Genomic DNA, 72,089 nt, shown 5'->3' with positions numbered 1-72,089 from the left:
AATGAGAATAGGCTTTCGGTGTTACATGGCGGTGGTGCCCGTGTTCTTTATGGTATTTCTGCATTCTATGTAAGACTCTATAGTGTAAGACATAGCACTAGACACAAAAAAGATATCATCCATAGCCTTTTTATGGGATGGTTATCTTGCTTTTATTAATCCGTTTAATCTACCGTGCTATGAAGGATGCGCTCTTAGGAGCTAAGCGCATTCTATTCTCTCCTGCCATAGGAAAAATAGCGCACCTTTTTGGGCCATTCCTGGAAATGCAGATGGGATGAGCTTTTACCTAATGCTATATCATTCAATTGTGTGGCACTTTCATGCAAATCTGCCGCATCTTGCAGTTAGATTTCACAAAAAAATTCATGACGTTTTTAGCTGTGTCGGTGCTAAATTTCTTATGGTGATGATTGTAACGACCCGGCTGGCCGTTTCGAGAGTTATAGCCTCGTTCCCCTATTTCCTATTCCTTTTGTGTTCTACATCTGTTATATGACTTATCGGGTTAGTTAGTTCGGGTCCAGAGAGATTTCAGAGTGAATTGAGACACTTAGTCTCGCAATTGAAAGCTTAAGTTGGAAAAGTTGACCAGATATTGACTTACACGTAAACAATCTCGGATTTGAATTTTGATGGTTTCGTTAGCTCCGTTAGGTAATTTTGGACTTATGAGTGTGTCTGGATTGTGATTTGGAGTTCTGTAGTAGAATTAGGCTTGAATTGGCAAAAGCTGGAATTTTGGAAAGTTTGACCGGGGGGGGGGGGGGGGTTGGACTTTTTGATATCGAGGTCGGATTGGATTCTCAGAAGTTGGAGTAGGTTCGTGGAGGTCATTTGTGACATGTATGCAAAATTTGAGGTCAATCGGACGTGATTTGTAGATTTCGGCGTCGTTTGTAGAATTTGGAAATTTCAAAGTTCATTAGGCTTGAATCCGGGTGTAATTCGTATTTTTGATATTGTTTGAGGTGATTTGAGGGTTCGACTAAGTTTGTATGAGGTTTTGAGACTTGATGATATGTTTAATTGAGGTACCGGGGGCCTCGGGTTGATTTCAGGTGATTAATGGATCAAGTTTTGAAGTTGTTAAGTTGCTAAAAAAATTCCACTACTGGTGTAATCGCACCTGCAGAGTGGGCACGCAGGTGCAAGCCCACAGAAGTGGAAAGGAGCACGCAGAAGCGGGCAAGGAGGAGGAGAGCTGGAGTCGCAGGTGCGAAGTCTCTCCCGCACCTGCGAGGCCGCAGATGCGGGCATGGGGTTACAAAAGCACATGCGTGCTTGTGAGGAAGCTCGCAGAAGCGGACGACCCATCGCAGAAGCATGTCCGCAGAAGCGGACTGGGTGCCGCAAATGCGTTTAAGTGAACCGCAGGAGCGGTTTTGCTGGGAAGAATTTAAAAACAAAAACGTACGTAATTTTCTTCATTTCCAAACATTTTGAGCTCGGTCTAAGGCGATTTTGGAGACGGTTTTCGAGGGAATTCTTGAGGTAAATCCCTTGTGCTCGCTTTTGATCAATAATCTTGTATCCCGATTGATTTTTCCACCAAGTTTGTGTGTTTTTGAGGTGTAAATTGGGGGTTTGAGGCTAGGGATTTGAAGAGTGAATTTTGGGGGATTTGAATGACCAATTGGTGTCAGATTTTGGTAAATTTAGTATGGTTAGACTCGTGAATGAATGGGATTTCGGATTTTGTGATTTTTGCCGGATTTTGAGATGTGGGCCCGGGGGCCGGGTTTGAGCCGATTTCGGATTTTGGCTAGATTCGGGACGTTTGGAGACCGATTTGAGAGGCAAAGGCATTTTGGAGTAGAGTTTTGCGCGGATTGAGTTAAGTAACACTTTCAAACTTGGTTCTGAGGGTCGAAACCCCGAATTATGTGTTATGTGATTGGTATTGAGGTGAAGCACATGCCAAGTGATGGGCGTGCGGGCGTGCACCGTAAAAATTATGACCTGGTCGATTCCATGGCACTGTATAATGGTTCTATCTTGTTGGTATCCGTATTTTCATCATGTGTTAAGTAATTGAGCTGTCAATCATGCTAGATATCATGTTTAGGCTTTATACCGGTACTGTTGGGACCCATAGTGGTCGTTTTATGATGTCATCTTACTGATTTTCATTGATATTTTGTACTCAGTCATATCCATGCATCTCATATCGTATCTCAGTCTCTGTTGTTATTTATTGATACATCATATCATTGTTTTTGGGCTAGTTTTATGATATTGTGAGCCCGTGAGTGAGACTGGAGAGATTTATGGTTGAGCAAGGCCGAGAGCCTGAGTATGAGTGAGAGTTATGGGATCGGGTTGCACGCTGCAGCAATTATACTGATTTATGTTAGCACTTGGGCTGAAGGAGCCCTTCCAGAGTCTGTACACACCCCCAGTGAGCGCAGCTGATATTATTGAGGGATGGATCTTGTCTGAAGCATGATATACCTGGAGATGGATCTTCTCCACGGGCTGGATTAGGCCTACTTGGTACTGGGTGACTGATGGTCAATAATGTATTTATTCCGGGATGGATCTTCCCTAGTCTATTTGGGCCATATACAGTACCGAGTGATTGAGCATTTGAGAGTGTGAGCACATGAGGCTGTTAGTACGGTGCATCACATACAACATGTGCATTGACATGTAGAAGTAGAAGAGTAATAATATCCAAATCATTCAGATTCGATCTATTTTATTGTTTTGAGCTATTTGTTGAACTTGAAAGCATGCCTACGTTTCTACACTATTATTTCTATTTTGAATTGTGCCGGTTGAGTTCGTCACCACCTTTCAGTCCAAAGGTTGGACTTGTTACTTACTGAGTTGGTTGTACTCACGTTATACCCTGCACCTCGTGTGCAGATTCAGGTGCTTCTGGTCACTGCGGCTACTGATCGAGGAATCAGGATTTGGAGATCATCGAGATAGCTGCATGGTGTTCGTAGGCCTTGACTCTCCTTCATTATCTCTCTCTGTAATTAAGCTTTTATTTCCTAAACATTATAGTAGACTGTATTCCGGTATAGATGCTCATGTACTATGTGACACCCCGGTTTTAGGATAGAATGTATCGTATTTCGTATTATTTCTATTTCAATAAGGCCTTTCTTAAAAATTAATTGCTTTCGCCTTTATTTTTGAAGTTTTTTTTAACTGTGTTGAGATATTGAGTAGCGGCTTGCCTAGTTGCATGATAGGCGCTATCACATCAGTTGGTTTTGGGTCGTGACAAGTTGGTATCAGAGCCTAGGTTATATAGGTCTCACAAGTCATTAGCAGGTTTAGTAGAGTCTTGCGGATTGGTACAAAGACGTCTGTACTTATCTTCGAGAGGTTGCCGAACCCTTAGGAAACTCCACATTCTTGAATTCTTGTCGTGCGAATATGTTGATTCTGGTAAATAAACTTCTGCTATTCTATTCTCTCATAGATGGTGAGGACACGTACTATAGGACAGGATAGACAGCCACCAATACGGTGTCGCAAGAGGCCGAGGTCGCGGTAGAGACCGCGGTAGGGGCAGAGGTGCAGCTCGCACAGCAGCTAGGGCAACACCTACAGAGCCACCGGTTGCCCCAGTTTAGGAGAAGGTTCCGGTTGTGGATGACCAGTGGGGCCAGCTCAGGCACCACCCGTGCCCATTGTGATTCCATGCCTTCAGGAGGCCTTAGCTCAGATTCTGACCGTGTGCACTAGTCTTGCTTAGGCGATTTCTGTTTCGGCTGCAATAGCCACTTCTCAAGTCGAGGGAGGTACTAAGACTCCCACTGCCCACACACTAGAGCAGGTGATGCAGGGATTCCAGACACCGGGGGCACCACTAGCCCAGCCGGTTGCAGCTGCTCAGGACTATGCGGTTCATGTTATGCTTGATGACGAGCAATGTAGATTGTAGAGGTTTGGGAGACTCCAGCCTCCATCTTTTAGTGGTATAGGGGCGGGGGATGCACATGGCTTCTTGGATAAGTGTTAGAGGATGCTCCGTATAGCAGGTATTCTGGAGAAGAGTGGGGTCTCGTTCACTACTTTTCAGTTCTCTGGGGTTGCCTTCAGTTGGTGGGAGGCTTATGAGAGACATAGGCCGGTCGGTGCAGTACCACTTACTTGGTAGGAGTTCTCCGTTCTCTTCTTGGAGAAGTTCGTGATGCAGTCTCACAGAGAGGAGCTGTGCAGATAGTTTGAGCAGTTGCATCAGGGTGATATGTCTGTGACGCAGTACAAGATGAGGTTTTTTGAGTGGCTTGTCATGTAGTTTGGTTGGTTCCCACTGATAGGGAGAGGATTATGAGGTTTATTGATGGCCTCGCATTCCAGTTGCGGTTGCTTATGACCGGAGAGAGGGTATCTAGTGCTACTTTCGATGAGGTTGTGGACATTGCTCGGTAGATAGAGATGGTCCACAGCCAGGAGCGGTTGAGAGGGAGGCCAAGAGGCCTTGTGGATCAGGCGATTTTAGTGGTGTTCCTTCTGGAGGTTAGTTATACCACGGCAGGGGTCGTCCTTACAAGCATGCTCAGATGGTTTGCCTAGTTCACCGTGGTGCATTATCTGGCCATGGTTCTTAGAGTTCTCATCAGGGTCACCCATCTCTCAGTGCCCTTCCAGCTTAGAGTTCGTCTCATGCACCATCAGATCAGGGTTCATCTATATCGGGTCCTTCTAGTAGTTATCTCGGTGCTTGGAGCTCCCTTCAGTCCCCACCGCCATTCTTAGGGAGAGGTTGCTTTAAGTGTGGAGATTTGGGTCATATCAAGAGGCATTGTCCCCGCCTTTCAGGAGGTTCATCTCAGCAGAGGAGTTAACCTGCGACTTCTGCACTAGTTACTTCACCACCCGCCCAGCCAGCTCAGGGTGGAGCTTAGTTATCTAGGGGTCGCCCTAGAGGGGGGAGGCTGATCAAGTGGCGGTCAGGCCCGTTTCTATGCACTCCTTGCCAGACCAGATGTTATTGCTTCAGACATAGTGATCATATATATTATCTCAGTATGTCATCGAGATGTTGTTGTATTATTTGATCCTAGTTATACATATTCATATGGTCATCGTATTTTGCTCATTATCTGGATATGCTCGTGAGTAAAGCTTCATCTGTTCATGTATCTACGCTGGTGGGTGATACTATTATTGTGGACCATGTGTACCGGTCGTGTGTAATGACTATTGGGGGATTGGAGACTAGAGTTGATCTTTTGCTGCTTAGTATGGCTAATTTTGACGTGATATTGGGTATGGATTGGTTGTCTCCATGTCATGGTATTTTGGATTGCCACGCTAAGACTGTGATGTTGGCGATGTCGGGGTTGACCCGAGTCCTACCTGTCAAACACCCCTAAGCATGCGTCTAAGATATAAACCAGAATAACATCTGCTAAATTACGAGAATAATATACATGAAGGAAACCTGCCCAAAAAGGCATACATACGTATACGTGCAACATACGTAGGGCGAGCAGACAAGGCTGCTATAGACAACTATATACCTCAAAACTAGAAGCCGGCAAGGCCACATATAACCTAACTAGACATACTCTCTACAGACCTCTAATAGAAATATAATTGTACAAAGACTGGACTGAGCCACGTCACACCCATACATATATATATACAAACACATATCGTACCAAATTCAAAAGTAGCTCCGGATCAAGTGGAGCACGCCAACTCTCGCTGATCAAGGACCCTAAGAATGGGGACCATCAGCTTGCCTACCTGCACCTGCGGGCATGAAACGTAGGCCCCGTGAAATAGGGCGTCAGTAAGAAAAATGTACTGAGTATGTAAGGCATAAAAATTAGTACGTAAAAGACATAGATAAAACATGGAATAAAGAAACACATCTTTAAATCTGAATAACTTTGTAAATTCTGAAACATTTAGAATATCATGCACGTGCGTATAAATGTCATGTCATGCATAGGTATGGATGTACATAATATCATCAAGCCATTGAGGGAATCCCATCATATCGTCCCGGCCACTGTGGGCAACATTATCAACATATACCAACTGATCAGGTGGTGGTGCGTATATAACGCTGTAACCTTTTCCATATCCCATATAAATATACATACATACTTCCCATACATACATACATATAATATACGCGTATATAATGCCATATGGTCATGGGTCAATGTACATATATAAATGAATGAAATGCATAAGAAATACGTAATAATCTCAATATTCCTTCCGGACAAACTTTTTCAATTGTGTATTATTTTGAGACCCATGAACAGAAGATAATAATAATTCTCATATGGGGAATCAAGAACAAAGAGACCCCTAGTATTTCTATGAATAGAGTCATTTATGAACTGTGCGTTTGCTTGTTTTTTCTGTATAACTTGGACTATGCCAAAAAGAAACAAGAGATAGCCTTAACATACCTGGAGTAAAGAAAACTCCGTATAATATTCTTGAATATTGCATCGTATTCTTTTGTAACTGCAAAATTTTGATGGAATTATGCTGAAGTACTTTGAACGAAAACAAGCTTCTGCTTCTTTGAATTTTTGAATGAAACGAGCTTTTGCTCCTTACATTTTAATCTAACCTTAGGATCAGAACGCTTATGAGATAAGACTTTATATTCAAGTCTTATTTTGGTTACATTCTAATCTAACCTTAGGATCAGAACGTTTATGAGATAAGACTTTATATTCAAGTCTTATTTTGGTTACATTCTAATCTAACCTTAGGTAGCCACATGGCATAAATGACTAAGAGTCATTCTTAGTCATTGTGGCTTTGTGCCACGTCTTTTTTGGGGTATATTTTATAAATTTTTATCCACTTATTAGTTAACTGGGTAATGTCCCATTATCTGGTAATTAACCAATTACCCGCGTAATTTAAAAATTGCCACAATTTGCTAAAAATTCTACTTATTTTTAATATACTTTATATATACTTTATACATTATACTACCGTGGTCATATAGTACCTTGCATGGTACTAGTTCATAATCATCGGGTATTATCGCTCGACCCATATTTTATCTCAAATTGGCCACTTTTAACGAAACTCGTTTTCCTTAATTCGTGTACCCTTTTTCCTTCATGACACTTTTTTGTCGCTTGTTATAAATAGAGTAAATACGTTAACGTCAAAATGATCTCATCCCAGAGTCTATGTCAATTAACTGAAGAAGAAACTTTTAACGTACGAAAACGCGAGATGTAACATCCTCGCCCCCCCCCCTTAGAAACATTCATCCTCGAATGTTTAATTCCCCGGGATCTATATAACTTTGGCAGGGTCTCCTTTGTAACAACGCTACTACCCACTCTTCTTGTAAGCTCAATAATTTAACGCCACATAGGACCATGATAAAAAATAACGATAATGGCCTCACACGACCAACGACAATAACCAACACAAGAATTCATACACATACCTTATTGTTGTGATGTCCCAGTTAGACCCTTCTCTGGAGGAGGAAATAAGTAAGGATATCTAGACTTCATGTCTTCTTAGGCCTCCCAAGTCATTTCTTCCATATTGTTGTTTCTCCAAAGTACTTTTACGGAGGCTACCTCCTTATTCCGTAGCTTGCAGATTTGTCAGTCTAGGATGGCAACTGGAATTTCCTCGTATGACAAGTCCTCTGTAATCTGTACATCATCTGTGGGCACCACTGGGGGTAGGATTGCCAATACACTTCAATAACATAGATACGTGAAAAATCGAATGGACATACTCCAATTTCAAGGGCAACTCTAACTCATAAGCTACTTGGCCTACTCTCCGAATGATCCTATAAGGCCCAATATACCGTGCGCTAAGTTTACCTTTCTTGCCAAACCTCATCATACCCTTCATAGATGACACCTTTAAGAATACCCAGTCATCAACCTTGAACTCTAAATCTTATCGCTGCATGTTAGAATATGACTTCTGATGACTCTGAGCTGTCAATAGTCGATCCCGGATAAGCTTTACTTTTCCTATGGCTTGCTGAATCAGGTCTGGCCCATGTAATCCAGATTCTCCAACATCAAACCACCCTATAGGCGACCTACACTACCGTCAGTAAAGAGTTTCGTATGGAGCCATCTGAATACTGGAATGGTAGCTATAATTATATGCGAACTCAATAAGCGGTAGATGATCATCCCAACTACCTTTGAAGTCCATTACACAAGCTCGTAACATATCCTCTAGTGTCTGAATAGTATTCTCAGCCTGTCCGTCTGTCTGGGGATGAAATGTTGTACTAAGACTTACTTGAGTCCCCAATCCTTATTGGAAGGACCTCTAGAAGTTAGCTATAAATTAAGCTCCTCTATTCGAGATAATAGATACAGGGACGCCATGCAGTCGTACTATCTCCTTAATATAAAGCCTTGCATAATACTCCAAGAAATATGTAGTTCTAATGGGCAGAAAATGGGCTGACTTTGTAAGCCTATCAACAATTACCCATATCGAATCGAACTTACGCTGGGTACGAGGTAAGACTATGATGAAATCCATATTGATTTTTTCCCATTTCCAAGCCGGAATCTCCATAGCCTGCAATAATCCACCGGGTTTTTGATGCTCAATCTTAACCTGCTGATAGTTAGGATACTAAGCAAAAATTTCTGCTATATCCTTTTTCATTTTATCCCACCAATGTACTTCCCTGATATCATGATACATCTTTGTTACTCCTGGATGGATAGAATAACGAGAATAGTGAGTTTCTCCCATAACCTACCGACGCAGCCCTGCAACATTAGGCACACATAATCGCCCTTGATATCTAAGGACCCCATCTTTTGTAATTTCAAATGGTATCTTCTCCTTCTGAAGGGTGGTACCCCTATAATGAACTAACACAGGATCCTCGTACTGGCGTTCCTTTACTTCAGTTACTAAAGAGGATGTTGTTGTATCCTGAATAGTAATTCCAATATCATCTGAGTCCAGTAACCGAACTCCAAGACTAGCTAGCTGATGAACCTCATAGGCTATTCCCCTCTTTTCTAGCTGTAAATACGACAGGCTACCCATAGATCTACGGCTGAGGGCGTCGGCTACTACGTTCGTCTTCCCTAGATGGTATAAAATATCAACGTCATAGTCTTTAAGTAGATCCAACCATCTCCTTTGATGTAGATTCAATTCCTTTTGCTTGAATATGTATTGGAGGCTCTTATGATCCGTATAAATATCAAAATGAATGCCTTACAAGTAGTGCCTCCACATCTTTAGTGCATGAATCACCGCAGCTAACTCTAAATCGTAGGCCGGTTAGTTCTTCTCGTGCTTTCTTAGTTGTCTAGAAGCATAAGCCACAACCTTACCATGCTATATAAGGTAATCATCGGTCCCTTCTGGAAGCGTTAGAACCGGTGATGACGTTAATCTATCCTTTAATGCTTAGAAACTCCATTCGCAAGCATCAGTTCATTGAAACTTTGCTCCCTTTTGAGTCAACTTTGTCAAAGGTGCTGAAAGGGAAGAAAATCCCTCTACAAATCTCCTATAATAACCTGCCAAACCGAGAAAGCTACGAACCTCCGTCGGTGTTGTGAGTCTAGGACAGTCTTTTGTGTATCCACCCGGATGCCTTCACCCGAAATGATATGCCCAAGAAAAGCTACAGAGTTTAAGAAAAATTCATATTTAGAGAATTTTGCATACAACTTCCCTTTTTGTTGAGTTCTGAGCACAGTATGCAAATGATCTGCATGCTCAGCCTCTAAACGAGAATACACCAATATATCGTTGATAAATACAATTACAAACAGATCTAAAAAGGGCCTGAATACACGGTTCATCAAATCCATGAATACTGTTGGAGCATTGGTCAAACCGAACTATATAACACAAAACTCAAAGTGCCCATATCTGGTCTTGAATGTTGTCTTCGGAATATCTTCATCCTTAACCCTTATGGTACCTGAACCTCAAGTCTATCTTTGAAAAACACTTGGCATCTTGCATCTGATCAAATAAATCATCAATCCTCAGGAGCGGGTACTTATTCTGGATCGTCACCTTATTCAACTGCCTATAATCAATACACATACGTAAGGAACCATCTTTCTTCCTCACAAATAACACAGGTGCTCCCCATGGGGATGTACTAGGTCTTATAAAGCCTTTTTCAAGCAAGTCATTTAGTTGTTCTTTCAGCTCTGCGGGGGACATTCTATAGGGAGAAATAGATATTGGGTAAGTATCTGGTAGTAGGTCAATAGCAAACTCAATTTCTCGCTCTAGCGGAAGGCCTGGAAGCTCATCGGGAAAAACATCGGAAAACTCATTAACCACGGGGATGGACTAAATGGTTGGTGACTCCACTTCCACATCCTGAACCCGAACTAAGTGATAAATATAGCCTTCCTGATCATCTTCCTTGCCTTGAGATAGGAAATGAATCTTCCTCTCGGCGATGCCGTATTACCTTTCCACTCCAAAACAGGCTCCCCTGGAAATTGAAATCGGAATATTTTTGATCTACAATCAACGTTGGCATGACAAGAAGCCAACCAATCGATACCCATTATAACACCAAATTCTACCATATCTAATCGATTAAGTCTAATACGGTAGGTTGACCATGAACTACTATTATACAACCCCTATATACCTGCTTAGCTATTACTGAGTCCCCAAAAGGTGTAGATACCTCAAAAGGTTTAACCAATTAAGGTTTTATTTCTAATTTACTAGCAACCAACAGAGTAACGTATGATAAGTGGAACCTGGGTCAATCGGTGCATATACATCATATGAGGAGACTGATAATATACCTGTAACAACATCAGGCAATGAATCTTGGTCTTGTCATCCTGCCAATGCATAAATGCGATTCTGAGGGCTGCTCGAGCTAGATGCTCCGCCTCTACCTCTACCACGACTCATTGGTTCTTGTGAACCTTGCCCAGGGGGGAATACTGATGAAGACGAACCAGCTACAGATCTCGATGACTGAGTTATGCTTGCATCACCTCTCATCGGACAATCCCTTATAATGTAGCCTGGATAACTACAAGTATAACAAACACCTAACCCCATAAGGCACTTCCTGGTATGCTGCTTACCACATTGAGCACATCATGGCAAGGGCGGCCTCATATGATTTGACTCACCCCTATACTGAGAACCTGAGGCCCTGAAATTATGACCAGACCTTGAATATGTAGAAAGATCAAATCTCTTACCGCCAAATTGAGGGGGCGCGCTAGCCGATGGTTAGGCTGGATACCTTGGGTACTACTGCCTCTGACTACCTTGGTTAGGCTGGATACCACGGGCCCTATCATGCTCACTATCGGCCCTCTGTTTCTATTTACGCTCCTCTACACCCTGAGCGTATGCCTGAATACGAGAAATATCCATGTCTCGCTAAAGTGAGACCGACATACAATCATTAAGCAAGTGAAGCTCTAATCCCATCACGAACCGATGCACCCGATCCTCTATCTTAAATACAATAGTAGGAGCATACCTAGCCAACAAATCAAACTGAAGGTTGTACTCCCTAACACTCATGTTACCCTGCCGAAGGGTCAAGAACCTATCAACTCTGGCATGTCTAAGCTCTGGTGGCAGATAATGAAGAAGAAAAGCCTCTGTAAACTCCTGCCATACCACTGGAGGGTCTTCCTCACCTCTGGAAAATTCCCAAGACTCGTACCAATTAACTGCAACATCTCGGAGTCTATAGGAAGCTAGCTCAACTGACTTAGTCGCAGTGGCCTTCATTACCTTTAACATCCTCTGCACTCTATCAATAAATACCTGAAGGTCCTCGTTTGGATCTGCTCCAGTGAATACCGGAGGGTCTAAATTAATGAAGTCACAAACCCTCGCACTGACGAACCTATCTGCATGACCAATACCTACTTCCTAACGCCGAGCCTGTGCGGCTACTAATCGGATCAATAACTAAATAGCATCTCTCATCTCCTGACCCAGTGCAGCTGGCTGAAGGAGCTGGACGTACAGGGGAGGGCTCTAGAGCTGGTGCCCCTCAAAACTCTTCTGGAAAGGGCGGAGTATGTGAAGTCTGAGATGAAATCTCACTATGAGTGTCACGACCCAAACCGATGGGCCACGACAGGTGACTGAGTCCTACCTGTCAAACACCCCCAGACATGTGTCTAAGATATGAACCTGAATAACATTTGCTGCATTACGAAAATAACATACATGAAGGAAACCTGCCATCAACGCATATGTACATATACATGTAGTATATAGTGGGCAAGCGGGCAAAGCTGCTATAGACAACTATACATCCAAAACTGAAAGCCGACAAGGCCACATGCAACCCAACTAGACATACTATCTACAGACCTCTAATAGAAACATAACTCTACAAACGGACTGAGCCACGTCATACACATATACATATATACATACAAATGTATCGTACCAAAATCAAAGAAGATCTGGATCAAGTGGAGCACGCCAACTCTCGCTGATCAGGGATCCTAAGAAGGGGGACCGTCAGCTTGCCTATCTGCACCTGCGGGCATGAAACGCAGGCCCCGTGAAATAGGGCGTCAGTACGAAAAATGTACTGAGTATGTAGGGCATGAAAATTAGTACATAAAAGACATAGATGAAATATGGAATACAGAAACACATCTTTAGATCTGAATAACTTTGTAAATTCCGAAACATTTATAATGTCATGCACGTGTGTATAAATATAGAACTATGCATAGGTATGGGTGCACATAATATCATCAAGCCACTGAGAGGATCCCATCATATCATCTCGGACTGTGGGCAACATCATCAACATATACCAGCTGATCAAGTGGTGGTGCGTATATAACGCTGTAACCTTTTCCCATATCCCATATACATATATTTATATATATACGCGTATATAACGCCATATGGTCATAGGTCAATGTACATATATGAAATGCATGAAAATACATAATAATATCAATATTCCTTCCGGATAAATTTTTTCAATTGCGTATTATTCTGAGACCCATGAACAGAAAATAATAATAATTTTCATGGGGAATCAAGAATATATACACCCCTAATAATTCTATGAATAGAGTAATTTATGAAAACTGTGTGTTTGCTCGTTTCTTCTGTATAATTTGGACCATGCCAAAAGAAAGAAGGGACGGTCTTAACATACCTGGAGTAGGGAGTATAATATTCCGTTGGAAAACCTTCGGTGATTGAACGAAATTTTTTCTTTTGATTCTTCGAACTTTTGAACGCTGTTTTGGAATGAGAACTAAGCTTCTGTTATTAAGATTTTGAATTGTTCTTTTCTATTCTAAAGGAAAGTACGTAGGTTTCCTTTTCAGAGACTAATGTCTTATGACTTGTCTCTTACATATTTAAGGCCTTGATCCTAGATGGCCACATAAGGAAATGTGACACTTAGTCACTTTTTTTCTTATGTGGTCAGCTGCCACGTTTTGGATTAAGTGATAATTATTAAGTTTTTATCCACTTATTAGTTAATTGGATAATGTCCCGTTATCCGGTAATCAATCAATTACCCGTATAATTTAAAATTACCATAAATTACTTAAAATTCTATTTATTTTTAAAGTACTTTATATATACTTTATATATTATACTACCGTGGTCATATGGTACCTTGCATGGTACTAGTTCATAATTATCGTGTATTATCGCTCGACCCGTATTTTATTCCAAATTGGACACTTTCAACAAAACTCGTTTTCTTTAATCCGTGTACCCCTTTATCCTTCATAACACTTATTTATCGCTTGTTATAAATAATATAAGTACGTTAACATCAAGATGATCTCATCCCTGAGTCTACGTCGGTTAACTGAAAAAGAAATTTTAACGTGTGAAAACGCGAGATGTAACATCCTTTCCACCTTAGAAATATTCGTCCTCGAATATTCAACTCCCCGTGATTTATATAACTTTGGTAAGGTCGCCTCTGTAACAACACTACTACCAACTCTCCCCATAGAAGCTTAATAGCCCAATGACACACAGGACCATAATTATGAATTACGACAATGGCCTCACATGACAAACGACAATAACCAACACAAGATTATGACGTCTCAGTCGGACCCTTCTATACACGTACCTTATGATTATGCCGTCTTAGTCGGACCCTTCTCTGGAGGAGGAAATAAGTAGGGATATCTAGACTTCATATTTTCCTCGGCCTCCCAAGTTAATTCTTCCACATTGTTGTTTCTCGAAAGTACTTTCACGGAGGCTACCTCCTTATTCTACAGCGTGCGGATTTGTCGGTCTAGGATGGCAACCGGAACTTCCTCGTATGATAAGTCTTTTGTAATCTGTACATCATTCGTGGGCACCACTCGGGTAGAATCGCCAATGCACTTTCGTAACATAGATACGTGAAAAATCGGATGGACAGACTCCAGTTTCAAGGGCAATTCTAACTCATAAGCTACTTGGACCACTCTCCGAATGATCCCATAAGGCCCAATATACCATGGGCTAAGTTTACCTTTCTTGACAAACCTTATCACACCCTTCATAGGTGACACCTTTAAGAATACTCAATCATCAACCCTGAACTTTAACTCTCGTCGCACGTCAGAATATGACTTTTGATGACTCTGAGCTATCAATAGTCGATCCCGGATAAGCTTTACTTTTTCCTATGGCTTGCTGAACCAGGTCTGGCCCATGTAATTTAGATTCTCCAACATCGAACCACCCTATAGGCGACCTACACTTTCGTCCATAAAGAGCTTCGTATGGAGCCATCTGAATGATGGAATGGTAGCTATTATTATACGCGAACTCAATAAGCGGCAGATGATCATCCCAGCTACTTTTGAAGTCTATTACACAAGCTCGTAACATATCCTCTAATGTTTGAATAGTACGCTCAGCCTGTCCATCTGTTTGGGGATGAAATGTTGTACTATGACTTATTTGAGTCCCCAATCCCTTTTGGAAGGACTTCCAGAAGTTAGCTGTAAATTGAGCTCCTCTATCCGAGATAATAGATACAGGGACACCATGCAATCGTATTATCTCCTTAATAAAAAGCCTTGCATAATCCTCTAAGGAATATGTAGTTCTAACGAGCAAAAAATGGGCTGACTTTGTAAGCCTGTCAACGATCACCCATATCGAATCGAACTTACGCTGGGTACAAGGTAACCCTATGATGAAGTCCATATTGATTACTTCCCATTTCCAAGTCGGAATCTCCATAGCCTGCAATAATCCACCGGGTTTTTGATGCTCAATCTTAACCTACTGACAGTTAGGACACTGAGCAACAAATTCTGCTATATCCTTTTTATTCCGTCCCACCAATATACTTCCTTGATGTCATGATATATCTTTGTCTCTCCTAGATGGATAGAATGACCAGAATAGTGAGTTTCTCCCATAACCTGCCGACACAGCCCTGCAATATTAGGCACACATAATCGCCCTTGATATCTGAGGACCCCATCTTCTGTAATTTCAAACGGTGTCTTCTCCTTCTGAAGAGTGGTATCCCTATAATGAACTAGCACAGGATCCTCGTACTGACGTTCCTTTACTTCAATTACTAAAGAAGATGTTGATGTATCCTGAAGAGTAATTCCAATGTCGCCTGAGTCTAGTAACCGAACTCCAAGACTAGCTAGCTGATGAACCTCATGGGCTATTCCCTTTTTTTCTGGCTATAAATACGATAGGCTACCCATAGATCTACGGCTGAGGGCGGTGGCTACTACGTTCGCCTTTCCTAGATGGTATAAAATATCAACGTCATAGTCTTTAAGTAGATCCAACCATCTCCTTTGATGTAGATTCAATTCCTTTTGCTTGAAGATGTACTGGAGGCTCTAATGATCCGTATAGATATCAAAATGAATGCCATACAAGTAGTGCCTCCACATCTTTAGTGCATGAATCACCGCAGCTAACTCTAAATCGTGGGTCGGGTAGTTCTTCTCATGCTTTCTTAGTTGTCTATAAGCTACAACCTTACATGCTGCATCAACACACAACCAATCCAATGCCTAAAGCGTCATAGTAGATAACCTAACCATCGGTCCCTTCTGGAAGTGTTAGAACCAGTGCTGAAGTTAATGTGTCCTCCAATGTCTGGAAACTCCATTCGCAAGCATCGGTCCATTGAAACTTAGCTCCCTTCTGAGTTAACTTACATGAGTATTATAATCTTTTACAATTCGTGAACTTCCCCTTTTCGAAGGCCCAAACTTCATCCTCTATTTATCATAATTACGCCTTTATTCCACTACCAGGGCAACATTTCATCTATTCCAAATGTTACTAGTATTAGGCTCCTTTGAGTTCGTTCAGGCTATATTGAGCCTTCCATAACTTATAGAAGCCATTAGTTCTCTTATGAGCTTAACCCCAAGGACTTATCCATTCTCGTCACCTTTTCACTCATATTTTCTTATCCTTCCTCATGTCTTCCTAAAACCTTGTTGCTCTACCATACTTTAGCTTGCAACCTACACATATCTATTTATACTTATTCGCAATCATTCTTTAACTTACTTGCATCATAGATTTCCTTATGTTATTCCGGAACATTAAGCGAGACAATTACAAATTTCCTGTAATAACCTGCCAAACGGAGAAGCTATGAACCCCCGTCAACGTTGTGGGTCTAGGCCAAGTCTTCAATGCCTCACTCTTTTGTGTATCCACCTGGATGCCTTCACCCGAAATGATATGCCCAAGGAAAGCTACAGAGTTCAACCAGGATTCATAATTAAAGAGTTTCGCATACAACTTCCCTTTTTTGTAGAACTCTGAGTACAGTACGCAAGTGATCTACATGCTTAGCCCCTTAACGAGAATATACCAATATATATATCGTCGATAAATATGATTACAAACAGATCTTAAAAAGGGCCTGAACACACGGTTCATCGAATCCATGAATACTGCTGGGGCATTGGTCAAACCGAATGACATAACATGAAACTCAAAGTGCCCATATCTGGTCCTAAATGTTGTCTTTGGAATATCTTCCTCCTTAACCCTTACCTGATGGTACCCGGACCTCAAGTCTATCACTGAAAAACACTTGGCACCTTGTAACTAATCAAATAAATCATTAATCCTCGGGAGCGGGTACTTATTCTTGATAATCACCTTATTCAACTGCCTATAATCAATACACATTCGTAAGGAACCATCCTTCTTTCTCACAAACAACACATGTGCTCCCCATGGTGACGTACTAGGTCATATAAAACCTTTGTCAAGCAAGCCCCTTAGTTGTTCCTTTAATTCTTACAACTCTGCAGGGGCCATTCTATGGGGGGAATATATATATTGGATGAGTATCTAGTAGTAGGTCAATGGAAAACTCAATTTCTCGCTCTGGCAGAAGATCCAGAAGTTCATCGGGGAAAAACATCAGGAAACTAAAGGACTGAATGGTTGGTAACTCTACTTCCACACCCCAAACCCGAACTCAGTGATAAATATAGTCCTTTCTAATTATCTTCCTTACCTTGAGATAAGATCTAAATTTATCTCTTGGCGATGTCATATTACCTTTCCATTCTAAAACAGGCTCTCCTGGAAACTGAAATCAAACCATCTTTGATCTACATTTGATGTTAGCATACAAAAGCCAGCCAATCCATACCTATTATAATATCAAGTTCTACCCAATCGAACACCACGTATCTTATCCTTGTTTATTATCAAATCTATCATGGGCCATTTCGGGCCACATTCATATATATAGGTAGCCATATTAAAACATAACTTGCATAATTAATTTACAAAAAGGTTTATATACATAGGGGTCGACTAAGCCGTAGACATGTCATACCCAAAACTATATACAGGATAATGTCTATAAAACCTCTAAGTAGGCTTAACCATAATATATACAAGTCAGGACGGAGCTCCCTATGTTCTCATAAAATAACCTAACACATTTAGAACCCTGACTTGGTAATATTCCAAGAAGAGGTGGAACTCATCAACCAAGAACTGACACTTGGAGGAAGTCTATAGTAGAGGGTCCTTGCCTCGTCCTATATAAGAACCTCCATCGGACACACTTCGAAGCGAAATCTTCATGTCCTTATCAGTTACCTTCCTCCTCTTGGTCCGACTACTATCTTCTTCCTCTGCGTATTCCATAACATACACCGACGAACCTTGATTGACGGACTCCCAAGATTGTGGACTATCCGGAACCTCAGAAGAGCTGGCGTCCTCAAATACCTTGACATAGTTTTGAGCCTGAGGGAATCCCGATTGTTCCAATCCATGCACTACTCCTCTCATACCCTGATCAACGGGCTGTGAAACTAAGGGCCTTGGTGAGGTCGGAACTCCTCTCACCCCATCTACTACCGGAGTGGTCGAAACAGCTCGAACGGATGACTCATATGGATCCTCCTCAATGGAACCCATGATCTCCGATGGGTCTGAATCCATAGTATACTTATCTCTCTTGCTAACACCTTCATAGCCTTCTGATCCGTGCTAGCAGCTGTAGTCTTTGGAGGCATCGCTAAATACGTAACACATCGTTAGGAACATGAATGCTTATATCGCACGATCTAAGATAAGAAGAGAGGATAACATCCTATATGTCCTGTAGCCTCCTGTTTATAAGTGTGGTGCACAACACACCCATAAACAAGACTCTACTAGACACAGTCTATAGACAACCCTAGGAAAGAACTTCTCTAATACCACTTTTGTCACGACCCAAATTGATGGTCCGCGACGGGTTCTTGAGTCCTACCTGTAAAACACCCCTAGGCATGTGTCTAAGATATGAACCTTAATAACATCTGCTGCATTACGAAAATAACATACATGAAAGAAACCTGCCATCAAAGCATATGTACGTATATATGCAGGATACAGTGGGCGAACTGGCAAGGCTGCTATAGACAAGTATACATCCAAAACTGAAAGCCGACAAGGCCACACACAACCCAACTAGACATATTATCTACAGACCTCTAAAAGAAACATAATTGTACAAAGACGGGGCTGAGCCACATCATACCCATATACATATATACATACAAATGTATCGTATCAAAATCAAAGCAGCTCCGGATCAAGTGGAGCATGCCAACTCTCGCTGATCAGGGATCCTAAGAAGGGGGATTGTCAGCTTGCCTATATGCACCTCGAGCATGAAACGCAGGCCCCGTGAAATAGGGCATCAGTACGAAAAATGTACTAAGTATGTAAGACATGGAAATTAGTACGTAAAATACATAGATGAAACATGGAATACAGAAACACATCTTTAGATCTGAATAACTTTGTAAATTTTGAAATATTTATAATGTCATGCACATGCGTATAAATATCGTGTCATGCATAGGTATGGGTGTACATAATATCATCAAGCCATTGGGGGCATCCCATTATATCATCTCGGCCACTGTGGGCAACATCATCAACATATACCAGCTGATTACGTGGTGGTGCATATATAACGCCGTAACCTTTTCCCATATCTCATATACATATATTTACATATATACGTGTAATAACGCTATCTGGTCATGGGTCAATGCACATGTAAGAAATGCATGAAAAATACATAATAATCTTTGTATTCCTTCCGGATAAATTTTCCAACTGCGTATTATTCTGAGACCCATGAATAGAAAATAATAATAATTTTCATGGGGAATCAAGAATATAGACACCCCTAATAATTCTATGAATAGAATAATTTATGAAAACTCTGTGTTTGCTCGTTTCTCTGTATAATTTGGACCATGCCAAAGAAAGAAGGGATGACTTTAACATACCTGGAGTGAGGAAAACTCCGTATAATATTCTGTTGGAAAACCTTCGTTGATTGAACAAAATTTTTGCTTTTGATTCTTTGAACTTTTGAACGGATTTGTTTCTGACTTTGTGAAGCTTTTTTGGAACGAGAACTAAGCTCCTGTTATTAAGATTTTGAATTGTTTTTTTCCATTCTAAAGGAAAGTACGTAGGTTTCCTTTTCAGAGACTAATGTCTTATGACTTATCTCTTACATATTTAAGGCCTTGATCCTAGATGGCCACATAAGGAAATGTGACACTTAGTCACTTTTTTCATATGTGGTCAGCTACCATGTTTTGGATTAAGTGATAATTATTAAATTTTTATTCACGTATTAGTTAATAGGGTAATGTCCCGTTAGCCGGTAATTAATCAATTACCCGCATAATTTAAAAATTATCATAAATTACTTAAAATTCTATTTATTTTTAAAATACTTTATATATACTTTATATATTATACTACCGTGGTCATATGGTACCTTGCATGGTATTAGTTCATAATTATCGGGTATTATCGCTCGACCCGTATTTTATTCCAAATTGGCCACTTTCAACGAAACTCGTTTTCTTTAATCCGTGTACCCCTTTTATCCTCCATAACACTTATTTATCGCTTGTTTTAAATAGCGTAAGTATGTTAACGTCAATATGATCTCATCCCCGAGTCTACGTCGGTTAACTGAAAATGAAATTTTAATGTACAAAAATGCGAGATGTAACAATGAGACTCTCCCCGAGCCCTGGTAATTCATGGTGCTCGACTAGTAGTTTCGCCAGCCATAGTCTTTCCCTTCTGGGCGGTTGTAGTCTTTGGAGGCATCTCTGAAAATATAACATGTCGTTAGGAACATGAATCCTTATATTGGACGATCTAAGATAAGAAGAGAGGATAACATCCTATATGTCATGTAGCCTCTTGTTTATAAGTGTGGTGCACAACACACCCATAAACAAGACTCTACTAGACATGCTCTGTAGACAACCCTAGGACAGAACTGCTCTGATACCACTTTTGTCACGACCCAAACCGATGGGCCGCGACGGGTGCCCGACTCCTACCTGTCAAACACCCCTAAGCATGCATCTAAGATATATACCTAAATAACATCTGCTAAATTACGAGAATAATATACATGAAGGAAACCAACCCAAAAAGGCATACATATGTATACGTACAACATACATAGGGCGAGCCGACAAGTCTGCTATAGACAATTATATGCCTCAAAACTGGAAGCCGGCAAGGCCACATACAACCCAACAAGACATATTGTCTACAAACCTCTAATAGAAATATAACTGTACAAAGACGGGACTGAGCCATGTCACACCCATATATATACACAAACATATCGTACCAAAATCAAAAGCAGCTCCGGATCAAGTGGAGCACGCCAACTCTCGCTGATCAAGGATCCTAAGAAGGGGGACCGTCAGCTTGCCTACCTGCACCTGCGGGCATGAAATGCAGGCCCTGTAAAGTAGGGCGTCAGTACGAAAAAAGTATTGAGTATGTAAGGCATGAAAATTAGTACGTGAAAGACATAGGTGAAACATGGAATAAAGAAACACATCCTTAAATCTGAATAACTTTGCAAATTCTGAAACATTTATAATGTCATGCACGTGCGTATAAATGTCGTGTCATGCATAAGTATGGGTGTACATAATATCATCAAGCTACTGAGGGCATCCCATCATATCGTCTCGGCCACTGTGGGCAAAATCATCAACATATACAAGCTGATCAGGTGGTGGTGCGTACATAACGCCGTAACTTTTTCCCATATCCCATATATATATACGTGTATATAACATCATCTGATCATGGGTCAATATAATGGATGAGATGAGAAGTACGTTGATCAATGTGTATTATAAATGAATGAAATACATGAAAAATATGTAATAATATCAACATTCCTTCCAGATAAATTTTTTGAACTGCATATTATTTTGAGACCCATGAACAGAAGATATAACAATATGTCACATGGGGAATAAGGAACAAACAGACCCCTAGTATTTCTATTAATAGAGTCACTTATGAATTGTGCGCTTGCTCGTTTTTTTGTATAACTTGGACCATGCCAAAAAGAAAGAAAGGATGGCCTTAACATACCTAGAGTAAGGAAAACTTCGTATAATATTCTTGAAGATTGCACCGTATTCTTTTGTAACCGCAAACTTTTGATGGAATTATGCTGAAGTACTTTGAACGAAAATAAGCTCCTGCTTCTTTGAATTTTTGAATGAAATGAGCTTCTGCTCCTTACATTTTAATCTAAACATAGGATCAGAATGTTTATGAGATAAGACTTTTTATTCAAGTCTTATTTTGGTTACATTCTAATCTAACCTTAGGTAGCCACATGACATAAATGACTAAGAGTCATTCTTAGTCATTATGGCTTTGTGCCACGTCTTTTTTGGGGTGTATTTAATAAATTTTTATCCGCTTATTAGTTAACTGGGTAATGTCCCGTTACCCGATAATTAACCAATTACCCACATAATTTAAAAATTGCCATAATTTGCTTAAAATTCTACTTATTTTTAATATACTTTATACATAATTTATACAGTATACTACCGTGTTCATATGGTAACTTGCATGGTACTAGTTCATAATCATCAGGTATTATCGCTTGACTCATATTTTATCCCAAATTGGCCACTTTTAATGAAACTTATTTTCTTTAATTCGTGTACCATTTATCCTTCATAACACTTATTTATCGCTTGTTATAAATAGCGTAAATACGTTAACGTCAAAATGATCTCATCCCCGAGTCTACATCAATTAACTGAAGAAGAAATCTTTAACGTATAAAAACACGAGATGTAACAGGATGGTTGGGAAGGGTTGTCTATCTTATTTGACCTTTGTGAGACCCCTACTATTGTTCCATTCCGGTGGTGCGAAGGAGTTGAAGGAGTTGAAGCAGCAGCTTCAGGAACTCTTTGATAAGGGGTTTATTAGTCCTAGTGTTCACCTTGGGGTGCACCTGTTCTGTTTGTGAAGAAGAAAGATGGTACTATGAGAATGTGCATTGATTATAGGCAGTTGAACAAGGTCACAATCAAGAAAAAGTATCCTTTGTCGCGTATTGATGATCTATTTGACCAGCTTCATAGAGCGAGGGTGTTCTCCAAGATCGACCTGAGGTCTGGGTATCACCAGTTAAAGATTCAGGACTCAGGCATTCTTAAGACAACTTTCAGGACCCGTTATGATCATTATGAGTTCCTCGTTGTTGATACCCAATTTTTTTCTATAATATTTTCAAAACTATGCCTGAGCATCAATTAGTATTTTTCATACAATTTCTGCATTTTAAAAATATTTTAATTAATTTCTCTCAGCATTTTAATTATAAAACAAATCATTGATTGCATCACAAATATTTTATAATAATTTTTGTGACTTAATTTTATCATTTGCATTGTACTAAGTTTCAATTATTGCACAAATAGCCACATTTGTAGTTTTAGGATGCAATTGCAATTACTTTGTAATTATATCCTATGCATGCATTATTACATTATTTTACCATAAAATAGCCTTTTATAGTTTTTAAATATTAAATAATTATTTTAAAATATTTCCAGGCAGGAAAATCAGTTTTTTACAACCTATTAGTTATTTTTTGAAATAGTTTTATCAATTAAATGGTATTTAATAAAGGGACCTCTTATTTTCGGATTTATCCAATTAGATAGCCCAATTTTAAATCCCACACCAGCCCAAATACCCTTATCAGGCAGCCCAAAGACCCTAGGCCCAAACCCCTTATCTACCGACCCAGTTCTTATTAAATCCTGGCCATTGATCATTTTAATCAACGGTCCAGATCTCCCCTTACCTAAATAATACTAACATATACCCCCTCCCCAAACCCTAATCATTTTACCACCCTTCCCTGTCGTTATTTGATCCCCTCCTATCTCGAATGCTCTCTACCTAAACCCTAATCTTCAGGCGTTGTTATTCATCTACTACCCTCCTATGGTGGTTCTTCACCACCTCAGGCCTCTAATGGCCTCCTACTTGCTATGGTGTCTTCATTTCTTGGATCCTTAAAGAGATCCTCAAGGGACCTAGGCGGTCTGTTTACACCTTGGGTTTTCTTGCTGGTTTTAGGCCATTTAGTTTGATCTTGAGTAATATCTTTCTCATTTTTCGTCTTGAATCTATGGCTTCCTAAGTTTGTGCATGTCTCTATTGCCTTTTCAAAAACCCTAATTTTTTACCCTTTGATATTCTTAGATTTGTCCAGATCTGAGATGAATCGAACCCATTTCACATGTTTTCATGAAAGTCTTATGGTTTAATTGATTCTCCATTTTTTCTAAAAACTAGGGTTTACTGAACTCACTTATTCAAAGCTTTTCTGATTTTCAAGTGTTAATCATCTATTCTTAAGTGTTACTGACTGATTCTTGTTAATATCATTTGAACCTTAGTTGATTTATGTTAAAGCCCTAATTTCTTAAGTTTTTGCTCTGATTTTGAATCTCTTCGTGTTACATGTTGCCTTGTGTATTTCTGTGCTTTGACCTTCATGATTTTTCTTAGTCTAATTCAGTATCATGTGATTTTTACCCTAGTTCATCTCTACTAGGGTTTCTGAGTCAATCCCTTGGCTAATTTATGTGTGTTTATGAAGCTTTGTTCAGTCTACTCATCTATTTATGGAAAACTGATATTTTTCCCTCTCTTTAAATCAGTATTATTTTGAATTTCGATTTACTAATTCGCTTGGTTAAAAATTATGTGCTTATTCGTGATTCATTCCCTACTTTAATTATTCTTATTGCATGTAATATTAATGATTCCTCATGATTATTTCCTTAATTAAACTCCTGGTTGTTTACCTCTTTACTTAGGTTTGATTAGATTTTCTTTCCTTAAGTGATTCATGTCCTTTAAGCATTGAGTAGTTGTCCTTAATTAAAGGAAGACTACGCTAATTTCGTGTGTGATTGATTTTGTAATTTCCCTAATTGCTGAAATCTGATCTCTTTTACCTTATTCTGCTCCACTCCTAAACTGCTATATATACTCTCCTCTACTCTCAGTTCAAGGGACGAACATTAGTTCATCACTACTCTCACACTCTCAAAAGCTCTATATTATCTTCTATTACTTGCAATTCTCACTGACCTAGCTGGTTGTAAGCCAAGGCTAGCTATTTGCACCATATCTGCTATATACTATGTATTCTCTCTCCTTAACTGGTATGTCCTGATTAAATTCAAAGTCCAAAAACTCTATGTGTTTCATTGTTGTTCCTGTTCATTAGTTGTGACTTCCAATCCTGTTTATTGTTTACTGTCATATTGCTCAATGTGTAACCATCATGCTTAGATCACACTGCCTAATTAATGTCTCACTTAGCATGTTAGAGTTTATCTTGTTAGAATCTATGATTAGTTTATTTACTCACAATGATCTGCTTACTGTTTTGTTTAGCATGCTCAATCCTGTCTTGTGGTAATTGCATGCATCTTGTTTGCTCCTTAGCATGTCCAAACTACATTGCTTGTCTACTATCTCACCCAACATGTCTAAACTCTGCTTGTTCTATATGTGATTAGTATCTCTAAACTTTGAGTGTTTGTGTGGTGCTTGCCTGGTCTGTTCATTTAAGTCTTGCCTGCTCTGCTTTACTAATGAGATCTTGCTAAGTCATCTAGCCCTTCAAGGTAACTCTAGTTGTCTGTTTGGTCATGTCCAAGGTCTATGTGTTCTCAACATTTCTTTGTTGTAATCTTTGTAACTAACTTGTCAATTCTATAAATTCTTGAGAAGTTTGAGCATCTGTTTGCATATACACTAGAGCGTATCCTATGTGTCCCCAACCCCTCTCTCCATGTGTGGAATCTATTTGCCCCCAAGTGTTTCTGAAGCTGTTTGTTCTGTGACTTGGGTTCTGATGTCAAAATGTTTTTCTCAAGCTATTTTACCACCAAACTAGCCTTGGTTTTCAGAAAATCTTTTCACTTCTAAGAATCCTCTCTATACTATTTTATCAAAACTCTTTCAAATCATGTCAAACACTCTCACTTATTCTTAGGTTATTAAGTCCTGCCCCTTTGGTATGTGTACTGCTTAGAAGTCCCTGAGATCTCTCTGAACTCTGGCATATCAAGGCTGGTACTTCCACACTTTACATGAACCAGTCCTTATTTGAGAAAGGTCTAGGTGTGAGCAATGCCCGAGATCCTTGAGGTCCTAAGGGAACTCTGACACACTTGGACATGAAATTGGCTATAAAACCTTTGAGCATTTGAGACCACATAAGGCCTGGTACATCAGGATTTGCTTTGGGCCTACTTCAGGCTCCCTATAACTTAATTTATATTTTATTTATGCAATTTTTATTCGATCATTGGTATGTAATAATTAATTGTAAATAGATATTGGGGTGACTAGTGAAAAAGGGAGGGTAGTTATATAGTACTGTGGGTAAAGCTGGGTAGATAACATGCCTATACGGTTTGCTTTGGTTGAAATGTATTTGCGAGATAACCTGCCTATAGGGTTTTCTTTGGTTGAAATGAGTTCTGCCTACTTTACTTTACATGATTAGATGCCATACCTATAGGGAATAAAATAACTAAGATTCACTTTCCATTACGGCATATATTCAAATTTGTCTCTTTAGAAATCATGCCTATAGGATCTAAAATCAACTTTAGAAATCATGCCTATAGGATCTAAAATCAATTTTAATTATAACTCATGCCTATAGGATCTAAATCAGTTTAATTAGAACTCACGCCTGTAGGTTCTGCATCAGTTTAATTAATTATCCTACGCGTTTCTTTAATAGTCTTCAACGCTGTGTTAATTACTATCACTAGAAAGCATGCCTATAGGATAAAGGACTTCAAAATGTCTCTCCAGAATTGTGACTGCATATACACACTTAGGCAAGCCTTATGGCGTTAAATAACTGTGAAACCAGTTCTGTTTATGTGTGAAATTATCCAGGCTTAACAGGCTATAAAACCAGTAGTCAAACTGGTTAGGATTCTGCCACTCTCTTTATGCATATCCTGAATCTGTAACATTTATCTAGATACCATGTTCTTAGGATTTCTGAACTTCTTCACAATCTATGTTTTAGACGTGCTGTTTGTTTGCCTATATACATGCTAAGGTAAATGTGAGCCTTCTAACTGCTTGTCCCTATTTTCTTGTCCTACATGTATTTGCTTGTCGCCTAGATTTTTACCTTTTATAAACCTTAGGTGGTCTAGAACTGTCCAAATTTAGAGGTCCTAAATTCCTCCGGGACCATAAGGAAGGGACGGGTAGCAGCACGCTTAGGGGTCATTAATTAAACTCGCTTATATAACCACTAAGGGGAGGGTAATGGATAGAAAAAGGATATGATGATGTCACGACCCCGGTTCGCCCTCCGTGAACCATCGTGACGGCACCTAGTCTCTACGACTAGGTAAGCCTAACAATGCTGAAAATAAACCAATTTGTGGAAGAAATAATAAAAAAGGAAATAGTGAAGCAAAACAGTGTTTAAAGTGCCGCTTGGCATACACAATATCAGCTCTCGAAATCTAAATACATTTCCCAAAACCCAGAATCTCATGATCACAAGCCTTTGAATGTCTATAAATATCTAACTCCAGAATATCTATCCAAAGGAAAAAGGAAAATATCAATAACGAGTTTAGGGACCAAAGACCTTACCCCAATAAATTCCTCTTAAACTTTCTCTTGAAAATGCTCCCTAAGGCTTCTTCCCGTTTGAAAAGAGGTGAAAATAGCTCAAATTCGCGAAGGCAAGTATTTATATGTTTCTGCCCAGCTAATCCGCTTCTACGGTCCCGCTTCTGCAGACCAATGATCGCATCTGCAACAAATCACTAACTCAGCCTTTTCCACACTTGCGACTCCCTATTCACAGACGAGGTACCACTTCTGCGGTAAATCTCCCGCTTCTGCGGCTCCTGTCCCTTCCTCATATGGCCGCTTCTGCGGCTTGATTCTGCATCTGTGGGAGTTGCACCTGCAGCCTCTCAATTACAGATGCGGTTATGACAACAGTCATAGCTTCAGCTGCAACTCCAAATTCCAAATCCTTCCGTCAACCATTCGAAATCATCCCAAGGCCCCCGGGACCTCAACCAAAAGCACAAACAAGTCTAATACCACTGTCCAAACTCATACCAATCCTTAAAACACCTAAAACAACATTGAACGATGAATCAACCACGGATTCAAGCTTAAGAACTCCCAAACTCTAAATTTACGCTTTCGATCAAAAAGTCTATCAAACCTCGTCTGAATGACCTGAAATTTTGCACACACGTCACATTCAACACTATAGAGCTTTTCCAACTTCCAGAATTCCATTCCGACCCTCGGATCAAAATCTCACTATTGATCCGGAAATTTCAAAATTTGACTTTCGGTATTTCAAGCCTAAATTAGCTATGGACCCCCAAAACACAATCTGAACATGCCCCTAAGCCCGAAATCACCCAACGGAGATAACGAAACTATCAGAATGGAGGCCGTCTTCACACTGTTCTGACTACAGTTCACTTTCCAAAACTTAAGCTCTCATTTACAGACTAAGTGTCTCAAAACTCTCCGAAACTCAAAACCGAACATCCCGGCAAATCAAAATAGCAGAAATAAACACGGGCAGAGCAGTTAAAAGAGGATCGAGGAGTAAATTCTTAAAACAACCGGCCAGATCATTACATCCTCCCAACTTAAACATTCGTTCGTCCTCGAACGAGCATAAAGACATACCTGAAGTAGTGAAAAGATGAGGGTAACGGCTGTGTATATCCTGCTCGGTCTCCCAAGTCGCCTCCTCGACCGACTGACCCCACCGCTGAACCTTCACTGATGCAATGTTCTTTGACCTCAGCTTTCTAACATGCCTGTCCAAAATTGCCACTGGCTCCTCAACATAGGATATATCCTTGTCCAACTGGATAAACTGAAATCCAACATTTGCAACGGATCACCATGATACCTCTGGAGCATCGAAACATGAAATACCGGATGAACTCCTGCAAAGCTGGGAGGTAAGGCAAGCTCATAAGCAACCTCCCCAACACGCCTCAACACCTTAAAAGGGACAATAAACCTCGGACTCAACTTCATATTCTTCCCAAATCTTATAACGCCCTTCATAGACGAAACCCGAAGCAGAACCCGCTCTCCAACCATATAGGTAACATCATGAACCTTCCAATCCGCGTAACTCTTATGTCTGGACTGGGCTGTACGGAGTCTATCCTGAATCACCTTGACCTTCTACAAAGCATCCTGAACCAAGTCTGTGCCCAATAATCTAGCCTCGTCCGGCTCGAACCAACCCACCGGGGATCTACACCGCCTGCCATATAAAGCCTCATATGGTGCCATCTGAATGTTGGACTGGTAGTTGTTGTTGTAGGCAAACTCCGCCAATGGCAAGAACTGATCCCTATACCCTACAAACTCAATCACACACGCACGGAGCGTATCCTCAAGAATCTGAATAGTGCGCTCGGACTGTCCATCCGTCTGAGGGTGAAATGATGTACTCAACTCCACTCGAGTACCTAACTCATGCTGGACGGCCCTCTAGAATCGTGATGTGAACTGAGTACCTCTATCTGAAATGATGGCTGGAATACCATGCAGACAAACAATCTCCCAAATATAAATCTCCGCTAGGCGCTCCGAAGAATAGGTAGTACACACAGGAATGAAGTGCGCGGACTTGGTCAACCGATCCACAATCACCCAAATAGCATCAAACTTTCTCAAAGTCTGTGGGAGCCCAACCACAAAGTCCATGGTTACCTGCTCCCACTTTCACTCCGGAATCTCTATCTGCTGAAGCAACCCTCCCAGCCTCTGGTGCTCATACTTCACCTGTTGACAATTGAGGCACCGAGCTACAAATCCAACTATATCTTTCTTCATCCACCTCCACTAATAGTGCTGCCTCAAATCCTGATACATCTTTGTGACACCCGGATGAATGGAATACCGCGAACTATAGGCCTCCTCTAGAATCAACTCCCGAAGCCCATCAACATTGGGTACACAAATCCGACCCTGCATCCTTAATACACCGTCATCACCAATGGTCACATCTCTGGAATCACCATGCTGAACCTTGTCCTTGAGGACAAGCAAATGAGGATCATCATACTGACGCTCCCTGATACGATCAAATAAGGAAGACCGAGAAACCACGCAAGCTAGAACCCGACTAGGCTCCGAAAGATCCAATCTCACAAACTGGCTGGCTAATGTCTGAACATTCATCGCCATAGGCCTCTCCAATGCTGGTAAATAAGCCAAACTCCCCAAACTCTCTGCCCGGTGACTCAAGGCATAGGCTACCACATTGGCCTTGCCCGGGTGATACAAAATAGTGATATCATAGTCCTTCAGCAACTCTAACCACCTCCTCTAGCGGAAATTTAGATCATTTTGCTTGAACAGGTGCTGCAAGCTCCGATGATCAGTATAAATCTCACAAGGAACACTGTACAAATAATGACACCAGATCTTTATGGCGTGAACAATGGCAACTAACTCAAGGTCGTGGACCGGATAATTCTTCTCGTGAACCTTCAACTATCGGGATGCGTAGGAAATATCAAAATTGGGGTCGTAGTCAAAGCTGTCTTGAGCTTCTGAAAGCTCGCCTCACACTCTTCCGTCCATTGGAAAAGAGCACCCTTCTGGGTCAATCTGGTCATAGAGGCTGCAATCGATGAAAACCCCTCCATAAAACGATGGTAATAACCTGCCAAGCTAAGAAAACTGCGGATCTTTATAGCTGAGGATGGTCTGGACCAACTCTGCACTGCCTCTATTTTCTTCGGATCCACCTGAATACCCTTACTCGACACTACGTGGCCTAAGAATGCCACGAAATCCCACCAAAACTCACATTTCGAGAACTTAGAATATAACTTCTTTTCTCTTAAGGCCTGAAGCACTGTCCTCAGGTGTTGCTCATGATCTTCCCGACTCCGGGAATACACTAGAATATCATCAATAAATACAATAACTAACGAGTCAAGATACGGTTGGAACACACTATGCATCAAATGCATAAAGGTTGTTGGGGCATTGGTCAGCCCAAATGACATAACAAGGAACTCGTAATGACCATACCGAGTCCTGAAAGCAGTCTTCGGGATATCTGGCTCCTGAATCTTCAATTTATGGTAACCTGAGCACAAGTCAATCTTAGAAAACACCCGTGCGCCCTAAAGTTGGTCAAACAGATCATCAATACAAGGCAAAGGATAATGATTCTTCACTGTAACTTTGTTCAACTGGCGATAATCAATACACATACGCATAGAACCATCCTTTTTCTTTTATAAACAAGACAGGAGCACCCCAAGATGATACACTGGCCTAATAAATCCCTTATCAAGCAATTCCTGTAATTGATCCTTCAATTCCTTCAACTCAGGAGGAGCCATACGATATGGAGAAATAGAAATGGGCTGAGTGCCCAGTAATAGATCAATGCCGAAATCAATTTCTCTCTCAGGCGGCATGCCTGGAAGATCAGCTGGAAACACATCAGGAAAATCCCGTACTACTAGGACTAAATCAACTGAAGGGGTATCAATACTGATATCTCTCACATAAGCTAGATACGCGTCACACCCCCTTCTCAACCATACGCTGAGCCTTAAGGAAAGAAATAACTCTACTGGGAGTGTGATCTAAAGTACCCCTCCACTTAACACGTGGTACACCTAGCATAGCCAGCGTCACAGTTTTGGCGTGACAATCAAGAATAGCATAATGGGGTGACAACCAGTCCATACCCAAGATAATATCAAAATCTACCATGATGAGTAACAATAAATCGGCTCTGGTCTCAAAACTACTAAGAGCAACCAAACACGACCGATAAACGCGGTCAACAATAAGAGAATCTCCCATAGGAGTAGAAACATAAATAGGGAAACTCAAAGAATCCTGAGGTATACCCAAATGCATAGCAAAATAAGAAGACACATAAGAGTAAATGGATCCTGGATCGAATAGAACCGATGCATCTTTGTGACAAACCAGTATAATACCTGTAATGACAGAATCGGAGGCAACAGCCTTGGTACGGGTAGGAACGACATAGTATCGGTCTTGGCCTCCCCCTTTAGAGCGACCTCTACCTCCTCGACCTCCACCTCTAGCTGGCTGAGCAGGTGGGGTAGCAACTGGAGCGGTAACCATTACCTGAGAACTCTATAGAGGTGCACTACTCCCAAGTCTAGGGCAATCCCTCACCATATGGCATGTGTCACCATACTCAAAACAAGCTCTGGGAGGACGTGGCGGTTGTGACTGGCTTGGGCCAGGTCTGCTGGATTGACCTCTGAAAGCACCCCGTGCAGGAGGCGCACTAGATACTAGAGGTGCATAATAAGGCTCCTGAGGCCTAGGAGGAGCTCTGGCTACTGGAAGATCTGAATGAACAGGGCGACTCATATTACCCCTACCATGACAACCTGCTGCTGGGGCACGGGCACCAGAATAATGGCCTGACTCTCGAGACCTCTTTGCCTCCCTCTCCTCTCTCTCCCTCTCTAGTATGCCTACCCTCAATCCTCCTAACAATGCTCACCACCTACTAATAAGAAATATCCATCTCCAACTCACGAGCCATGCTCGACCTGATGCTAGGAATAAGCCCCTCAATAAAGCGGTGAACCCTCTCGCGAACAATAGAAACCAAGGCTGGGGCATGTCTAGCCAAGCTAGAGTAACAGACAACATACTCTGAGACAGTTATAGCACCCTGGCGCAAATGCTCAAACTCTACATGCCATGCGTCCCTAAGGCTCTGATGAACAAACTCTCTTAGGAACATATCTGAAAACTGAGTCAAAGTCAGCAAAGCTGCCTCGTCCGGACTGTCTAACTCATAGGTGCACCACCACTCATAGGCGGCTCCTCGAAGCTGGAAGGCAAAGACACCCCACTCGATCCTGATATACCCATAGTGCGGAGGATACGGTGACACTCCTCCAAAAATCTGAGGGCATCATCTGAGGCTAACCCACTGAATACAGGAGGATCATAATTCATGAACCTCTCAAGCCTCCGCTGCTCATCCTCTGAAACTGCTGCTCTGTCCTCGGGCTGACTTGGGGCTACAGGTTGTACAGAAATAATCTCTGGGACTTGATCAACATGAACTCACTTCTCAGGAGTGAGGGCAGCGAGAGTCTGTGCTCCTCCCCTGGCCTGAGATGTGGCTGCAGCAAGGGGAAGCAACCATGCCTGAGCCAAAGTGGTGTACATGCTCATGAACTGTGCTAGAGTCTCCTAAAGGGCTAGAGTAGTAGTAGAAGTAGGCGTGTCAGGTGCCTGGACTCCGGCTGGAACTGCTGGTGGTACCTCAGTAGTAGCTCGCGCGGGTGCTCTGGCTGCACCACGTGCACGTCCTCGGCCTCTACCTCGGCCCGGCCTCTAACGGCTATAGTAGGGGGCGCGGGTGCCTGATCATCTTGGGTAGCGCATGCCTCACCATCTGTGAGAGAATAAAAGACAAAAGTTTATAATTGTGACATCAAATCTCTCACGACAAGGAAATCAAATGAAGTGGAATTTTCCTAATAGTTACATAGCCTCTCGCAGATAAGTACAGACATCTTAGTACCGATCCACGAGACTCTAATAAACTGGCTTGTGATTCATGACTCCTATGAACCTAAAGGTCTGATACCAACTTGTCACGACCCCGGTTCGCCCTTCGTGAACCATCGTGACGGCACCTAGTCTCTACGACTAGATAAGCCTAACAATGCGAAAAATAAACCAATTTGCGGAAGACATAATAAAAATAAAATAGTGAAGCAAAACAGTGTTGAAAAGTGTCGCTCGGCATACACAATATCAACTCTCAAAATCTAATTACATTTCCCAAAACCCGGAATCTCATGATTACAAGCCTTTAAATGTCTATAAATATCTAACTCCAGAATATCTATCCAAAGGAAAAAGGAAAATACAAAAGGGCTAATACTAAAAAGGGGGAGTAGAAAGGGACTCTTTGGTCTACGGACGCGGAAGATATACCTCGGAGTGTCTATAAGTGCCTCGTCTCAAGTGTGATGAGTTTGAGTGGAGGTACCTGGATCTACACATGAAAAACATGCACAGAAAGGGCGTGAGTACACCACAACGGTACTCAGTAAGTATCAAGCCTAACCTCGGTCGGGTAGTGACGTGGAAGGTTAGAGACCTACTGAGATTAAATGAAATATAAGGTGCGACAGTATAAGATAAAGCAGTACAGTTGGAAGATAATAATAAGAATCAATACAGGATAATAAGGATAACTATAACTGAAATAGAAACAGAAATAATCACCAGGAATACCACTCTTCTCAAAGATAATGATGAGGATCTCTCAGTATCCCGAGGATCTCTTAGTACCCTCAATACATGTCAGGGATCTCTTAGTATCTCGAGGATCTCTTGGTATCCTCAATATAAGCTAGGGATCTCTTGGTATCCCGAGGATCTCTTGGTATCCTCAATTACGTGCTAGGGATCTCTCGATATCCTTCACCTAAAGTCAAATCATAAATACGTGCAGGGGATCTCCCGGGATGCCGTCCCGTAGTCCCAAAGTAAAACACACAGCAACAGCACAATGAATACTCAATTAAGCTAAATTTCATACTAAGTAAAAACAGGTAATTCTAACCTAACATGCTTCACATAATACAATTTCGGTAGTTTAAACAATAAAGCAATTAAGTAAATTAAACATGCTTTTCTAAGCTAATAGCATATTTAAATTTCAAGTAGAGTAAGCAAGAAAGGAAAACACAATTAAAGCTACTTAAGTGAAAATAGGATTTTCAACAATTAGCACAAGTACGCACTCGTCACCTCACGTACAAGGCATTTCAATTACCACAATACCAATCCTAAGGGGAATGTCCCCCACACAAGGTTAGGCAAGCCACTTACCTCGAACCGGCTCAAAAGTCAACCCGAGACCACGTTCTTACCACGAGTACTCGACTCCAAATGGCCCAAATCTATTCAATTCAATTGAATAATGTAAAAACACTTCAAGTAACTGATTCTACAAAGAAATTCTAAGCTAATACGTAAAATTAGGTAAAATTACCAAAACGCCCCTCGGGCCCACGTCTCGAAATTGGGTAAAATTTACATTTTCAGAATCCTCACACTCTCACGAGTTCAGTCATACCAAAAGTACCAAAATCAGACCTTAAATGGTACCTCAAATCATCACTCTAAGGTCTCTAATTAATCAAGCACTAACCCCAAATTACCACTGATTTTCCTTAAATTTTCATGCTTATAATGATAAAATTCACCTCAATAACGAGTTTAGGGACCAAAGACCTTACCCCAATGAATTCCTCTGAAAATCTCTCTTGAAAATGCACCCCAAGGCTTCTTCCCATTTGAAAAGAGGTGAAAATAGCTCAAATTCGTGAAGGCAAGTATTTATATGTTTCTGCCCAGCTAATCCACTTATGCGGTCATGGAATCGCACCTGCGGTCCCGCTTTTGTGGACCAACAATCGCATCTGCGACAAATCACTAACTCAGTCTTTTCTGCACCTGCGATTCCCCATTCGCAGATGTGGTACCACTTCTACGGTAAATCTCCCGCTTCTGCGGCTCCTGCCCCTTCCTCATTTGGCCACTTCTGCGGCTTGATTCCGTATCTGCGGGAATCGCACCTGCGGCCTCTCAACCGCAGATGCGGTTATGACAGTAGTCATAGCTTCAGTTGCAACTCCAAATTCCAAATCCTTCCGTCAACCATCCGAAATCATCTCGAGGCCCCCGGGACCTCAGCCAAAAGCATAAACAAGTCTAATATCACTGTCCAAACTTATACCAATCCTTAAAACACCTAAAACAACATCGAACGACGAATCAACCACAGATTCAAGCCTAAGAACTCCCAAACTCTAAATTTACGCTTTTGATAAAAAAGTCTACCAAACCTCGTCTGAATGACCTGAAATTTTGCACACACGTCACATTCAACACTACAGAGCTTCTCCAACTTCCGGAATTCCATTCTGACCCTCGGATCAAAATCTCACTATCAAACCAGAAACTTCAAAATTTGATTTTCGGCATTTCAAGCCTAAATTATCTACGGACCCCCAAAACACAATCCAAACACGCCCCTAAGCCTGAAATCACCCGACGGAGCTAATGAAACCATCAGGAATTCCATTCCGAGGCCGTCTTCACACTTCTCCGACTATGGTCAAATTTCCAAAACTTAAGCTCTCATTTAGGGACTAAGTGTCCCAAAACTCTCCGAAACTCAAAACCGAACATCCTGGCAAATCAAAATAGCAAAAACAAATATGAGAAGAGAAGTTAATAGGGGATCGGGATATAAATTCTTAAAACAACCGGTCGGGTCGTTTGTAGTCCCTCTCCTTGAGGAGTGATTACTAGACATTGCATGGGTATGATACTGTAGGCTAATCAATTTAGGACTTCCCTTTCCTAACTCCCCTATGTGTTTAAATTCCCCAAACTTCCTTTTATTTACATATACATGTGTAAGTTGTCCAACCCTCTCTTACTTTCATTATCTAAACTTCCCTGATCATATATGAAACCACCTTTATTTGCAAATATGTGTTAAAAATGTTTACTTGTTAAAATGACTAATTCACATAGTTTAAGTTCGGTCGGGACCCACCGTTGTGGACTGCGAGGGGTGCCTAACACCTTCCCCTCAAGGTCATTTCGAGCCCTTACCCTAATCTCTGGTAATGCAAACCAGTTACATGAGTTAATCGCTCTAGGTGCCCTAACGCACCATAATCCATTAGGTGGCAACTCTTCAATTACCCAATTCCCGAAAACAAACGAGTTGTTCCCCCATGAATGTTGAAACCCGAACTCCCGAGAGGGAAAAAGGGGGCGCGACAACATGGAGACTCTGTTGGGGATATATTAAGCTCTTACCATAACAAACTTATTTTTGTTAATTAGTCTAACCATGCTTTATCCCGTGTACCCTTTCCCCTTTATTTGAATTTAGTTACTTATTTATGATTTATTTATTTCTCTAAAACTGACTTATCTCTTTGTTTTTTTTCCCGTAACTGTCTCTCAATTATTTAAATACTGCATTTATCATTTTTTTTACGTGCAAATACATGACAACATGCTACCTATTGCTGCATAAATCATGCTCAACATCATATTCTACTCGTGCGTAATAATCCTATAGCAACGCTTGATGAGTGTTTGCGCTCTTTCCATATATCACCCTTTAAATTTGGAAAGGCATATTTGCGATAAAAGTTAAAACTAGTCGATCAGCGGTGCATTCGACGGTTCTGTGCCTTTCCCCCTCAAGTTGTCCGCTTGAGAGTCCCAGTCTAGACCTCTATAGCAACCTTACTCTAATTGTACATGCATCATGGTCAAACCTAGCCGGGTTAATATGTTGTCCACATAATGACCCTTTAAGACAAACCTACCCAAAAGTCCATCGGGTTTTCCATAATCCCAATGGACACAATCACGATTGTGTGCATTAATTTGGAGAAGTAAGTGTTAATATGCTAATTATTACTGTATAAATAGACGAATCTGGAAGGGGAAAGGGCCTAACTATCTTTTTCTTTTGCAGAAATGAGGCACGAAGTCCCCAGATTTGGTATGGTCGGTAGCATACCCTTACTCTTGCTAGATTGGTGGAGGGATCTTCCTTCATATGACAAAAATCATGTGAAACGAGTCTTAGGAAACTTGCCTTCTCTGTTGGATCTTCAGCCAAACAAAATGTTGATCGAGGCTGCAACTATGTTTTGGAACAAGGAAAGGGTTATGTTCCGCTTTAGGAACATAGAAATGACTCCTCTTCTAGAGGAAATAGGAGGATTTGTTGGGTTGCCTTAGGATAGCCCTAGTCTGTTAGCACCTGAAAATCGCACTGCTAGGGGATTTCTAAAGATGATGGGGCTGAAGAAAAATGACAACTTGAAATGTCTGAAGGACTCCACATACCCTTTGACTTCCTTTATGAATGATATGGTCATAGTTGATCTTACCGTACTTTTGATGATGAGTTCTCAATCACCTCCTTAGGTTGGATTCGTAGTAGGGTCTTCGTGTTTATTATGTGTTTTTTGGGCATGCTGTTATTCCATATCCAAGGGGATATAATCCATACTAGGCTGGCCATGGTGACCAAAACTCTGCTAGACGGGATCGAGGGAGAAGGCATACACTATTGTCCCCATGACCGTTGCATACACTTCTGACCGGGCTTTGGAGCGATGTCAGAAGGGATTCAGATTCTTTGAGGGTTGCAACTTGCTATTACAGGTCTGGTTGTTGGAGCATCTCCAAAAGGGACAATACCGTCAAGAATTTTCGGAAGGCCGTGGAATGATCACATAGCCTTCCATCATCCCAAAAGAATGAACTATATTCCAGACATGTTTGCTCAACCGGAGGACGTTTTGGGATGGGTAAAGCTTTTCAATAATATGAGCGAGGATCAGGTCTAGTAGATGTTCGAGTGGTTCCTTACCGATGAGTTCATCATCAGATCTAGAGATTTTCCACACTTGGTGTTGATTGGGTTAAGGGGCCTATACCCTTACGCTCCTTTCAGAGTTATGAGACAAGCAGGCAGGAGACAGGTCATACCCGAGTCGCTAAAATGTGTATTTCCAAGGCGATGCCATCCCGTATAAGAATGAAGCACAACATATGTGGACTTTGAAGATTATTGTGGAGAAAGATACTATCGAGCCAGACCGATATCATGCAGGCCACTCATACCTTTACCCTTCGTGGTTGGAGTACAATATAGCCGGGGTCTTCGAGCCAAGGACTGGTCCCGAAAACAGGGTCATAGATGAGGTTGCTGAAGCAGAGGTGAAGTACAACAAGCTGCGCAAAAGAATCCCCGAGTTTGAAGCTGAACATATGGAGCAGCACAAGGCCGATATGGAAATGATTAACGAGTGGAAAGAGAGAGCTGCTAAATCCAGTGAAAGGCTGGAATATCTGGAGTATAGTTTAATGGAGTTGGAAGGAAAGATGAGAAAAAGGGTCACTGACTGCCAGAACGCTGAGGGAAATGAAAGAGGGCATCTGACAAGGGCATTCCTGCTGCTGAACCTGCGAACTAGGAGATTTGATCAACAAGATCATCCAGTCTGGAGAGGGTCCTTCTGGGACCAAGCAGATTAGATTTACTCACTTTTCTTTTAAATGTAATAAGGCCAAGTGCCATTAGCAACATTATCTTATTTAGTTTCGTTTTGGGTTGTTTACTTTTACATTAATGAAATGAGGCAATTATTGGCACTAAATTTCTCCAAATTTATTTGTCGCTAGGGCTACCTCGGGCACAACGACTTTCCCAAATTAGGACACAAATTTACATTCTCGCAATATGTGTTTAAATACTGCAGACATCTCAGAAACCCTACTGACTTGTTTACCTTTTTGTTTTTCTTTATTCTTTATTCTCATCCCCTAAGGTTGGTTCGCTCATACTGGCATCATCAGCATATCACACCAGATCTAGAGGCCCTCCACCTCCTCCTCCTCCAAGTAATACAAAAAGTAAAGGAAAGGCTAAAATAGAAGACTTAAGTGGTATTCGAAAGGAGAATGCTGAGAACGCAGAAACTTCAGATGGTCAGAGTACTCTGGCACCAAATGATTTAATTTTGAAATTAGAACAAAAGATACTAGAGCTACAGGGAGAACTTGAGCAGGTCCAATTTGGCAAACCTATCACTCACCCTGAATGTCCCCGACATCAATCAACAAAACACCAAGAACCTAGTACCTCCCCAAAATACACTGAACCAACATCCACAAAACCCTCCTGCACCACATCAATATGCAATCCCACCTCAAAATCTCAATCCCTTACCAATACCAACTCCGCCACAACATCACCATAAACCAATCCAGTACCCGCCAACCGCTACTTATAACACCCTCCAGAACACACCACAACCCATTCCCAATCCTCAAAACTCAACCAATGACCACCACTACACCCACGCTCCTGGAACTCACCAAAACAACCCTATATACGTGTAAATCGTACCTCGTTCTATCCAACCAACTTCCTATACACCAGAATCCGCTGAGAAGGACCTGCTCATCAAGGACATGGCCGAAGAACTCAAGAAATTGACAAGTCGGGTTCAGGGTGTTGAAGGCGGAAAAGGAATATAAGGTTTGAACTATGAAGACTTATGCATACAGCTAGATGTAGAACTACCAGAGGGTTACAAACCTCCAAAGTTTGAGATGTTTGATGGTACAAGTGATCCCAGGGTTCATCTGAGGACCTATTGTGACAAGCTTGTTGGAGTCGGAAAGGATGAAAGGATACGGATGAAACTCTTTTTAAGAAGTCTTAAGGGGGATGTTTTGTCCTGGTACATCAGCCAGGATCCTAAGAAATGGTCCAACTGGGTGATTATGGCGTCTGATTTCATGGACCGATTCAGGTTCAACACAGAAAATGAACCAAATTTTTTCTACATTCAGAACCTTAAGAAGAAGCCCACCGAGACTTTCCGCGAGTATGCTACCCGTTGGAGGTCAGAAGCGGCGAAGGTCAGACCATCTTTGGACGAGGAACAGATGAACATTTTTTTGTCAAAGCACAGGATCCGCAATACTATGAAAGATTGATGGTTATTGAAAACCATAAATTCTCTGACATCATCAAATTTAGGGAAAGGATCGAAGAAGGTATCAAGAGCGGGATGGTAGCAAACTTTGACGCATTACAAGCCACAAACAAGGCATTACAATCAGGCGGCATATCAAAAAGAGAGACGTTGGGGCAGTAATGGTGGCTCAAGGCCCGAAATCTCCACTTACATATCAAACACCTCCACCCACGTACCAAGCACTACCACCCACATACCAACCCTCATCTCCCAAATACACCACCCAGCCACTGCCTACCACACCTATAATTCCCAACCATCTCACTTCCAGTCACCTCCAACTCACCAAAATTATCCAAGACCACGACCCAATTTTGACCGCAAACCACCCTGACAATACACCGCTATTGTTGAACCCATCGACCAGCTGTATGAAAGGTTAAAAGCCGCTAGTTATGTCACCCCTATTCCCATTGTGGCACTAGAGAATCCATCTCAATGGGTCAACTCAAACAAAACTTGTGCATACATTCCGGTATGAAGGGGCATACTATTGACGAGTGTCGAACATTGAAAGATAAGGTCCAGACACTAATTGACAACAAGGTTATGCAGGCGAAAGAAGCTACACCCATTGTCCGTAACAACCGTCTCCTAGATCATAGGGGTGGCGGGATACATGTGATCGAAATGGATGAAGAATGGGATCCTGAAAGTTCAATTGGGCTCATTCGAGAAGGCGATGACTTTAAACCTGTAGTCACACTTACTCCTATTGTAGTGCAGACTTAGTTGCCGATCGAAGTTGAGGTAACTGCATCAGTTCTATTTGAGGTAGAGGTAGCTCCACCTGCGGCCACCCCTGTTCCATTTCAAGTGGAAGTGGCCACACCTTTCACGGTGACAGTATCAACCACACCTCCTTTCAATTCAAAAGCAATACCTTGGGATTACGTTGCTAAATCTAGGCAAAAAAGAAAGGCAAAGATGGAGGAATCCGATGCTTCACAAGAAATGACTAGGACTGAAAGAATCAATACACCTGAACACTTTGGAAGACCAAGTAAGGAACCACCACCAAGCAGCCTCTCATTGAAACAGGACCAGATGACCTTTGGTGGAAAGTACAAGCAAGGAAATATTCTGTCATTGATCATTTGAACAAAACCCCAACTCCAGTATCCATACTGTCATTGTTGCAAAATTTAGAGGCACACAAGAATGCTTTGATGAAGGTGTTGAGTGAAGCTTACGTGCCCAACAATATCACCTGCGGAGAGATGGCCAATATGGTAGGGCAGGTACTGGGAAGTCATAAAATAATATTCCACAAAGATGAGCTACCGTCTGAAGGGTTGAATCACAACCGAGCATTGCATATCACAGTGCAATTTGAAGACAAATTCATTGCCAGGGTCTTGATTGATGGAGGTTAAAGCCTCAATATTTGTCCGCCGAATACTCTGAAAAAATTGGGCAAAGGTTTTCATAAGATACGGGCAGAGAGCATGAATATGAAAGCCTTCAATGGGTCTCAAAGGGCCACAATTGGGGAAAGTAATCTTTGTCTACAGATGGGGCCAATTTGGTTCAACATTAAATTTCAGGTGCTCGACATATCAGCCTCATACAATCTTTTGTTGGGCCGACTAAGGATACATGCCGCTAGGGCTGTGGCTTCCACATTACATCAAGCCGTGAAATTCGAATGGAACCATCAGGAGGTGATCATTCATGGAGATGGGAGTAACCCCATTTACACCAGTCAAACCATCCTGGTTATTGGAAATAGAAGAAGGTTAGGAGGAGAAACCTATCATCACATCGAACGTGTCAATGCCGTTGAGAAAGACAAATGGTGGAGCAGCAAAATATAAAGCATACTGGAATGGTCTAGGTATGAACCCGACAGAGGGCTTGGGAAGAATCTCCAGGGTATTACTAAACCGATACAATTGAAGCGTCATGGTAGTACCTTCGGGCTCGGATACCAGTATACATGGCAAGATTATAATGATTGGTCGCCTCTATGGCGTGGACCGTATTACCCTCTTGAGCAACTAGTGCCACATCTGGATCAAGCTTTTCACCAAGCTGATACAATATGGGGAACCGCAGAAGAAGAAGCATTGGCTGAGTTGAGGAATCTATTCTTGGAGGATGAAGACATGGACTGCAGTGTAATAATTGAGGAGGAGGAAGAAGAAGGCCTCACTATTTAGACTGTGGAGAAGGGAGTTGTTCTCAGGAATTAGACCGTCACACCATCCCGGGCCCGTCGAGTCCCTGGGTAGCTTGGCAGATTTTATTTCTATAGCCATTCTAGGCATCTAAGATTTTTAGTAATTTTGTTTTAAAGACTCACTTATTTCAAAATAAATGCTCGATTCATTGAGCCGTGCTTGTTCAGATTTTTTTCAGTTTTAATCATACGCATTGCTCTTTATTATTCATTATTATCTTCTACATTTTTTCTTTCTACATTGTTATTATTACTTTTCCTGATGAATCGGTGACTGCGACATGTAACGGGGTAACGCAACATGAGGATAGTGATTCAGATGAAGAAGATGAGATACCTGAGGAAGTTGTCAGGGAAGTTGAAAACTTTGATAATAAGCCCAAGTCCAACCTGGACGAAACCGAAGCAGTAAATTTGGGGAACGCTGAGACCGTCAAGGAGACTCGTATCAGCATTCATTTAACACCGACAGAGAAAGAGGAGTACATTCTTTTCTTAAAGGAATATGAGGACATCTTCGCATGGTCATATAATGACTGACCGGTTTGAGCACATCCATAGTGGCTCACAAGTTGCCTACCAATCCCATACGTCTACTGGTAAAGCAAAAACTCAAAAAATTCAAACCAGATATGAGCCTAAAAATCAAGGAGGAGGTTACTAAGCATATTAAAGCCAAAGTTCTTAGGGTTGTTGAGTACCCAACCTGGTTAGCCAACATTGTGCCAGTTCCAAAGAAAGATGGGAAAGTCAGAGTATGTGTTGACTATCGGGATTTAAACAGAGCGAGTCCCAAGGATGAATTTCCACTACCAAACATACACATCCTGGTTGACAATTGCGCCAAGCATGAACTCCAATCCTTTGTCGATTGCTTCGCAGGTTATCACCAGATTTGGATGGACGAAGAAGACGCAAAGAAAACCTCTTTTATTAAACCATGGGGGTATACTGCTACAAGATGATGCCATTTGGTCTAAAGAATGCTGGGGCTACCTACATGAGAGCCATGACAACCATCTTCCATGATATGATACACAAAGAAATAAAGGTGTATGTGGACAACGTCATTATCAAATCTAAGAGGGTCGTGGATTACATAACAGACTTGAAAAGGTTCTTTGACAGATTAAGGAGGTACAACTTGAAATTGAACCCCGCAAAGTGTGCATTCGGGGTTCCCGTAGGAAAGTTACTGGGATTCATTGTTGGTCATCAAGGGATCGAGCTGGATCCGTCTAAAGTCAAAGCCATTCAGGAGTTACCACCACCTAGGAGCAAAAAGGATGTGATGAGCTTCCTAGGACGTCTCAACTATATCAGTCACTTCATAGCATAGTCCATAGTCATATGTGAATTCATCTTCAAGATGTTGAGGAAAGATGCCGAAACAAGTTGGACTGAGGATTGTCAGAAATCCTTCAACAAAATCAAGGAGTACTTATCCACACCACCAGTTCTGGTCTCGCCAGAACCTGGACGGCCTTTGTTACTCTATCTATCTGTATTGGATGGAGCTTTTGGATGCGTTCTGGGACAACATGACAAGACAGGGAGAAACGAGCAAGCCATATATTACCTGAGTAAGAAGTTCACACCTTACGAAGCATGGTACTCTCTGCTGGAATGCACTTGTTGTGCTTTGACCTGGATGGCCCAGAAGTTGAGGCTTTACTTATGTGCCTATACCACATACCTCATATCCAGGATGGACCCTTTGAAGTACATATTTCAAAACCCATGCCAACTGGGAAGCTAGCCAAATGGCAGATACTATTGAGTGGGTTCGATATCGTCTACGTAACTCAAAAGGCTATCAAAGGGCAAGCATTGGCAGAGCATCTTGCTGAAAATCTGGTGGGAGGAGAATACGAACCCTTGAAAACGTATTTTCCCGATGAAGAGGTGTCATTCATAGGAGAGGACATTACCAAAGCATACGACGGTTGGAGGATGTTCTTCGATGGAGCTGCAAATTTCAAAGGAGTGGGCATTATAATGGTTTAGGTAGCAGAAACAGGTCAACATTATCCGGTATCTGCTAGACTCAGATTTCCCTACACCAACAACATGGCAGAGTATGAAGCCTTCATACTAGGACTCAACATGGAAATCGACATGAATATTCAGGAGCTGCTGGTAATCGGTGATTCAGATTTGCTTCTACACCACGTATAAGGAGAGTGGGCCACCAAGAATTCCAAGATATTGCCATATCTGCACCATGTACAGGAATTGAGAAAGAGGTTCATGAAGATAGAGTTCCGGCATGTGCCCAAAATTCAAAATGAGTTTGCTGATGCATTAGCCACATTGTCATCTATGATACAGCATCCAGACAAGAATTTCATTGATCCTATCCCAGTGAGAATTCATAATCAACCAGCTTACTGTGTTCATGATGAGGAGGAGATGTATGGAAGACCTTGGTTCTATGACATCAAGGAATATTTGGCAAAAGGAGAATATCCGGAGCATGCAAACCACACCTAGAAACGCACGCTCCGAAGATTGTCCAATCACTTCTTCCACAGTGGAGGAAACTTGTACAGAAGAACTCCTGATTTGGGATTGCTAAGATTTGTCGACACAAAAGAAGCTTCTAAACTACTTGAGGATATACATGCTAGGACCTGCGGCCCACATATGAACAGTTTTGTCTTGGCCAAGAAGATACTTAGGGCTGGTTACTTTTGGATGACTATGGAGACAGATTGCATTTGGTATGTCCATAAATGCTACCAATGTCAAGTGCATGCCGATATGATAAAAGTCTCGCCAAATGAGCTCAATGCCACAAGCTCACCTTGCCATTCGTCACCTGGGGAATGGATGTCATCGGTCTTATCGAGCCTACGACTTCAAACGGGCACTGGTTTATTCTAGTAGCCATTGATTACTTCACAAAATAGGTAGAGGCTGCATCTTACAAAGCTGTAACCAAGAATGTCATCGCAGACTTTGTCAAAGATCGTATTGTTTGCCGTTTCAGAGTTCCCGAGTCCATTTTTACTAATAACGCGGCCAATCTAAACAGTGATCTGATGAAAACCATGTGTGAAACTTTCAAAATCAAGCACCAAAATTCCACAGCCTATAGACCTTAGATGAATGGAGCCGTAGAAGCCGCCAACAAAAAACATCAAGAAGATATTAAGGAAGATGGTAGAAAACCACAAACAATGGCACGAGAAGCTACCCTTTGCTTTGTTGGGATATCGCATTACTGTTCACACATCAAATGGGGCAACTCCTTACATACTGTTTTATGGTACTGAAGCTGTCATCTCAGCCGAGGTAGAGATTCCTTCTTTAAAGATCATACAAGAAGTCGAACTCAACGATGCAGAATAGATAAGGAGCCGCTATGAACAATTAGCCCTTATAGATGGAAAAAGGCTGAATGCAGTATGTCACGGTCAACTTTACCAGAACAGAATGTTTAGAGCTTTCAACAAAAGGGTCAAACAAGACAATTTGCACCAGGACAACTGGTGCTGAAGAAGATCTTCCCACATCAAGACGAAGCCAAAGGGAAATTCTCTCCCAACTGGCAAGGTCCTTACATGGTTCATAGGGTGCTAATAGGAGGAGCACTCATACTTGCAGAAATGGATGTAGAAATCTGGCCAAAACTAATCAATTCAGACGTAGTCAAGAGATACTATTCTTAGACTATTTACATTTTCTCATCTGATGTAATTGAACTACGCTTGACCTAATTCCCATTTAAGAGGGGATACGTAGGCAGCCATGTGGGTTCGATCAAGTCATAATAAAACTTCCATTTCCCCCAAGATCAGAAACTGGTTGAGGAGGACCCTCAAAATTTCGGAGCAAGTCCAACCAACGCCATTGCATTAGAAATTGGTTAAGAAACTGGGGCAGAATTTTGAGAAGGATTCTCAAAATTCTGAAGAAAGATCGACAAGTTTCGTTACTCGCAAACGGCTAAAGTATCATCCATCAAACTGGGGCAGAATTTTGAGGAAGAACCTCAAAATTCTAACACGAGAGAGCTGCAATGTCTCTGAAATGTGTTACAGTCAGTAGTTCATCTAAAACTTACTTGATATTTCAATATGTTTCTAATATGACTCTATTTTTATCAATAATTACATATTTTTGAAAACCCTATTTCTGTAAAAGTCAGGTGTTACCCAGGGAAACTCAAATAAGGCCTCCAGAACGGAACGAAGCAAGGCCAGCGAACAGAAGCATAAACCAACCTCCCCTCACGAAACTTACAATTTTTCTTTGAATGCAGGCACATCTGATGTAGCGATAGCATTCACAAACATGTATGCACAAAGCAAAATCACTATCAAACAGGCCATTAGACACCGAATATATCTCCAGCTAAGAAATATGCTACCCTTATTTGCTACTCGTTCTTTGCATGGGACTAAGCCCTGTCCCGCATATTTGCGTGAGGCTAATCCCTTTCTCCATACTTGCCTGAGGCTAATCCCTGCCTCCATACTTGTATGAGGCTAATCCCTGCCTCCATATTTGCATGAGGCTAATCCCTGCCTCCACACTTGCATTAGGCAAATCCCTGCCTCCATATTTGTATAAGGCTAATCCCTGCCTCCATACTTGCATGAGGCTAATCCCTATCTCCACATTTGCATGAGGCTAATCCATGTCTCCATACTTGCATGAGGCTAATCCCCGCCTCCATATTTGCACGAGGATAATCCTTGCCTCCATATTTGCATGAGGCCAATCCCTGCCTCCATAGCATGAGGCAAATCCCTGCCTCCATACTTGCATGAGGCTAATCCCTGCCTCCATACTTGCATGAGGCTAATACCTACCTCCATACTTGCATGAGGCTAATCCATGCCTCTACATTTGCATGGGAGTAAGCATTGTCCCTCCTTGCATAAATATTGCTCTATCCCGGTACTATCTGTTTGTTTTTCAATCGGGCTAAGCTCTGCCCTTCATTTCACAAGACTAAGCCCTGTCTTGTTAACATCATATTATTGCATCTAATGGGCTGAAATATCGCCAATCTATCCAAAGGCGCCATAGTCTAAAAGGCATCATCCTCATAGTCGGAAGACATCATGCCATGGCCTGAGGATCTCTCAAATTTGCATATCATTATTCGAAGGCGTCATGGTTCGGAGGCACCATCTTCATGCCCGAGAACATCATTTCACGGCCTGTAAATCCCTCACTGAACAATTCATAGCCCAGGACACCATGGTCTGAAGACATCATCCCTAACCGTCTGAAGACAACTTTCATGGTCCAAAGGGAATCTGCATCATGTTTAAATTTTCGCACAAGTACATGTTTGTAGCATCTCTTTATCTGTAGGTGACCAGTAAGCAACCGCTATCCCAGCAGGAATGACCTCGCTCCAGTTCCTTCAACTATCTCGAAACTTGACCATCCACCATAACTACCTATCCCGAAATCTCGTATACGTTCTTGTATCGCCTTCATCAGTATATTCCACCGATAGATCCAGAACTATACATGGCCTGATTCCTGTAGAACCAGGGATATGTAGGCAACTCAAAGACCAGAGTCTGGCCTCTATCTTTCAAAACATCCCATCTGGTCAAAATTGGCCATCATTTCTTTACCCGAAAACTCTTTCATCCTTCCCAGGTAAAGAGGGACAGCTGTTAATATCCAATTTTTTCCCTAATATTTTCAAAACTATGCCTGGGCATCAATTAATATTTTTCATACAATTTTTGCATTTTTAAAATATTTTAATTAATTTCTCTCACCAATTTATTTATAAAATAAATCATTGATTGCATCACAAATATTTATATAATAATTTTTATGGCTTAATTTTATCATTTTCATTTGTACTAAGTTTCAATTATTGTACAAATAGCCACATTTGTAGTTTTAGGATGCAATTACAATTACTTTGCAATTATAGCTACAAAAAGTCTTGGATCCTTTGAGGCCATCTTGAAACTTTAACGTCATCTAAGGTGAAAGTGTGGAAGCCAGTTTCAACTGGTTTTGACGTCGTGGGCTCATATCTTCTTTCTGGGATTGGTTCATCTGTCATGCCTTCTTGCATGCATCATTACATTATTTTACCAGAAAATAGCTTTTTATATTTTTTAAATATTAAGTAATTATTTTAAAATATTTCCAGGTAGGAAAATCATTTTTTTACAACCTATTAGTTATTTTCTAAAACTGTTTTATCAATTAATTGGGTATTTAATAAATGGCCCTCTTATTTTCGGATTTAGCCAATTAGATAGCCCAATTTTAAATCTCACACCAGCCCAAATACCCTTATCAGGCAGCCTAAAGACCCTAGGCTCAAACCCCTTTATCTAACCGACCCAGTTCTTGTTAAATCCTGGCCATTGATCATTTTGATCAACGGTCCAGATCTCCCCTTACCTAAATTAAACTAACCTATACCCCCCAAACCCTAATCATTTTACCACTCTTCCCCGCCGTCATCTGATCCCCTCCTCTCAAATGCTCTCTACCTAAATCTTAATCTTCAAACGTCGTCACTCACCTAATGCCCTCCTATGGTAGTTCTTCACCACCTCAGGCCTCTAATGGCCTCCTACTTGCTATGGTGTCTCCATTTCTTGGATCCTTGAAGAGATCCTCAAGGGACCTAGGCAGTCTTTTTACACCTTGGGTTTTCTTGCTAGTTTTAGGCCATTTAGTTTGATCTTGAGTAAGATCTTTCTCATTTTTCGTCTTGAATCTATAGCTTCCTAAGTTTGTGCATGTCTCTGTTACCTTTCCAAAAACCCTAATTTTTTACCCTTTGATCTTCTCAGATCTGTCCAGATCTGAGATGAATCGACCTCATTTCACATGTTTTCAGGAAAGTCTTATGGTTTTCAATCGATTCTCCATTTTTTCTAAAAACTACGGTTTACTGAACTCACATTTTCAAAGCCTTTCTGATTTTCAAGTGTTAATCATATGTTCTTAAGTGTTATTGACTGATTCTTGTTAATATCGTTTGAACCTTAGTTGATTTATGCTAAAGCCCTAATTTCTTACATTTTTGCTTTGATTTTGAATCTCTCTGTGTTACCTGTTGCCTTGTTTATTTCTGTGCTTTGACCTTCATGATTTTTCTTAGTCTAATTCAGTATCATGTGACTTTATCCTAGTTCATCTCTACTAGGGTTTCTGAGTCGATCCCTTGGCTAATTTATGTGTGTTTATGAAGTTTTGTTCAGCCTACTCGTCTATTTATGGAAATCTGATATTTTTCCCTCTCTTTAAATCAGTATTATTTTGAATTTTGATTTACTGATTCGCTTGGTTAAAAATTATGTGTTGATTCGTGATTCATTCCCTTGTTTACGACTTTAATTATTCTTATCACCTTATTACCTGTAATGTTAATGATTCCTCACGATTATTTCCTTAATTAAACTCCTGCTTGTTTACCTTTTTACTTAGGTTTGATTTGCTTTTCTTTCCTTAAGTGATTCATGTCCTTTAACCGTTGAGTAGTTGTCCTTAATTAAAAGAAGACTACGCTAATTTTTTGTGTGATTGATTTTGTAATTTCCCTAATTGCTGAAATCTGATCTCTTTTACCTTATTCTACTCCACTCCTAAACTTCTATATATACTCTCCTCTACTCTCAGTTCAAGGGACGAACATTAGTTCATCACTACTCCCACACTCTCAAAAGCTATATTCTCTTCTATTACTTGCAATTCTCACTGACCTAGCCGGCTGTAAGCCAAGGCTAGCTATTTGTACCATATCTGCTATATACTATGTATTCTCTCTCCTTAACTGGTATGTCCTGATTAAATTCAAAGTCCAAAAACTCTATGTGTTTCATTGTTGTTCCAGTTCATTAGTTGTGACTTCCAATCCTGTTTATTGTTTACTGTCATGTTGCTCAATGTGTAACCATCATGCTTAGATCACACTGCCTAATTATTGTCTCACTTAGCATGTTAGAGATGATCCTGTTAGAATCTGTGATTAGTTTATTACTCATAATGAGCTGCTTACTGTTTTGTTTAGCATGCCCAATCCCGTCTTGTGGTAATTACATGCATTTTGTTTTCTCCTTAGCAAGTCCAAACTACATTGCATGTCTACTGTCTCACCCAACATGTCTGAACTCTTCTTGTTCTATATGTGATTAGTATCTCTAAACTATGAGTGTTTGTGTGGTGCTTGCCTAGTCTGTTCATTTAAGTCTAGCCTACTCTGCTTTAATAATGAGATCTTGCTAAGTCATCTAGCCCTTAAAGGTAACTCTAGTTGTGTTTTTGGTCATGTCCAAGGTCTATGTGTTCTCAACATGTCTTTGTTGTAATCTTTTTAACTAACTTATCAATTCTACAAATTCTTGAGAAGTTTGTGCATCTGTTTGCTTATACACTAGAGTGTATTCTATGTGTCCCCAACCCCTCTCTCCATGTGTGGAATCTATTTCCCCCAAAGTGTTTCTGAAGCTGTTTGTTCTGTGACTTGGGTTCTGATGTCAAAATGTTTTTTTCATGTTTTTCTCAAGCTATTTTACCACCAAACTAGCCTTGGTTTTCAGAAAATCTTTTCACTTCTAAGAATCCTCTCTATACTGGTTTATCAAAACTCTTTCAAATCATGTCAAATACTCTCACTTGTTCTTAGGTTATTAAGTCCTGACCCTCTGGTATGTGTACTGTTTAGAGGTCCCTGAGATCTCTCTGAACTCTGGCATATCAGGGCTGGCACTTTCACATTGCACATGAACCAGTCCTTATTTGAGAAAAGTCTGGGTGTGAGCACTGCCCGGGATCCTTGAGGTCCTTAGGGAACTCTGACACACCTGGACATGAAATTGGCTATGAAACCTTTGAGCATTTGAGACCACTGAAGGCCTGGTACATCAAGATTTGCTTTAGGCCTACGTCAGGCTCCCTATAGCTTAATTTATATTTTATTTATGCAATTTTTATTCGATCATTGGTCTGTAATAATTAACTGTAAACAAATATTGGGGTGACTAGTGAAAAGGGAGGGTAGTTATATAGCTTTGTGGGTAAAGCTGGGTATATAACATGCCTATAGGGTTTGCTTTGGTTGAAATGTATTTGCTAGATAACTTGCCCATAGGGTTTACTGCGGTTGAAATGAGTTTTGCCTACTTTACTAACATGATTAGACGACATGCCTATAGGGAATAAAATAACTAAGGTTCACTTTCCATTACGGCATATATTCAAATTTGTCTCTTTAGAAATCATGCCTATAGGATCTAAAATCAACTTTAAAAATCATGCCTATAGGATCTAAAATCAATTTTAATTAGAACTCATGCCTATAAGATCTAAATCAGTTTAATTAGAACTCATGCCTGTAGGTTCCGCATCAGTTTAATTAATTATCCTACGCGTTTCTTTAATAGTCTTCAACGATGTGTTAATTACAATCACTAGAAAGCATGCCTATAGGATAAAGGACTTCAAAATGTCTCTCTAGAATTGTGACTGCATATACACACTTAGGCAAGCCTTATGGCGTTAAATAACTGTGAAACCAGTTCTGTTTATGTGTGAAATTATCCAAGCTTAACAGGCTATAAAACCAGTAGTCAAGCTGGTTAGGATTCTGCCACTCTCTTTATGCATATCCTAAATCTGTAACATTTATCTAGATACCATGTTCTTAGGATTTCTGAACTTCTTCATAATCTGTGTTTTAGATGTGCTGTTTGTTTGCCTGTATACGTGCTGAGGTAAATGTGAGCCTTCTAACTGTTTGTCCCTATTTTCTTGTCCTACATGTATTTGCTTGTCGCCTAGATTTTTACCTTTTATAAACCTTAGGTGATCTAGAACTGTCCAAATTTAGAGGTCCTAAATTCCTCCGGGACCATAAGGAAGGGACGGGTAGCAGCACGCTTAGGGGTCATTAATTAAACTCGCTTATATAACCACTAAGGGGAGGGTAATGGGTAGAAAAAGGATATGATGACTTGTGCGCTAATGCAACGTTTAGCCCCTCTCCTTGAGGAGTGATTACCGGGCGTTGCATGGGTATGATCCTGTAGGCTAATCAACTTAGGACTTCCCTTTCCTAACTCCCCTATGTTTAAATCCCACAAACATCCTTTCCTTTACATATACATGTGTAAGTTGTTCAAACCTCTCTTACTTTCATTATCTGAACTTCCCTGATCATATATGAAACCACCTTTATTTGCAAATATGTGTTAAAATTGTTTACTTGTTAAAATGACAAATTTACATAGTTTAAGTTCGACCGTTACCCACCATTGTGGATTGCGAGGGGTGCCTGATAACTGTGATTTCTACATGTTTTAAACCCATTCTTACTTAAGCTTTGTGCATTAACTGCCAGAAATTAGTCCCAAAATGCTTACAAGTTGCGCTTAATTGCAGGTTTGAGCGACAAGATGACAAATACTAAAGATCGGCTCAAAAAAGAGTGAAATCTGCCAAGTGTCAAAAGACAACTGAAAGGGCGGATCAAATGGACCTGCGCGGTCTGCACTGTTTTGTCACGCGGCCGTGCAGGAGAGTTCAGAAGCTGGACATCTTCAAGTCAACCTGCGTGGTCCGCACTGTTCTGCCACACGGCCGCGCAGGAAAGTTCAGAGGCCATGATATCTTCAAGTCAAGCTGCGCGGTCCGCGCCCCTTTTCACGCGGTCCGCGCCCCTTTTCACGCGGTCCGCGCCTAAGAGTATCCGAGACTCAATCATTCAAGGCAAAAGCCCACGCGGCCGCGCACCTAATCAGTGCGGTCCGCGTGGATGAAGTGCACACGGCCGCGCGTCATTTATGCGCAGTCCGCGCTAGACCCTCAGGGGTATTTTTGTCCGGTTTTTCCTGTGTAGTATAAATAAAACATTTTACTTTTTAGCAGTTTTTGTTGAGATCTGTTTTGAGAGCATAGAGCATCTGAACTTGGGATTTCATGATTTTAGCCTATTTTGGGCAATCTCTTCTAGTATTAACGTGGATTTGAGTATATTAACATTGTAGTTAATTGTTATGTCAATTTCATCTATTATTTCTTCAATTTATGTTCCTATTATGGCTAGCTAAACCCATTAGCTATGGTTGTGGCTCAACCCTAGTGTGGGTAATTAATGGGTGTGATTGTTTAGTGCATGAATGATGTTGGGTATTTGTTATTTGAATTAATCTTACGTTTTCATTAAGATTTGGTGGTTGCAAACACTAAGTCTAGCTTAGTGAGTCTTGACTCTTCTTGAGAAAGAGAGTCTATGACCCCAAGATTAATTCTAACAAGGAATTGGGATGGACCCATGAGAATGGTAGTCTCAATTAACGGGTTAAACCTCGAGAGAGTAATTACCCAACTTGAACCATAAGTTGCTTGGGCAAATTGGCTTACCCAATTGGTCTCGAGAGAGTCAATTGGGCAAAATCACTCTCTCTACCGGGAGGTGTAAGAGTGAGTGCAAAAGTGCAACGGTTATAGCATAAGTCCCATAGTCATCATTCTTGCATTAGGAATCTCTACCCGTTAGTTGACCACCTAGGTACATGCCACGGCCCTAGTGCCTTTCTCTATATTGCATACAACTTAGAATCATAATTTTAGCATAACTTAGCTTTACAATTGTAGTTGATAAATTATAGCTATTAATCAAAAGAAAACCAAAAATGTTAGAAGATCAATTAGGAGCTAAAACATAGTCCTAGACTATACAAACACACAACTCCAAATTGAAGTTTCCTGTGGAAAATTGACCCCGATACCGCTATTGGGTAAAAGTATTAGCGCCCACACTTCCTCAGGTTGAGTCCGCTGCGATCACTTTTTACACCGCCGAGAGTGGCTCCCAGAGTTCTACCAAATCAAGGATACGCCAGTGCTATTGTTCCTCCCCGAATCCGGGCGGGGAATTTTCAAATCACAAATGTTATGCTGACCTTGCTCGAGCTAAGAGGTTATTTCACGGGTGCCTCCGACCAAAATGCCTACAAGCACTTGAAGGGGTTCGTGGATACATGTTGGGGTAGCAAGCAGACAAACGTGTCCGAGGATGCGTTGAGATTGAGGCTTTTCCCATTTTCTCTTCGGGGTAAAGCATTGGATTGGTTAGAAAGGCTCCCCAATCATTCTATTACAACATGGGATTAATTGGCGGAAAATTTTATTGCCAAGTTCTTCTCACCAAGTCATATGGCAGCTCTTCGGGATGAAATTCTAGCTTTCAAGCAAGAGCCAATGGAACCTTTGCATGAGATATGGGAAAGATATAGAACAATGGTGAAAGAGTGCCCTAATAACGACATGACCGAGGCTATGATTCAACAAACCTTTTATCGGGGTATCAACACCACAAATCAATGCATTGTGAACTAATTGGCCGAAGAGAATTTTATGAAACTTTCTTACCAAGAGGCATGTGATGTACTGGATGAAATGGCCGACACCTCTTCGGCATGGAAAAGCCGAGCAAACGTGCCCCAAGGTGACCCCACGGTCATCCATTTGCACAAGGAATTGCATGATCATGGTCAAGCTATAGCCGAGCTTACAACAACTATGAATCAATTGGCAAAGGCGCAATTGCAACAAGTCCAAAACCCGTGCCAAGTCAACGCAATGGAAGGGGTTGCTATGTTGAAAAGGAGGCAAAGAGGACACCAACCTCAAAGTAATTGTGAACAATATGACAACAACAATGATGGTGGTGGATATTCGAACGAAGGTTTTGATGACCAAAGTGAGGAAGTCCAATATGTCAACAACTACCAAGGGAATAGAGGTAATCAAGGGAATCAACAATGGAGAGCCCAAGGTAATTGGGTCAATCAACAAGGTGGCAATTGGAATTACAACAACAATCAAGGAGGCAATTGGGGGAACAATAATTCGGGGAATCAAGGTAATTGGAACGGGAACAACAATCGGAACAACAACAATAGTGGACAAGATAATAGGGGCAAGGCTTTCAAAGGCCCCCAATGTATCAACAACCCAATAACCCGCCTCTGTTTCAATCTCAAGGGTCGAGTTCGTCGGGCAATGACATGGGTCGAATAGAGAGCATGTTCGAGCAAATGATGAAAAAGAGTCAAGATTCCGAGGCCCAATTAGCTTCACCATAACACATCTATCCGGAACTTGGAAGTGCAATTAGGCCAAATCTCTCAATCTTTAAATACTCGCCCAAAGGGTGCTCTACCAAGTGATACGGTAGTAAACCCCAAGGGTGGGCACAATAATCATGTGATGGCAGTGACAACGTGAAGTGGAAGAGGCGGTGATGTGCATGCCTCAAGAGGAAACCAAGTTACGGTGGATGAAGATAAGTTGCAAAATGATGAGATCTCGTTGGTAGTTGAGGATGTTGTTGAACCAAGTGCAAATGATGATGTGAGAATTGAAATTGATGAAGGTGAGGAGGAGACTCAAGAGGCCATGAACCCGTCTAGGGAACACGTCATTGATATACCCAAACCGGTGGTGCCAAAAGCCAAGGCACCCTTACCTAGACCTCCTCCGCCCTATCCTCAACGGTTGGCCAAGAAAAAGGGTGACAACCAATTCAAGAAATTCATTGAAATGATGAAGAGTTTGACTATCAATGTGCCTTTGGTGGAGGCACTCGAGCAAATGCCGGGATACGCAAAGTTCATGAAAGGTTTGGTTACAAAATAGAGATCAATAGAGTGTGAGACAATCAAGATGACCCATCAAGTGAGCGCAATTGTGCATTCTATGGCTCAAAAACTTGAGGATCCCAGCGCATTCACTATCCCATATACCATTGGAAGTGCCGACTTTGCAAAAGCCCTTTGTGACTTTGGGGCAAGTATCAATTTAATGCCATATTCGGTCTTCAAGACCTTGGGAATCGGACAACCTCGTCCAACTTCTATGAGGCTTCAAATGGCGGACCGGTCAATGAAGCGGCCTTTGGGAATTATTGATGATGTCCTTGTTCGTGTTGATAAGTTCATATTGCCGGCCGATTTTGTAATTTTGGATTGCGAAGTGGATTTCGAGGTGCCTATTATTCTTGGGAGGCCCTTCCTAGCTACGGGGAAGGCCTTGGTTGATGTGGAAGTAGGAGAATTGACCTTCCGTGTTGGTGATGAAAAGGTGGTGTTCCACGTATGCAAATCAATGAGGCAACCAAATAGCACTGAGATATGCTCGTTTGTTGACATTGTCACGGCGGTGATAGTGGATGACACAAGCGCAATGGCAAATGTTGAGGACCCACTTAAGACCGTGCTATTGAACATTGATGTTGATGATAATGCTAGAAGGGTGGAGTGTGTAAACGCATTACATGGCATGGGCTTGTATTCTTATGAACCGAGGAAGTTATCTCTTAATCTTGAAAATCACAAAACTCCTCCTACCAAGCCATCTATTGAGGAGCCACCGGTGTTGGAGTTGAAACCACTTCCTCCTCACCTCAGGTATGAATTTCTTGGTCCTAATTTCACTTTGCCGGTTATTCTTTCTTCTTGCTTGACTAACGTGCAGGTTGATGCCACTTTGGCGGTTCTTCAAAAGTGCAAGCGGGCGATTGGATGGACCTTGGCGGATATTCGGGGTATTAGCCCCGCGTTTTGCATGCACAAGATAATATTGGAGGAGGATGCTCGGTCGTCTCTTGAACATCAAAGGAGACTCAATGAGGCCATGCAAGAGGTGGTTAAAAAGGAAGTCATCAAGTGGCTTGACACCGGTGTGGTGTATCCAATTTCTGACAGTTCGTGGACTTCTCCGGTACAATGTGTGCCAAAGAAGGGAGGAATGACGGTGGTGACCAATGACAACAATGAACTTATTCTGACTCGTACGGTGACGGGTTAGAGGGTATGCATGGACTACCAGAATTTGAAAAAGGTGACTAGAAAGGATCATTTCCCATTGCCGTTCTTGGACCAAATGCTTGATCGTCTTGCGGGCCGGTCTTTCTATTATTTTTTGGATGGGTATTCAGGCTATAACTAAATTCTCATTGCCCCGGAAGACCAAGAAAAGAAAACATTCACATGTCCTTATGGCACATTCACCTTCTCTCGAATGCCATTTGGATTATGCAATGCACCGGCGACCTTCCAACGATGTATGATGGCAATCTTCACCGACATGGTGGAGGAAATTTTGGAGGTCTTCATGGATGATTTTAGTGTGGTTGGGGACTCATTTGGTGATTGCTTGCAAAACTTGGATCGTGTGTTGGCCCGATGCGAAGACACAAACTTGGTTCTCAATTGGGAGAAATGCCATTTTATGGTAGAAGAAGGAATTGTGTTGGGTCACAAAATTTCAAAAAGAGGGATTGAGGTTGATAAGGCAAAAATTGAGGTTATCGCAAGGCTCCCTCCCCCTACTTTTGTCAAAGGGGTGAGGAGTTTTCTTGGTCACACGGATTTCTACCGAAGATTCATCAAAGACTTCTCTAAGGTAGTTAACCCGTTGTGTAAATTGCTAGAGAAAGATGCCAAATATGTGTTCGATGAGAAATGTATGGAGGTTTTCGAGCTTCTAAAGCAAAAGTTGACGACTACCCCTATCATTACTGCACCAAATTGGAGCTTGCCTTTTGAGCTCATGTGCGACACTAGTGATGTTGCGGTGGGGGCGGTTTTGGGCCAAAGAATCAACAAAATATTCCATCTGGCGTACTACGCAAGTAAGACAATGAATGAAGCTCAAAGGAACTACACGGTCACCGAGAAGGAATTGCTTGCCATTGTTTTTGCCATGGAAAAGTTTCGCCCATACCTTATGGGGGCCAAAGTGATTATTCATACCGATCACGCCGCCCTTAGGTATTTGATGACGAAGAAAGATTCTAAAGCAAGGTTAATGAGATGGGTGCTTCTTCTTCAAGAATTTGATTTGGAGATTGTTGATAGAAAGGGTAGTGAAAATCAAGTGGCGGACCACTTGTCTCGATTGGAGGAGGAAGGGAGGCCTTTGGACGGCCTTGAGATAAATGATGCTTTTCCGGATGAACAACTCCTCTCGGTTTCAATGCGAGACATGCCATGGTTTGCCGACATTGCCAATTATCTTGTTATCGGTGTGGTTCCGTATGAGCTCTCTTCTAACCAAAGGAAGAAGCTCAAGCGGGATTGCTTGGACTACTATTGGGATGAGCTGTATCTTTTCAAAATTTGCACCGATGGTGTAATTCACCGGTGTGTTTTTGAAGAAGAGCAATTGAATATTGTGGAAGCTTGTCACTCTTCACCCTATGGTGGCCATCATGGCGGGGCGAGGACAGTATCTAAAGTGTTGAGCTGTGGTTTTTATTGGCCTTCGTTGTTCAAGGATGCCGGTGACTTTGTGAAAAGATGTGATGAATGCCAACGTGCCGGAGGGATTTTGAAGAAAGATGAGATGCCCCTTAACACGATTCTAGAGGTTGACATTTTTTATGTTTGGGGGATAGACTTCATAGGACCATTCGTAAGTTCTTGTGGCAACACTTACATCTTGGTAGCGGTTGATTATGTGTCGAAATGGGTTGAGGCCATAGCTTTGACAAATAATGAAGCTCGAAGTGTTGTGGCGTTCTTGCAAAAGAGTATATTCACGAGGTTTGACACTCCACGTGCTATCATCAGTGACGGGGGTTCTCATTTTTGCAACCGGGCTTTTGACTTTTTGCTAGCCAAGTATGGGGTAAATCACAAGGTGACCACTCCTTATCATCCTCAAGCGAGTGGCCAAGTCGAAGTGTCCAACCGTGAGATCAAAAGTATTTTGTCCAAGACTGTCAATGCAAATAGGACCGACTGGTCGAAGAAATTGGATGATGCTCTTTGGGCTTATCGTACAGCTTTCAAAACTCCGATTGGTATGTCGCCGTATCGTTTGGTGTTTGGGAAGGCTTGTCATCTTCTGGTAGAATTGGAACATAAGGTTATGTGGGCTCTGAAAAAGTTGAACTTAGAATGGGATGTAGCTGCAAATCTCCGGGTTGAGCAATTGAATGAACTTGATGAGTTTAGGTTTCATGCTTACTCTAGCTCGTCCTTGTATAAGGACAAGATGAAGTACCTTCATGATAAGTATGCCCGAGGGAAGGAATTCAAAGTTGGTGACATGGTTCTTCTTTTCAATTCCCGGTTGAGTCTATTTCCGGGCAAGCTGAAGTCTAAGTGGAGCGGCCCTTTTGAAGTGGTTGGTGTAACTCCCTTTGGTGCCATTGATCTCAAAAATAAAAATGGTGAAGTTTTCCGAGTCAATGGCCATCTTGTCAAGCACTATTTGGGAAAGATTGATGACAGCCACGTGGTGGCACGCATTTATTTGAAATGACTGTGATAGTAACATGCGTCGTGTCGCGACGTTAAATTAGGCACTTCTTGGGAGGCAACCCATGTCTTTTCCTTTTTTTTGTTTTTCTGTTGTAGAATAGGATTTTTGAGCTGATAATTTGTGAAGTGTTGCAGGGAATAATGTTGCACCAGTGCAGGGCAAAAGTGCAAAAAATGGTCAGGCCCTGAAAATGGCCTACGCAGCCGCGCACCAAAGTAGTGTTGTCTGCGTGGGCTTGAGCAGCTGAAAGTTCATTCTCAGAAGATTCAACGTGGTCTGCATCCCTTGCTGTGCGGTCCGCGTGTGGAAACTTAAAATGGCATGCTCTCTGATAAAATTCATATGCGACCGCGATCCAAAGCAGTGCGGTCCGCGTGGGTAAAGCTGAAATCACCAAGTCTCTGATAATTTCCACGTGGCCGCGCACCAAAACAGTGCAGTCCGCGTGGGCTGAGCAGTCAAAGGTGAAGGAATGAAAACCAGCGCAGACCGCGGCCATTTTCGTGCGGCCGCGCTAGTTGGTAAGTTGTGAGTTCCCAGGGTTTTTTTTATAAATAGAAGCCTTGGGCCTCATTTGAACCTTTTCGCAAATTTTCATCTGGAGCTTTAATTTTCACTGTACATCCGCATCTCTTGCTCAGTTAGTTGATTTCTCATTACTCCCTGGTAACAACTCTTGTTTATTTCATTCATAGCCTAATGTTTGTTTCTTTTAATCGCTCCCTACTAGTATAACTTCTTATTTTTGTCCTCTTTCTTCTTAGTTAACTGTTAGTTTAGATTTTTATTGTTTTGGTTGAATCATGGGGCATAAATGCATGTTAATTAATTGAGTAGGAACATTTAGGACTCAAATTGTGAACAAAAATGGGACTTAATGGAAGAGTATCCCGGCTCAGTTATATTTGCCCTACGCGGTCGCGCATCATTCTTGCGCGGTTCGTGTGGCCCCTTGTGTGCAAGGACGAACATTCTCAGCGCGATCCGCATGCCAATTCTATGCGGTCCGTGCTGAAGCCACGCGGTCACGGTCCAAAACAGTGCGGACCGCGTCGGCTTATTCAGAGAAACATGTGTGGGTATCAATATACTGCGCGAACCGCGTGCCTTTTGTTGCGGTCCGCGCCCTTCTATCTGTGTAACTGTGTCTGCAACTGTGCATTCAACTGAACTGTTTATTTCATATTATGTGCTTCTACTAACAATGTTAGACACGTATTCCTTGCAGACAATGGTTCAAAAGCAAGTGGCTAAAAAACGAGCGGGCAAACAAATACCACCAAGGAGAGGTGGTTCCTCCCGTGGGGTAAAAGGAAAAAGAATTGTAAAGTTGAATCCTCAAACCAGGGAAGCGATAAAAAAAACCGAAAGATAATTCGGGAAGCTGATAGAGCTGCAGCTCACTCCACGGGAGTGAGTATGCACCTTCGAGGAGTGTCACTTCAGAGTCTGCCCCCACACACATGTCCACATCTTTTCAGCTACGGGATTCCCCATCTCCTGGTCGTGCTGATGTAGCCACTTCCAAAAAGCCGGTAAATGTCATCTCGGACTCGTCTGATGAGTACGGAGCAGAAAAAGCAAATGAGAACACCTACTCCACTTCTCCCACAGTTTCACTATCAGGGGAAAGTGGAGGATATGCCGAAGGAGGTGCACCACAGGTTGGAGGTATAGAGAGGACCAGGAGACCGGGGGCATGGGAAGATAGGTTTGTCAGTGAGGTCGCTTTCCACAAATTCAAGGAATGGTGGCCCAAGAGAAAGTTGATTCCGGAAAGGCGGTTCATAGATGTCGATCTTGTCCCACTCAACCCTCATGTGCAAGCACAATTCCGCACTAGAGAGGGTTGGGGATTCTTCAAAGAGCGAGTTGAAATTGCAAACGAGCACATGGTGAAGGAGTTTTATTGCAATGTCCACCACACAGTTCGGGACTCCAAAGCAACAAAAGTGAGGGACAAGATCGTGATATTTGATGGGAAGTCGCTGAATGACTTCTTGGGGTTTGAAGAAGAGGATGAGTCTCAGTATCTTGAGAAGCTGGCAATGAAAGAGGAGGTTCGTCCGTGGTTGGCCGAGCATTTAGCAGCTCCAGGTACAGTCCCTGTGTGGTTGAAGGCACAGGAAAAGATTTTTCGGAACACCCTCAACTTTGAAGCAAAAGGGTGGTTGACCTTCGTGTGTAGTCGACTTGACCCGTCTACACACGATCACTCCGTTCCCCTTCCTCGGGTTGTCTTGGTAGCATCTATCATGTCAGGTTTCCCTCTGAATGTAGGTAATATAATGTCGAGAGTGATTTCTACTGTCAGTAATGATACAAAAACAAACTACCCCTTTCCGAACACACTCTCCCTTTACTTCAGAGAGTTGAAAGTGAAGAAGAAAAGATATGATGTTACGGTACCTTAAGTGGCCCCCTACTAGTGGTATGATCAGTTGGGTCCGGACAACCCAAAGAGAGGCAAAAAGACTCAAGCTTCCACCTCCTCTGCACCTGGCCAGTCTGAAGAGCCAGTTGCTACTGAGCAGCCCCCTGAGCCCACTACTGATGAGGCACTGCCCCCAGGCCCTTCCTCCACAGCTGGTCTATCTGTCGCAGCTGATCCAGTGATTCCTTCATCAAAGACTCACAGGTTCACTGCCAACCAGCTCACTCACTCCCTTTCCAGTTTGAACAACTGGATGTCAGTTGTGACATCCAAGTTGTCTACTTTGACCATTGTTGTGCAGGCGTTTGGGTAGCAGAATAAAATGTCTTCGTCATTCCAATCTCTAAAACATGCCAAATACAAATAACGCAATTGAAGACAAACAAAAAAATCATACATAATGATAGCATCAAGAACAAGGATATAGTTAAGGACAATGATAGAGATGATAGAGTTTTGGAAGCTCCAAGGCCATTTACAAGATCTCAAGCTAAAGAGTTGCAAGCTAAGGTTGCTAGACTTCAATGGCAAATAAAGAAGCTTTTAATTGTAGAGGAAGAGCTCAAGCCCAAAGGAAATGAATTGTCCAAGTTTTACAATTATTTGGTAGTCCAAATTTAAGTCCAAGAGGAGGAAGATTGGGTTACCAAATCAGCCCTTGAAGTCCACCAATAAGGCTCAAAATGACCTTAAAAGAGGTCCAAAAGGGGGTGTTTCAAAAGGAGCCCAATTGGAGTCCAAACCAATGGCCCAAACTAATAGTTTTAAGGCCCAAATCTGCCCCAAAAGGATTTGGCCGCCCCCCACTTAATTTTGATGGTTTTTGTTACCCCTTAGGAGCCACCTACCTAAGTTTGATGGCTATTGTGACCCCTAGCAGCCCCCTACCTAATTTAGATGACTTTTTAGCAACCCCCTACATTATTTTAAGTGCTTTTAACTCCTATAAATAAGGAGTTCTTCTCATTCATAAGACACAATATTTATTGATTAAGTATATCATACTTTGAGAGTTCTTTTGAACCTTTGTTACTTGTGCTTTGAGATTTATCTTTCAACCTTTACTAGTTCTTAGTTCAAGGTAGTAAGATTACTTCTCTTTTATGATATCTTTGATTTCTTTGTGGTATTCTTAGAAGGCGATTAATACTAGTTATTAATTGTTGTCTCAAGTTACTCGTAAAGTGGTCAAGATTCGAATCTATTGTTTTGATTTGCTTTTTAAGTAAAGGCGTTTGATTTCTTCCATAAATCAAGACGTTACTTTGATCTTGTCAAGGCTATAGAACTTACGTTCTTGGAAGTTCTTGGAATTCTTTCCTTGAATTCGTCCCATATCCTTTATTTTCGTCTCTTTAATTCTAGTTGTTCAATTCCTTGTTGTTATTGCTTCCGCATTTACTTCTCAAATTCTTACTCTAATTTGGATTCCCGACCTAGTTGTTATCAAGTGGTATCAGAGCGGTTTTTATCAAGATTTCGTTCTTGGTAAGTCTTGGAATTTCTTGAATACTAAGAGCAAAGAAAAGAAAAGAAAAAAAAATAAAAAAAAACGAAAATCAGTTTTTAGAACAAAAAATAGAGTTGCGTGCTCTCCAGGATATTTCTTTTGTATCTAATCTGTTACCAAAAATTAACATAGGAAACAAGAAGTGGGGATCCTATATTTTCTTACTCTTTCTAATCTAAACATATAATCCTTTCCTTTTTGTTCGCGTCATGTTTCAACCGAGCCTAATAGTTCTAGGATTTGGTTTTTCTTTCATTAGTTCCCCAAAAATCTGAATTTTACTACTAAGAATTTCATACGAGTTGGGTTTAATTATAAATCTACAAAGTATTTTGTTCAAAGGTTATTCCGAGAAAAAAAAAGAGAGCTAAGTTTTGTGATACAGTTTACACTTTTTTTAAAGATGTCGCGTACAGGTAGTGATGATGAACGAAGGGTTCTCCAAGAAGCTGAAATCAAAGCAAGAAATGATTTTACCTTGCAAGCTATGCATCAACAATTTAAAAGGTTGAATTTGCAACTCCAAGAGATGAGGGATACCATTGCTGATCAAAATAATACAATAGCTGAACTTAGGAGGGAAAATAATGTTAGACCCCAAGCTAGGAGAAATGTACCCCATGCTCCCATTGTAAATCAAGAAAACCCTATAGATGATTTTAATGATATTGATTTTGATAGGGTGGGAAGATATAGGAGGGGACAAAGAGGTAGAGTAGAAGATGATAATATAAGTAGTATAAAGATGAAGATGTCATCATTCAAGGGAGCAAGGGACCCAGACTTGTACCTTGATTGGGAGAGAAAGGTTGAAGCCATCTTTGATTGTCATAACTACTCTGAGGGTAAGAAAGTTAAACTTGTTGTTGTTGAGTTTTCTGACTATGCTGCTATTTGGTGGAAAAAACTTTCTAGGTACAGATTGCAAGAAGGACAAGCACCAGTTGCTACTTGGGCTGAGATGAAGAGGGTGATGAGGAAGAGATTCGTGCCATCACACTTTCAAAGAGAGCTACAACAACGTCTTCAAACATTGAAGCAAGGGTCCATGTCTGTGGATGAGTACTTTAAGGCTATGGATATGGCTATGATCCAAGCTAATTGTACAGAGGAAGAAGAGGCTACAATGGCTAGGTTTTTAAATGGTTTAAATAAGGAAATAGCTGATGTAGTAGAATTACAGCAATATGTAACAATAGATGAGTTAGTTGATTTGTCTATAAAGATAGAAAATCAAAATAAAAGAAAGCAGACTAGCTCGTGGAAAGGTCGGACAAGCACCATCTCCAAGAAGCCATGGCCATATAATGAAATGAAGAGTTCTTCTAGACCTCAAGAAGACAAGGGTAAAGGTAAATTTGAGAACAAAGAGGGAGGTAAAACCTTTAACCCTAAACCTTTTACACCTTCTAGTTCTATTCAATGTCATAAATGTAAAGGAAGGGGACATATGATGCATGAATGTCCAAGTAGAAGAAACATCATTCTTAGAGAAGATGGAGGATATGAGAGTGAAAAAGGTGAGGGAGAAGAAGAGGGAGATGTGAGTGATGAAGATGATGTAGAACTACCTAATGAGGGCATGATTGGGGTAGTTAGAAGGATTATGACTATCAATTTGGCAAGCAATAGTGAAGAACAAAGGGAGAATATATTCCATACTAGGTGTGGGATAAAGGGAAAAACTTGCTCTATGATCATTGATAGTGGTAGTTGTGCTAATGTGGTGAGTTCATACTTTGTGGAAAAATTGGGACTTGCATGCATGAAACACCCTACTCCATATAGACTCCAATGGTTAAATGATAGTGGTGAACTAAAGGTAAACAAACAGTGCATGATTTCATTTAATGTTGGTAGATATAAGGATGATATTCTTTGTGACATAATACCTATGCAAGCTTGTCATATCTTACTGGGTCGTCCTTGGCAGTATGACAGGAATGTTTTTCATGATGGAAGAAAGAATAGATATTCTCTTGAACTAAATGGCAGGAAATTTACTCTTGCACCTTTATCTCCTTCTCAAGTGTTTGAAGATCAAAAGAGATTAAGAGAAACAATGGGAAAACCAAGGGGAGAGATAAAAAGTGAGCTTGAGGAAAAAGAAAAGAAAGAAGGCCAAGAATTAGAAAAAAGAGAGATGGCCGAGAGAAAGAGAGAGAGGGCAGCAATTTGAGAGAAGAGATAAAAAAGGGTTTGAATGAAAAAATAGACAGTCTTGGTGAGAGGAAAAAGGTTAAGGAAAGAAAAAAAAGAGTTTTTATATAAAAACCAAAGAGTGTTTAAATGCAAGAAAAGAGGGGCTGCCCATAATACTACTTACTTATAAAGAGACTTTGATTAATTCTGAGTTGCTAACTTCTTCTTTGCCAAGTAGTATTTCTTCTCTTTTGTAGGATTTTGAAGATGTCTTTCCAGAAGATATTCCTAATGGATTGCCACCTTTACGTGGCATTGAGCATCAAATTGATTTTGTACCTGGATCACAAATCCCAAATAGGCCAGCCTATAGGAGTAATCCAGAAGAGACAAAAGAACTTCAAAGGCAAGTTGAGGAGTTGCTTGAGAAAGGTTTTGTGAGAGAGAGCATGAGTCCTTGCTCGGTTCCCGTCCTATTGGTACCAAAAAAGGATGGAACTTGGAGGATGTGCGTGGATTGTAGAGCAATCAACAAGATTACGGTAAAGTATCGCCACCCTATTCCTCGTCTTGATGACATGTTGGATCAATTACATGGATCCAAAATCTTTTCTAAAATTGATCTAAAAAGTGGTTACCATCAGATTCGAATGAATCCTGGAGATGAATGGAAAACTGCTTTTAAGACCAAATATGGGCTTTATGAGTGCTTAGTTATGCCTTTCGGCTTGACTAATGCACCTAGTACTTTCATGAGATTAATGAATCATGTTTTTAAGGATTTTCATGGAAAATTTGTTGTGGTGTACTTCGATGATATCTTGGTCTTTTCTAACACTTTAGAAGAGCATGTAGAACACCTAAAACAAGTTTTTGAAGTTCTTAGAAAACAATTTTTATTTGCTAATCTTAAAAAGTGTACTTTTTATGTGGATCGTGTGATTTTCTTGGGTTTTGTAGTTAGTTCTAAAGGAGTTGAGGTTGATGAAGAGAAAATCAAAGCAATAAAAGAATGGCCTAAACCTAAGAGTGTAACTGAAGTTAGGAGTTTTCATGGACTTGCTAGTTTTTATAGGAGGTTTGTGAGAGACTTTAGTACCATTGCTTCTACTTTAACTGAAGTTATTAAAAAGGATAAGATTTTTAAATGGGGAAAAGAACAAGATGATGCTTTTAACTTGTTGAAAGAAAAGTTATGTTCTGCTCCATTGTTACAATTGCCTGATTTTTCTAAATCTTTTGAAATTGAATGTGATGTTTCGGGCAAAGGAATAGGTGCTGTTTTGATGCAAGATTCTAAACCTATTGCCTACTTTAGTGAAAAGTTAAGTGGAGCCACATTGAACTATTCCACTTATGACAAAGAGCTATATGTTTTGGTAAGGGCTTTAGCCACATGGCAACATTACTTGTGGCCAAGAGAGTTTGTCATTAAAACTGATCATGAATCCTTGAAATACTTGAAGAGTCAAGGTAAGCTTAGTAGAAGGCATGCTAAGTGGGTTGAATTCATTGAAACGTTTCTTTATGTAATTTCTTACAAACAAGGGAAAGAAAATGTTGTTGTTGATGCACTTTCAAGGAGGTATCTCTTAGTTTCTACCCTGACTTCTAAATTAATGGGTTTTGATCAAATCAAGGGACTTTATGCTAATGATGTTGATTTTGGCAAAAATTTTGCAGATTGTAAGTTGAGTCCTTTTGAGAGGTTTAACCTCCAAGATGGCTTTCTCTTTAAGGAAAATAAGTTGTGTATTCCTAATTGCTCTTTACGTGAAGTATTTGTAAGGGAAGCACATTGTGGAGGGCTTATGGGACACTTTGGAGTCCCAAAGACACTAGACATACTGACCGAAAATTTCTTTTGGCCTGGAATGAGAAAAGATGTTGAAAGAATGTGCGCACAGTGTTTGGAATGTAAACAAGCTAAATCTAAAGTGTTACCACATGGTCTTTACACGCCATTACCTGTTCCTACTTCGCCTTGGATTGATATTTCCATGGATTTTGTGTTAGGTTTGCCTAGAACAAGATATGGTAAGGATAGTATATTTGTTGTGGTAGATAGGTTCTCCAAAATGGCTCATTTTATTCCTTGTTTAAAGACTAATGATGCCTCACATGTTGCTGATCTTTTTGTAAAAGAGGTTGTCAAATTTCATGGTATACCTAGAACTATTGTTAGTGATAGGGATGCTAAGTTTTTGAGCCACTTTTGGCGTGTGTTTTGGGGGAAGTTAGGTACTAAATTGTTGTTTTCTACTTCTTGTCACCCACAAACTGATGGACAAACTGAAGTAGTAAATAGAACCTTAGGAAACATGTTGAGGGCTGTTTTGAAAGGTAAATTAACTTCATGGGAAGATCACTTACCTATGATTGAATTTGCTTACAATAGAACAATTCATTCTTCTACAGGTATGTCTCCTTTTGAGGTTGTTTATGGTTTTAATCCCTTCACTCCCCTTGATTTATTACCATTACAAACTAATGATATTGCTAATCTTGATGGTAGGACAAAGGCTGAGATGATGAAAAAAATTCATGAACAAACAAGGCTTGTAATTGAGAAGAAAAATGAGCAAACTGCCTTGAGAAAGAATAAGAGACGAAAGCAAGTTATTTTTAACCTGGAGATTTAGTTTGGGTTCACTTTAGAAAGGAGAAATTTTCTTCCAAAAGGAAGTCAAAGTTTCATCCTAGAGGAGATGGCCCATTTCAAGTCCTTGAAAGGATTGGAGACAATGCTTACAAGTTGGACCTTCCTGGTGAGTTCCAAGTAAGTGCCACATTTAATGTTGTTGACTTATCTTTGTTTGATGTAGGATCGAATTCGAGGATGAATTCTTTTCAAGAAGGGGGGAATGATAGCATCAAGAACAAGGATATAGTTAAGGACAATGTTAGAGATGATAGAGTTTTGGAAGCTCCAAGGTCATTTACAAGATCTCAAGCTAAAGAGTTGCAAGCTAAGGTTGCTAGACTTCAATGGCAAATAAAGAAGCTTTTAATTGTAGAGGAAGAGCTCAAGCCCAAAGGAGATGAATTGTCCAAGTTTTACAATTATTTGGTAGTCCAAATTGAAGTCCAAGAGGAGGAAGATTGGGTTACCAAATCAGCCCTTGAAGTCCACCAATAGGGCTCAAAATGACCTTAAAAGAGGTCCAAAAGGGGGTGTTTCAAAAGGAGCCCAAACTAATGGCCCAAACTAATAGTTTTAAGGCCCAAATCTGCCCCAAAAGGATTTGGCCGCCCCCCACTTAATTTTGATGGCTTTTGTTACCCCTTAGGAGCCACCTACCTAAGTTTGATGGCTATTGTGACCCCTAGCAGCCCCCTACCTAATTTAGATGACTTTTTAGCAACCCCCTACATTATTTTAAGTGCTTTTAACTCCTATAAATAAGGAGTTCTTCTCATTCATAAGACACAACATTTATTGATTAAGTATATCATACTTTGAGAGTTCTTTTGAACCTTTGTTACTTGTGCTTTGAGATTTATCTTTCAACCTTTACTAGTTCTTAGTTCAAGGTAGTAAGATTACTTCCCTTTTATGATATCTTTGATTCCTTTGTGGTATTCTTAGAAGGCGATTAATACTAGTTATCAATTGTTGTCTCAAGTTACTCGTAAAGTGGTCAAGATCCGAATCTATTGTTTTGATTTGCTTTTTAAGTAAAGGCGTTTGATTTCTTCCATAAATCAAGACGTTGTTACTTTGATCTTGTCAAGGCTATAGAACTTACGTTCTTGGAAGTTCTTGGAATTCTTTCCTTGAATTCGTCCCATATCTTTTATTTTCGTCTCTTTAATTCTAGTTGTTCAATTCCTTGTTGTTATTGCTTCCGCATTTACTTCTCAAATTCTTACTCTAATTTGGATTCCCGACCTAGTTGTTATCAACTAAGGTAGTTGAGGCACATGGAAAGGCATTGGAAAAGTTGGCTCGGGAGTACAAGAAGCTAAGGAAGCAGAAAGCTTCCAAGGAGTCAGTTGCACAGTTGAGAGTGCATGTGGACAAGATGCTAGCGGATCAGATGCCACTCGACTTACTATTTGAAGATCTATCTGGAGAGCCAGCAGCAATGCAGCCACAGGCAGAGGAGGATAGGCCAAGGAAGAAGAGAAAGCTCCCTTGCACAGAGGGAATAGTGATCGAGGTGGCTCCAGCTCAGGTGGGCCCGTCTAGTAATGCAGATGTTGAGCCCTCTTCAGTTCCACCAGTTGATGAGCCGGAATAGGAGCAGACACCTGTCCCAGTAGCCCAGCAGCAGCAGGCTGGGGACCAGTTTGATGAGGCTTAAGGGGCCGCTCTATATCCTTTGCTGATTTTTGTTGTTTTATTTGGTAGTTAGCATTGAGGACAATGCTAGCTTTTATTCGTGGGGGTGTGGACCTACTATTTTGATTAACTGCTGGATTACTGTACATATTATCTTTACATTTAGCTTGTTGACATTAGTAATTGGTAGATGGTTTGTATATAACTGTTCATTCCAGATGCTCTTCAGATTCGATGTATATATTCATTCCCCCCTGGTTGTATATTCTACTCCCCTTTTGTACATATTCATTCGGTTTTCATTTTGTTTTTCTATTTTTCAATAAAAATTTTCATCTTAGTTGCAAAGTTAGGCTCGTAGCCTTTTTGTCTTGTTTTGGCGTTTGCAATAAGCCCTTGGTTTTCTTAATGCCACGGTTCTTTCCAAGGGTAGATGTTGTGCGAACCGGGTGGCTCTTCCCAATGATAGATGGCGTAACAATCTTCTTAAGGGTTTGAGTCCGTTTTTTATTTTTCTTTTTTTTTCTTTTTTTTGATTTTTGATTTTCAAGTTTTTATAGTTAAGGGTACCTCAGGCAAAGCCTCACTTGGACCTAGCACATTTGCCTTTGATCCTATGGTCAAAGACACTATGTTGTGTTTAGGATGGTGAAAGTTGTGGCCTTGAGACTCTTGTGTTGACCAAACAATCATCATGTGGTCATTTTGGGCCATTGTGCGCTTGAATCATATCTAAGGTCGTTGTGGGCCCTCGATTCCGTCTTAGGCAATCCTTGAGTGTGTGTAGTGAGAATTCGAATCTTGAGCCCAAGTACCCAACCGATGGTCTAAAACTTGCCCTGAATGTTTGTTGAGGCAAAATCATAGGTGGAACTTGCCTTGAGAGGTGATTATAGGCTCTCATTGATCTAAAATGCAAAATTTGAACAATTTCCATGACCTACCAATGAAATAATCCCTAGTTCAACCCTTTTGAGCCTTAAACCTTTTTCGTTCATGAACCAAGCTACAAGCCTATACCCGTTCTTAACGAAACCCTCTCTTGGCACCCAAATTTTCCCTTGAGTAAATGGCAAATGTCTAAGTTTGGGGGGGAGAGACAAGAAAGGCATCAATGTGGTAAAAAGGCGCAAAAGCAAAAGAAAAGGAAGGCAATGAAAAAGAGAAAAAGACAAAAGGAAAGACAAAAATGAATAAGAACCAAAAAGGGAATTCAAAAAAAAAAAGAGGAGAAAGGATTTGAATTGCAAAAGAAAGAGTGATAATGCGTCTCTTCAACCCCTTGAGAGAAGTGAATTACTCAATTGAGTCAAGAAAGTGTGCCAAAATAAATCAAAGGAAGTGCTTGAGGGAAGATTTGAACAAAAACACGTCCTACCTTTACCCAAAGCCTTCACAATGACTCCTCAAAAGCCCTATATGATCTTGAGTTGAGGGAAGCCTACATTAGTGGATACTTATATAAGGGGCAAGCATATGGTACTTAGAGCCGGACTTAGGGCCTTTTCTTTGTGAGAGATGAGAGAGAAGTCCATTCACTTTGGTTTGTGTGCAAATTCTCTAAAAAGGTGAGGTTCACTCAGGGAAAGTCGAGGATGTGTGAGTTTGGGTTCCACAATGACCAAAGAAATTGAGAAAGGTTCCTTGATGAAATGTGTCAACTCTTGATGCTCTTGCGTCGCACTTGATCCACAAGTTTGCAAAGTTTAAATGTGTTAATGATGCAT

Source organism: Nicotiana tabacum, chromosome 8, assembly GCF_000715075.1.
Source record: "Nicotiana tabacum cultivar K326 chromosome 8, ASM71507v2, whole genome shotgun sequence".
In the NCBI taxonomy this organism is placed as follows: Eukaryota; Viridiplantae; Streptophyta; class Magnoliopsida; order Solanales; family Solanaceae; genus Nicotiana; species Nicotiana tabacum.
Note: the sequence above shows the minus strand (reverse complement) of the source record.